This window comes from Myxine glutinosa, chromosome 9 (genome assembly GCF_964187855.1).
Source record: "Myxine glutinosa chromosome 9, kmMyxGlut1.1, whole genome shotgun sequence".
In the NCBI taxonomy this organism is placed as follows: Eukaryota; Metazoa; Chordata; class Myxini; order Myxiniformes; family Myxinidae; genus Myxine; species Myxine glutinosa.
Window position 1 is genome coordinate 74586102 of NC_136269.1, and position 72089 is coordinate 74658190.

General features: G+C 46.6%; 1 protein-coding gene across 2 annotated transcripts; it reads right to left on the minus strand.

Annotated features, from left to right (window-relative positions):
• Positions 1-2613: 2613 nt before the first annotated feature.
• LOC137435308 (glutathione S-transferase omega-1) lies at positions 2614-52365 on the minus strand. Of its 2 annotated transcripts, none has more exons than XM_068128982.2 (5): positions 51861-52365; positions 45273-45375; positions 42372-42594; positions 21804-22012; positions 2614-2970 (listed from the first exon to the last, which is right to left on the minus strand). In XM_068128982.2, exons 1-5 carry the CDS (start codon positions 51892-51894, stop codon positions 2814-2816), a joined length of 726 nt encoding a protein of 241 aa, XP_067985083.1. In that variant the 5' UTR covers positions 51895-52365; the 3' UTR covers positions 2614-2813. The 2 variants fall into 2 exon arrangements, with proteins under 2 accessions (XP_067985083.1, XP_067985084.1); XM_068128983.2 differs by lacking the exon at positions 2614-2970 and adding an exon at positions 4750-4935 and having other exon boundaries at positions 51861-52006.
• Between the last annotated feature and the right edge of the window lie 19724 nt (positions 52366-72089).

The window sequence follows — 72089 nt, forward strand, 5'->3', positions numbered from 1 at the left end:
CTCGGCTTCACGCTGTTGAAACCAAAGCTTTCAGAATCATTGGAATCTCCCGTGATGAAGCTGATTGTGAGGGCCTTTCACTCACTCACCGCAGGCAGGTTGGTGGTCTTTCTGTCTTCTACCGGCTCCTCTCCGGCCTTGCTCCCCCAGCTCTCTCTGTGCTCTGTCCCCCAAATATTCCTGCAGGTCGCACAAGATCTGCCAGCAACCCTCTTATGGTTAAAAAAAAAAAACCACCTTTAGAGGCCATTTTTCCCCGCAAGCGGGGGTTGGCCTTTTTCGGGCACCGTGGTTGTTGTTGTTTTTTTGGTCCCCTTTTTGAAGCAATGTTTTACGGCCAGATGCCCTTCCTGACGCCAACCCTTTTTGCCGCCTTTAACGACAAACAGGGAATTACCAGTGAACTGGTACTCAATTAGCCGACCTCGGAAGGATGACAGGCTGAGTCAACCCCCCTGGCGTTAATTCAGCAATCGACCGGGATTCGAACCCAGGATCCTAGGATCCTAAGCCGGCACCCTAGCCGCTAGCCCAACACCAGGGTTCTTACTCTTATGGTTAAACTGCCGAAATCAAGACTCTCTGCTCACCTTCACTCCTCTTTTCTCCCACCTCTGGAATAAACTCCCTCACACCCTTCAATCCCACTCCTCCCTCCAGGTCTTTAAAACAGCTGTTCACCACCATCTCTTATCTTCCCCCATCCAAAACCTTGATCTTTTCTACCCCCGCTAATTTCACCCCAGATCCACTTTTTTGAAATACCAACTTCTTCCCTGGAAGCCCTAGCAGTGTCCATGTGTTTTATACCTCTCTCCCCCCACCCCCCACCCCACCCTCCCATGCCATGCCCCTCTTCCCCCCAAGCCCTCTCCCTCCCACAGATCTACTGATGTCCTTGTTCTCTACTGTTGTTGTGCTTGTGTGCTTCCCTCTCTCTCCCCATCTTTTCTCCAGCTCCCTTTATTGTATGTTTTGGGTGTCCGTTTTTTTTGTGATTAATGTTAGCTCTTACACGAGCCTCAATCTTGTATACGAGAAAAAAAAAAAACAAGAAAAAAAAAAAACAACCTGTGTCGTATGTGGAAATTAAAAATGTCAAGTTGCATAAGACAACATCTCAGTGTGGAAACCAAAGCCTTCAAAAAATTTTTGGAAACTCCCACGATGACGCTGAGTATCTGTGCCTACCACTTTCACATCGCAGACATAGTGGTGGTCTCTGTCTTCTCCAGTCTCCCTTCTGGTCTTGCATCCTCTGCTATTTCCGTGAAACCCCCAGGTTTCTGCCGGGTGCACACTGTCTGCCAGTAACCCACTTCTGGTGAAACTCCTAAAACCAACTGCTCATCTCCATCCATTTGTTCCTCTTTTCTTTCCCACACCTGTAGAACCAACTTCCTCAGCCAAATAATTACAACCATCATCATAGCATCATGAAAATGACGAACAATTTTTTTTTTTTTGCAATATTATCACATAAGCAATTTGTCATAATTTTCCAAGGCGACCGTTTGGTGTGGGTCTCCATGCATTGTACTCTGGTGGCACCACACCAGTTTTTGTTGAACCCCACTGTGCTGGAGATTGAATTTCGACTCTGACAGCTCAGCGGTTTGCATGTTTGCAATTGAGCCATCCCATCCCCTCAAGAGTAATAAACGTATGTCGATGAGAATTTTGGTGATCAAAACGAATGTGCATATGAATCTTACTATAATTCACCAAATGTCCATCTGTCTGTCTGTCTGTTTGAAGGTACCGTAAAAACTGCTGAACCGATCGCAAGGATATTTTGGGTGGATAATCCTGGGATCTCCGGGAGTAAAATAGGCTATTTAGTTTTCCCAATTTCAGCTTTAGTCTCCAGCATTCTCAGGTTTGGACTCACGCATAACATTCGCGTTCGCATAACGTTCATTGTTCTCATTGTGACGATGTTGTTTTCCCGGGTGCCGCACCAACGGCTGCACGGCTGCACCTATCGAACTTGGTGACCTCGGACAAAAACCTTTTACAAGGACACGGGTTGAATCCCTGCTTGAGAGAATTCTAACCCATTTCAAATGAAGGAAACGCGTATCGGGAGTACATACGACATAGCAATTGTGAACACGATTAGTTTAATCTCTCCATGAGAGAATTTCACATAGCTATTTGGGCGGTGAATACGCTAACAGATAGCTGTCTCCATCGATCTTGCCAAGGCCATAACAGCTATCGGCTCAAAATCCTTTTAACTGTTGATTTGGAAGTTTTTACAATGAAGGAAACACGTATCGGGAGTACATACGACATCGGGAGGACTAACTGCACGCGTCTTCAGTATCAAGCTTAAATCTGTCATGGCGGATCTGAAGAGCGGAATGCTTGGAGAAGTGGTGGGCTACTTTGGCATGAAGTAGGATCAAAAACGTGGACTCCCACACTGCCACATCCTGCTGATACTTGCTCCCGCATGACGTTATTTTTCCAGGTGCCACACAAACGGCTGCACCGATCGAGATTTAACGGATGTTTATATAAATCGTTTAAAAGAAAAAAAAAGCCTTCAATGTGATATTTAGCCTTTTCATTTGGGCCTCCCAATTGAAGCCCAACCCATAGGGCGGGTACCGTTGCTAGTATTTTTAATTGACAAAGACAACCACCATGCCCAAAACATACTACAACAACTTTTCTTTTTGCAAAGTATACATAGTCATAGGCACAACAACCATAGTCATAGGCACAGAAAAGCATAAAGGTTCATTAATCAAATATGTAAACCTCCTATAAAATGATCTGTATCGGCATTACAACGACTGTAGTTTTCACTGAAGCTTGTAATCACAGCATTCTGGATCACCAGACAAATACAGTTTGAAAAACTCCAGGTGCGTAGTGGTATCATTCATTGTGGCTTTGATGGCAGGCTGTGCCATCATTGCCGATTGCCATTTCTGAAGCCTTGGTAGGCCATCAAAAACCCTACACACACCAAGGAAGCACACACGTGAGGGGAATCAGCATACTAAAATACAGTAAGTCATTTGGTGTTTGTCTATCTGCATTTCTGCGGCCGAAGCATTCGGTTCATACTTATCCAATCTCAAACTTGCCAAAGGTACAAGACAAAGGTTGTGGCTACTTGGTCATTCCAAATTATCGTGGCATTTCTCCCAGGCCGCTTCCAAAAACAAAAGTACCGGTAACTAGAACAGCACTCGGAAGAGCGCACACCTCTGCCCGGTTGAACAGGTTATGTTTCGTATCCCACTGGTAGGCAGGATCAGGATCTGGTCGTGAACCAAAATCTAACCGGCATGTTCTTATCACCTACTCAACTCGTCCACCAAGTTTCATCCAAATCCATCCACAACTTTTTAAAACATCATACTGTGGCGGACACGAAAGCACTGACGTGGTGACATCACCCCGCACACCAAGTGGGGGTGGGCCACGCCCGGGAGAGAGGCGTGGCCTCACGATATACACGGGGCGCGCAGCCCTGAGCAGCTCAGTATTACAGTGAGCTCTTGAATAAAGACTCTTACAAATTACCGCGTTGTCCGCTTCCTCCTTGCTCACAAGCAACAGAATTGGGGGCTCGTCCAAATTACAATTTGCGGATTCGCAATTGGGTCTACGTCCGGGATCTATACAATTTTCTAAATTTTAGTCCGGGAAAGAATTCCCAAGAGTGGGAACTTTTCCAACGTTCCCAAAATTGTTTTGCTCTGCCGACAAAACAACAACAAAAAAAACAAAAAAAACAATAGCAATAATAGTAATACTGTTGCTTTTCTTTGTTGGAAATTTCTGGGGTGAAGGTTAACAGGTGTTACCAGTAGTCACCATGGCGTTTGTGGCACAGAACTTTGCGGTAACCCCTAGTGAGGCACAGTTCCGAGCATTACTAAAATCGGACCTCTTGAAATTGGCCAAACATTTTAACTTGGAGGTCCGAACTAATTTGAGGAAGGCAGAGTTGCAGACCACGGTGATACAGTCTATGGTGGGATTAGGAACATGGGACGAGTTAGCCTGGGAGTGGCTACCCGAAGAACCAGAAGACGTTGAGCTCCGGAAACTGGAGTTGCAATTACGGAGCCAGGAACGGATCAAAGAAGAAGAAAGGAAAGCAGAAAAGGAAAGAGCAGAAGAAGAAAGGAAAGCAGAAAAGGAAAGAGCAGAAGAAGAAAGGAAAGCAGAAAAGGAAAGAGCAGAAGAAGAAAGGAAAGCAGAAAAGGAAAGAGCAGAAGAAGAAAGGAGAGTGGAACGAGAACTCCAGGAAAGGTTAGAAAGGATGAAAACAGAGGAAAGGAAAGCAGAAGCAGAGGAGAGGAGAGGAGAGCTGCAAGGGAACTCCAAGCAGAGGAGAGAAAAGCGGAAAGGGAATTAAAGGAACGTGACATGGTGCTTCAGCAAGAAATTAAATTCAAGGAGCTGGAGTTAATGAGAGAACGGGGAGAGGTACCACCCTTGCTGACTGGGCCGACACCTAGCCAGAACACCTGGGATGTGGGCAGACATGTGAGGCTGGTTCCACCCTTCAGTGAAAAGGAAGTCGCTAAATTTTTTCCACACTTTGAGAAAGTGGCTCGACAGTTAAACTGGCCGGAGGAGGCCTGGACCATACTAGTGCAAAGTGTGCACGTGGGTAAAGCTCAAGATATTTATTCAGCGCTACCAATGGACCAATGTGCAGATTATGAGGTATTGAAGAAGCACATTCTCAAAGCCTATGAGTTGGTTCCTGAAGCTTACCGGCAAAAATTCAGGAATGCCGGGAAGAGGGAGAGTGAGACCCATGTGGAGTTTGCCAGAGTGAAAGAAAACATGTTTGATCGGTGGTGTGAGTCAAAAGGAGTCGGGAAAGACTTCGAAGCATTGCGTGACTTGATCCTGGTGGAGGAATTTCAACAGTGTGTCCACGAGGACATCAAAGTGTACCTGCAGGAAAAGAAAGTACCAAAGTTGTGGGACGCAGCCACCATGGCAGATGATTATGCCTTAACACACCGGATAGGGGTCCACAAACCTAACTCCTCACCTAGACTTCAGCAGGGGAGTTATGGAACACTCGGTGCGGAGAACGACAATACATGGCGGCGGCCTCGAGATGATTATGGGGACAACTCTGATACCCCAACTGTTCGAAATCAGGGGGCTACGGGCCCAAGACAAACTTATTTTCCGGGGGGCCCGAGGCAGACCACGAGTTTTTCCTCCGGGCCTACTTGCGCTTTTTGCAAGAAACCTGGACACTTGATGTCCAGTTGTTACCTCATGAAAAGGGAAAACCCAGAGCGGAGTCCGACTATTACAACTCCGAATGCGATGGCAAGCGTAAAAAATCGCCCACAGAAGAGTTACCAACCATTTATTTATGAGGGGTTTGTCTCACTCGAGGGAGACTTGACTAACCCAAGACCTGTTAGGGTATTGAGGGACACAGGAGCCCATCAATCCTTAATGCTTGAAGGCATTTTGCCATTGTCAAAGAGTACCGCAACTGGTGATAGTGTTCGGGTACAAGGGATTGGTGGCTGTGTTAGTGCCCCACTTCATGTCATCCATTTGGAATCCGATTTGGTGTCAGGACCGGTCACCGTCGGTTTACAAGCCACGCTTCCTGTAGAGGGAGTATCTGTGATTATCGGGAATGATTTGGCCGGGGGGCAAATTTATGGTAACCCGAGGGTGGGTAAAGAGCACCGCAGGGGAAATAACACCACCCCAGCTCGGGATGGCGACAAAAGTACCAAGTTATTTGTAGGGGGACTGAACTTCAACACAGAGGAAGAAGTTCTGACCTCTGTCTTCAACAGATATGGGCCGCTGGTGGAAGTGCGGGTGGTAAAAGACAGGGAAACGCAACGGTCAAGAGGGTTTGGCTTTGTCACGTTTGCAAGCACAAAAGACGCCAGGGAGGCAGAGAAGAATTGGAATGGTAAGGATTTGGAGGGTCGGACCATAACAGTAGGGAAGGCATTTCGTAGGCGTCGAGAGGTCTACAGAAGAGGACCACTTGGCGGTAGTTTTGGTGTTGGCAGCAGCCGATATTACTATGGAGGCTCCCAGAGTTACGGCATCTCCCGAAAGAATGATTGGCAGAGGACTGGCCGAGAAGGAGACCGCCAGTCAGGTGACTGCTGGGACAAGGGGTCCTACCGTAACTGTTAGGAGTCCGGAGAAGTTGAAGCACTCTATATACGGCGGAGCCGCCGAGCCTGGGCTCCTACACGGGCTAACCGTGAACGCCATGTTCTTAAAGGTGTCCATGTAATGAACTTTCCTCCCCGGACTAACCGTGAACCCCACATTCCTTAAGGCGTCCATGTAGTGAGTACTCAGCTGGGCCTCCATCCAAGAGAAACTAGAAGTTGTTGACGCTTGGTCCAGAGGGAATTACCTTTGGAATCTCTGGGGGGTTTTGGTGAAAGTTTGTTGCTTTATTTTTGAGATGCGATAATTGTGCCCGGGGGGAAGTGATGATTTGGGTGCGAGTTATCTGGTTTGTTTATCACAGTTGGCCTGCAAAGAAAGTTTTCGCTGGGTTCAAACTTTTTCTTGAAGGGGGGGAGTGTTACGAATTCCGGGTTTAAGGGGGTTACAATTCAGGTCATTTCTTATTAATGTATATTGTATTAAAGGTTGTGATTAAAGGGTCAGGAGCCCTTCTGGGAAAAACGAGACCGGAAACGGGATCGTGAAGAGGAGGAAGAGGAGAAGAAAAAGGGCGGCCATCTTAAGCTTCGAGAGTTCCGACGCGAGCAGAGGCGATCGTTACCTACTTTGGAACGGAGTTGGAAAAGCCTGTCTGGCGAGAGGAGTTACCTGCGCGGGGTGATTGATTGCCGGTTACGTGTGAAGGTGCCGTGTGATCCTGGAAGGAACCAAGCGCCCGGCGCTGTTCGAGAGATTGGAAGGAGACGGTTGAGAGTTGAGACTGCAGCTCGAGACCGAGCCGCCGAACGTGAAGGACAAGGGAACCGTGCCTCTGTGAACCGAAGTCCACGCGTCAGGAGAGCGCCGGATTACTGCGGAACCTGCGAAGTCGGGTATCCTCGCTGAGGTTGTCGAGTACCCTCACTCCCAGCCCCGGATTGGAATCGGAACTAGATTCCCCGATCGCTGGATCGACTCGACGTCACCTGGGAGGCGTGCAGGAATCGGACATTGCTTCCCCGATCGCTGGATCGACTCAACGTCACCTGGGAGGCGTGCAGAGACATTGGGGGCAAGGGCCGTGAGTGTTGCCAACACTGTTGTGGGTTAAGGTGGTGCCACCTATACTATAGATAAGGATTGTATGGAAGTGCTGTAAATGCATTGTGATTCCTGTGCGGGATTTGGGAATATATTGGGGTTTGTTCGTAACCCTTGGTGTGGACTCATGATTGATTGACTTATTTTCACCCAAGGACCATACATCTTTCTGCCGGGGCTCCCCTCGAGGTTGACCCCGTAACAGAACCGCGCTTTACTGGTGACCCTCGACGTTGGATCTGCAGTAGCGATCCTTCCAAACACGACGCCATTGCCATGGCCAACAACGCGATGTCGGTTAAACTTCCCGAATTTTGGGAGGCACAGGCCGAAGTTTGGTTCGTCCAAGCCGAAGCCCAGTTTCAGCTTCGGCGCCTCACCGACGACGACACGCGCTACTGCCACGTCGTCGCCTCCCTCGGGCCCGGCACGGCCGCTCGAGTTGTGTCCGTCCTTCGCCACCCACCAGACGGCCACAAGTACGAGGCACTCAAGCGGCTGCTCCTAGCCACTTTCGGCCTCACGGAGGACGCACGGGCCGACCGCCTCCTGGAACTCCCCGAGCTCGGCGACACGCGCGCCCGTCGGTCCGAATGGACCATATGCTGTCACTGTTGGGCGACGAAGCCCCTGGTTCTCTATTCCGGGCGCTTTTCCGTCGCCAACTTCCAGCACAGGTACGCCTCGCGTTGGCCGGGACCGTGCTAACGGAACCCCGAGCATTGGCCGCCGTGGCAGACAGGTACTTCGCGGCTTCGGACATGCGGGCGAGAGTCGGTGCGGCCCACCTCGTGGATCCCGAGGCTGATGCTGATCCACAGCATCAGCTTCCACAGCATACACAGCATGCTGATACGCACCTCGTGGCCGCCGCCACGCCCCGCCCACCGCCACGGCGAAAACCGCCACCGCGGGGAAAACCGCCGGCTCCACCGACCTGGCGGAGCCAGCCACGCTCCTCCAGCTCCACCACCTGGTGCCGGTTCCACGCCAGGTTCGGCCACGAGGCTCGACAGTGTCATCCGCCATGCTCGTTCGACAGGTCGGGAAACGCCCGGGCCGGCGCTCGATAGTGGCAATGAGCGCCGGCCGTTCGAACAGCCTGCTGTTCATCACGGACACCTTATCCGGGCGCCGTTACCTGTGCGACACAGGAGCGCAGGTGAGTGTCGTTCCTGCCGGTACGTCGGACAAGCACGCCGCGGGCGGGTGCCCCGCGCTGCTTGCCGCAAACGGGACGCCCATCCGTACGTACGGAAAACGCTGCCTCTCTCTGCGGTTCGGAGGGCAGGTTGGGGGGCGGTCGCGCAGGGGCTCGGGGTCCGGCTGCACCGAACCACGGCCTACCACCCCCAGGCTAACGGCCTGTGTGAGCGATTTCACCGCTCATTGAAGGCCGCGCTCCGGGCCACCCTCCGCGACGGCGGCTGGGTCGGCAGGCTCCCCTGGGTCCTGCTGGGCCTCCGGACGGCGCCCAAGGAGGACCTGCATGCATCCGCGGCGGAGTTGGTCTTCGGGCAACCGCTGCGGGTGCCGGGCGAGTTCCTCCCCGACTCCACGGCACCATGGTCCGCGGCACAGCAGCGCTCCGCTCTGCAGGAGACCGCCCAGAGGTTTGCCCCGGTGCCGACGGCACGCCACGGGCACCCACCGACGCACGTCGCCCCGGAGCTTCGCACGGCGGAGTACGTCTTCGTCCGCCACGATGCCCATCGGACACCACTGCGGCCCCCGTACGACGGGCCTTTCCGCGTGCTGGAGACCGGGGTGAAGCACTTCACCCTGGACATCGGCGGTACTCCTGACCGCATTTCTGTGGACCGCGTCAAGTCGGCCCACCTCGACGTGGACCATCCACCGCCGGTGGCCCGACCCCCGCGTCGGGGCCACCCCCCTGCGGGCGGACCCCCGGCACCGCCCAGCCCTGCCGCCACGCCGCCCCCCGGTCCTGCACCCATCCCAGGGGCAGCCGGAGGCATCCCAGATGGCATCCCTGCATCCCAGACGCCGCCAGTCGCCAGGGGGCGCTTCGGCCGGGTCATCCGTTTGCCCCGCAAACTGACCCTTCAGGTGCGCGGGGATTCTGGGGGGGCGCGTGTGGCGGACACGAAAGCACTGACGTGGTGACATCACCCCGCACACCAAGTGGGGGTGGGCCACGCCCGGGAGAGAGGCGTGGCCTCACGATATACACGGGGCGCGCAGCCCTGAGCAGCTCAGTATTACAGTGAGCTCTTGAATAAAGACTCTTACAAATTACCGCGTTGTCCACTTCCTCCTTGCTCACAAGCAGCGCGCGTAATACCGCGCTTTAATACAACATATCATTTTGGCGCAATCTCTCAATGAAGACGAATCACTTTAAAAATTCCCGTATCCGGATCCGGATCTTCACCAAAATCGAATATTGCTGTCCTTGTCACACAACCAACCTGTCAACCAATTTGGCCGAATCGATCCACAATTTTTAGATATCCTGTTGACAGACATAGTGACAGACAGCGGTGAAAACATAACCTCATCCACCTTAGGTAGCGGAGGTAACAAAGAAAGAGCAATCAGAGATTGCAGACCCTTGCCATGACTTGTTGTGTGTGGTGTATTTTGTGTTGCAAATAAATGAAAGACGACAACAACAACAACAACAACAACAACAACAACATGCATTTTAAGGCCATTTTCCCTGCTAGAGCGGGGGTTAGTGTTCTAAAGGGTCTCGGGTGTTCTAAAGGGTCTCGGGTGTTCTAAATAAATGAAAGGATGTACTAAAACTAAATGAAAGGTCGTTGATTGCAAATGAAAGGTCTACATAGGTTGAAATGGATATAAAGGGTCTTAAAATGTTTAAAAAGGGTCGAAGGGTCAAAGGGGTCCACAGGGTATTAAAATGTCTAAAAGGAGTGAAGGTCTAAAGGGTAGGAAGGAGTCCAAGTGGTCTTGGGTATTGGTGGTGCAAATGGCCTTGGGGTTCAAAAGGGTCTTGGGTGTTCTAAAGGGACTCGGGTGTTCTAAAGGGACTCGGGTGTTCTAAAGGGCCTCGGGTGTTCTAAAGGGCCTCGGGTGTTCTAAAGGGCCTCGGGTGTTCTAAAGGGCCTCGGGTGTTCTAAAGGGCCTCGGGTGTTCTAAAGGGCCTCGGGTGTTCTAAAGGGCCTCGGGTGTTCTAAAGGGCCTCGGGTGTTCCAAAGGGCCTCGGGTGTTCCAAAGGGCCTCGGGTGTTCCAAAGGGCCTCGGGTGTTCCAAAGGGCCTCGGGTGTTCCAAAGGGCCTCGGGTGTTCCAAAGGGCCTCGGGTGTTCCAAAGGGCCTCGGGTGTTCCAAAGGGCCTCGGGTGTTCCAAAGGGCCTCGGGTGTTCCAAAGGGCCTCGGGTGTTCCAAAGGGCCTCGGGTGTTCCAAAGGGCCTCGGGTGTTCCAAAGGGCCTCGGGTGTTCCAAAGGGCCTCGGGGTGTTCCAAAGGGCCTCGGGTGTTCCAAAGGGCCTCGGGTGTTCTAAAGGGCCTCGGGTGTTCTAAAGGGCCTCGGGTGTTCTAAAGGGCCTCGGGTGTTCGAAAGGGCCTCGGGTGTTCGAAAGGGCCTCGGGTGTTCGAAAGGGCCTCGGGTGTTCGAAAGGGCCTCGGGTGTTCGAAAGGGCCTCGGGTGTTCGAAAGGGCCTCGGGTGTTCGAAAGGGCCTCGCGTGTCCGAAAGGGCCTCGCGTGTCCGAAAGGGCCTCGCGTGTCCGAAAGGGCCTCGCGTGTTCTAAAGGGCCTCGGGTGTTCTAAAGGGCCTCGGGTGTTCTAAAGGGCCTCGGGTGTTCTAAAGGGCCTCGGGTGTTCTAAAGGGCCTCGGGTGTTCTAAAGGGCCTCGGGTGTTCTAAAGGGCCTCGGGTGTTCTAAAGGGCCTCGGGTGTTCTAAAGGGCCTCGGGTGTTCTAAAGGGCCTCGGGTGTTCTAAAGGGCCTCGGGTGTTCTAAAGGGTCTCGGGTGTTCTAAAGGGTCTCGGGTGTTCTAAAGGGTCTCGGGTGTTCTAAAGGGTCTCGGGTGTTCTAAAGGGTCTCGGGTGTTCTAAAGGGTCTCGGGTGTTCTAAAGGGTCTCGGGTGTTCTAAAGGGTCTCGGGTGTTCTAAAGGGTCTCGGGTGTTCTAAAGGGTCTCGGGTGTTCTAAAGGGTCTCGGGTGTTCTAAAGGGTCTCGGGTGTTCTAAAGGGTCTCGGGTGTTCTAAAGGGTCTCGGGTGTTCTAAAGGGTCTTGGGGGTTCTAAAGGTTAAAAAACAATCAGTCTGAGCACCACTGCACCAATGTTCATGATTCATTCACTCAACGGTAAAAAAAAATCCCATGGGAACAAATTGCCGCAAGAACAAAAAAAATTAAACGACAGAGGGAAAACAGAAACCATCCGTGCCATTAGTCTGCTAAAGAATTTATATTGTGGAGTATAGCATAGCTCTTAATGACCATGTAGTACTAATAACACTACAACAATAAAATGTAATGCATGTTCCATGATGAAATACTGCTATACTGTACTACAACAACACAGTTTGTTTGTTTCCACTTTGTAAGGACTGTGGGAGATTTCTGTGATTATTAGGGCCGGTGAGGTATGCAAATTATTAAAATGTACGTCAATATAAACTTTGTTCTAAAAGCATATAAGAATGTGGAGAAACGAGTTTTGACCCATTGCTAAGAGATAGAATGTGCTATACCGTGCAGTTTGGCAAAGCCTTGGAACCAAAGAGATAACCTTTGTCCCAAAAATGGAGAACACCAGGCTCGAGTGTTTACTTAAGCCAAAAGGTGGAGGCATTAGTCAGAGAGTGGAATTGTATAGGACAGAGAAGGTTGACATAAGCGGAGATAAATGACCTATGGTATGCCTTGAGTGACCGATAACGAAGAGCAGATGGGTCTTGGCGCCAGGAAGACGGGCTGCTGAGTTCTGTGTTGATCTCTGAATTTCAATCGTACTACATCAAAGGATCGAGGGTCTACTTAAGCACCAATGCTCTGAGAGAAGGGACGGAATCATCTGAAGACGCAGGACGAGAAGGGAGAAGATTTCAAGCAACGCGTTATATCTTAGTTCGATTTTGTGTAACAAGTTTCCCTCCTAATTCGGAATAAACCTTGGCTCGAAGAGACGTACCAAGTTCTTTTGTATCTGAGTTTCGTCTCAAATTATTGTTATCTTCAGGGTTCAGTAAAAAGTTCCCTGACAGTTGGTGACCCTACGGCGATATCAACTGTGACGTTCGACGAGGAGACCATTCTAGGTCCAAAGGTGAGCCTTTACAGAACGATATAAAATGACCTGCTCAAATATTGTTAAATATTTATTAGCTCGATTAAGTGTGGTCGGTAGGCAAAATCCACAAAGCATGTATAGATGCACAAAGCCCTGTATTAGTGTACTACAGATGTATACACATTTCATTAATGGTGCCATGAATTTTTTTGTGTTTTTTTTCGTTGTTTTTTTGAGTCCAAAGATCCACTAATAAGACCTTTTGACTTTAGTACAGGTGCTGTGCTCTTGTCTTTTTCATGTAGATCCACTGAGGTGTATACTGTATAATTATGTAAATAGAGGTCGACCTTCGGTGTACATACATTTTATACATATAAACTGCGATTTTTTTGTTACTATAAACGTTGCTGACGTCCTGCGAAATTGTTCGTTTTTGTGGCCGAGTCGTGATTACGTTGAGCTCTTATGGTTGAGGCCTCTATGGTATTCCTATGGTTGAGCTCCCTTTATTTCCATTTGGTCACGGCGGAGGAGCGGACGGAATGACGAATGCTGCGGCACCAGTTATAGAAGCGATTTTTTTCTCTTTAAAAAAATTTTTTTTAACGACTATTCGATATTTTAACGACTTTTTGTAAATATGTATACTAATTGGTCAGGAAGTGCGTGGCTTGATAGCCCCGCGGGCGGTTTTGATGTGCGTCTGTATTTTACACACGTTCGCGTGTGTGATTGGTCAGATGTGCACAGACCTATTGCAATTTGAGTGTGCCAATTCGAGTGTCGATGATCTGACAGAGAATGAGTGATGAAGTGCACCGTAGACTCATTTTCTGGACAGTCATGTGAGACTCGCACCCCCGCGCGGGGACTGGGGTGAAGATCATTCGATAGAGGGCAGTTTTGTAGATGACAAGATTCTGCTCGCATGGGACTGAGGTCAGAGTTAATTTACTCACTTTGAGAGGATGACAGGCTGAGTCAACCCATTGGGTGTTAATCCAACGGCATGACAGGGAAATGCGTGCAGACGTGCGGGCCAAACACGCGTGAATTTGCGCCCCACGGTTCGCTGGGCGCTCGCGTGTTTGTACCGTGTGTTTGTTTGGCGAGTAGGGAAATGCGTGCAGATGTGCGGGCCAAACACGCGTGAATTTGCGCTCGACGGTTCGTTGGGCGCTCGCGTGTTTGTACCGCGTGTTTGTTTGGCGAGTGAGCGAGCAGACGTTAACCAATTCGTGTAGCTTTGTAAAAACAACTTGATCGGTCACGTGACTTGGTACGTGGGTGCAATGCGCACCGTGTCTACACAGCGCGACATGACATGTACACTTCATGCACGCACTCAATGTATACGTACCTTACTGGTACACAGCAGGCATGGCAACGTGTAACATGTTCCATCGCTTCGCTGGTCGAAGCGTACGCGAGCACTATATATTTTAATTCACAATTAATGGCAAATGATTTCATTTTCTTCCTGTCGACAAATTACGAACGGGATCGGAAATGCTTTTTTTTTTTTTTTTTCTCAAATGTGCACTCTGTTTTTTTTTTTGTCCCTCTCTCACTCCTCCCCCCCCCCCCCCCCCGACCCCCTTCCTCCCCCATCACCGCGTCTCTACCCTCACCACATCCTGATCTCCGCGTACCCCCACCTTACCCCCGATGGGTGGTAGTGACCTATGACCTCGGCACGCCAGTTTGGCGTGTACTGTATTGTCGCGGCTGTATTGTATTGGGCGATAGTGCCGAGCAAACACAAAATTTTGGTCGTAAAAATCGTTAATGGAGTTTATGAAAAGGGTCTTCGTTGTGTCAACATTTTGACATGGTCCAAAATTTTTTGTTACGAAGGAAAACGGCGCAATTGTGTCGGGATGAATATCCGGAAGTATAGTACATTCATGCGTTATGACATCATCACGTTTTTTGTCATGCTGACGAGTAATTTTTTCCCTGTCAGTGGATCAAGGGGTCCTATTGAGAGGAGTGGTATGACCATGCATTGTGCCTCTTTGGGATCAGGATGCATGTGTTTTGAGAGGCTCCAGGTAGCAAATGCTTTCATCTTTCTCTCTTCTTCTTCTTCTCCAAATCTACCTGTATTACCTGTATTCCTGGCTCCCCGCCCCCCCCCCCCCCCCAGCTCTTTGTGTAATATGACATTTTGACCTGTAATCATCCCTATATCTGAATCACGATTAGGAAAATATACATATTTTTTTAGGGTTTTATTCCAGCGGCCATGTTGGATGACAGTTAAAATTTACCCGTTTGGGATAAAAATTGATAACAGGGAATCCCATTTTACGTGTATGTAGAATTTTTATAAGGCAGGGCCATTGAATGAAAATTCCATAATTTATTTTTCCCTTCTTTGTCACCAAGTCTCTCTGTCTGTCTCCGCTCATTGCTACATTAATTCATTTTACTTCAAGGTGATGTTTATATCATTAAGTTATCCTCACCTGTCACACAGGTGTTATCACACCTGTCCTTTGCCATCAGTATTATTAGAGATCATCTCTCCTGTTCTTTTTTTTCCTTCTCTCTCCTTCTTTGTTTGCCCCCTCTCTCCCTCTCAATTTTTCTGTCTCCCTTTATCTCTCTTCATTTCTCACTTGATCTCACTTGGGTTGAGGCTCATACAAGAGCTAATTAAATGAAGTGTTGACCCAATAATGTTTGGTATAATGTTTTCAATCCATGCTGTGAAAATTTATTTTTAATTCTGAATGCTTCGTTTGTTCCAATGAGTTTAAATAATATGTTGATGATCTATGAATCTCCTCCACCCCCGCCCCATCCTCCCCCCAGCCTCACTCCTCCCTTGCCCTAACCCTCCTCCTCCATTGTCCCATCCTCTTCCCCCCTAGCTTTCTCCTCCCTCGTTCCATCCTACCCCTCCTCCTACTCCTCCGCCCCACCCTTTTTCCTCCCCTCTTCCCTCGCCCTTCCTACCTCTCTCACCTGTCTTTTACCTGTCTCTCTTCCCCTTCCCCTCTTCCTTCCTCCCCCCTTCCCTCCCTCCCACCCCTTCCTCTCAAACCCTTATTGTAGCTTCTTACTATGTCCAATTCTCTTCTTTTTTTTTTTTCATTGTTGATTATACCACGTGGATGTGATGATACAGGAAATGTTTGTTTTTTCAAATGGATGAATATTGTATGACTATGATTATGATAATAATGATAATCGTTATGATAATGATTTTTAAAAATCATGACTGTTATGATTGACAGGAATGAGATCATTAAGTTTTCGGTGTAAAATGATTGCATGGGCTTAAAGGACAACTTTTGAGCCCTGTAGGATTAATTGTGCATTACAAGTAATAGAGTTAAATAAAGTGTCAAAATTTGAGCATGATTGGATTAAAATTGGCAAATATTATGAATTAATTGTCATTCATTGGTGGAACATTTCAGGAGTTTCACAAAATTTTAATTGTCAAGAAGTTTGGGTACCATTCAAATTGAGACATTTCTTTCTTTTTTTTCAAAGAGCCGTTTCATATCTGTCTGATCAATTTTGGCTGATTGTCTCACGAATGAAGGATGAGTTGCCTTTAGTGGTTGCAAAAGTCGAATTTTGTGGTGACCAGGCAAAATTGAAGAATATGTCAGATATGACCCTAGGATAGAACAGTGATTCGTCAATTGACATGAGGTATGGGTCAGAGGTGACGACCAATGATGATCATAGATCTCAGTCAACAGATAAAGCTATTCTGACAGAATGGGGAAAGGGCTTATGTATGGAGTTATCTAAAAATGATTAATTTGATTTATTGATGAATATTGATAAATTGATTGATCGATCAAAGTGCGGTCTCAAGAAAGAAGCTTTGATATATTTGTGAGATATTATCAATGTGAAGAAAACCTTGGAAACTGAGCAAGGTGGTGAGTCTATATATAGATATATATATATATGTGGTTACCATTGTGTGATTCCCCCTTCAACAGAACGGGATATCTGCTGATTCACCTATTTTGATACTGATCCATTTGGCTCATCTGCAATACCGATCTGTGAGATTGGGTTGTGGAAAAGCCACAGGTGGAGAGATCCTTCCTGGAAGTACGACTGCAGCATATAGCAACAAGCTAGGCAACAAGGCATCCAACGCTACTTTGATAAAAGGTGGAACAACCCCTAGTAGATTTTATTTACAGTACACATAGTGCAGGTGTATACAAGTGTATTCCAAAGTGCAGATCCTAGTAGTTTACTGGGTACATTGAGTAAATCCTGAGTGTTATTCACATACAGGCAGAATGGGGAATGGAGCCTGTAAGAATACACAAGGACAACCAGATATTCCACAAAAAGGTACTTGTACATATTATATGTATGACCATTATGGTGTAGAGGCTATTAGGGAGGTTGAGAATTGGTATTTGTGGACAAAGGGACATGCTAAGGAGTTTATAACCAGAGATCGCAGTGGCAACCCAGGGATCCAGAGATGCAGCCCAGCAATACAAGTGAACAGGTGGACAGACCAGGCAATGACAGAAACCGGTGTTTCAAGTGTGGAGAAATGGGACATTGGAAAAGAAGATGTCCGTATGTCAATGAAAGACAATTTCGCAAGGGCAAACCAAGATCAAGGGTACCAGTGCTTACCGGTTCCTCAGATAACGATTAGGCCTTCATTGCTGCAGATCCCAAATGACGACTGGCCTCAATAGATTAAATCACTAGACCAACATGAATAACTGTCGATGCTTCTTGTGTCTGAAAAGTTTTCGGAGCAAGAATGATTCATTTTTTCTTTTTTGCTTGTTAGCAAATTAATAATTAATTGATCAAATGCCGAAATTGGATATTTTTTGGAACAGAGAATTAAAAGATCCAGGATTACAGTTAATTCTGGAAGGCTCATATTTGCCAAATATAAATGTGGGTTTAGGGAGCATTTTGGGCAAATCAATTTTTGAATTTACAAAGTTTGGAACGATTGCTTTGCAAACATTTTTTGGAAACCAAGTGACAAGAGTCACATGATCATCAGGTGACTATTGTTTTGCATGATTGATAGGTCAGTGGTCGACTGATATGTAAATGGGTGTGTTGTCAAATTTGGATAAATTATTGTGGGAACCGAAAGGGTAATTTCAATGTGACATTATAGGGGTTTTCTAAGAATAAACTTTTTTGTCTATTTGTGTATTAGTGTTTCTAAAATTAAAGGACAAATTTTATGAAATTGAAATAAAATTATTGACACCCATTTTGGTCTGCAAATAATGGTTCCAATGCAAACAAATACACATAATGCATGGGTGTGTGTGTTTTTTTTTGTGTGTCAATCTTACAAGATTGTTGAAACCGACAATGTGCTTGTCTGGAAATAGATAGTTTCATGTGGATGGGATCGAATATCCAGAGAATCCATAAAATAAAATAGAAATATAATTTGATTATGAAAATTATCTCTTTTGTCAAGGGAGATGGAATATAAAGATTTGATGTGCTGAGTTATGAGCAGCCATTAATTAATAGTTAAGAATAATTGTGAGTAATTTTGGGATTCCATTTTTGATAGAATTTATATGAGAATAAAGCTATTTATGGATATGAGCTCCATAAAAAATGTGGGAGTACAAAATTAGCCAAATTTGGAAGAGGTCTTACACTGATTTACCAGAGTACTCTGCTCACGGATTTTTGATATATATATAAACTTGAATTTTACCAGCATATAAATTGTGCTGTATGCATGGATGTGTATTAGGCATAGATGATATTTAAAAAAAAATAGTAAAGAAAATCTGGCTGAATTGATCTATTGTGAGTTTCTAAAAACAGAATGCATTGTGAATCTTAAACCAAGGGGCAGACATGAACGCGCTGTTACGTTATTTAACCTCAGAACGCGATGTTACGTGTACCTGCAACATATTTGTTAATCTGGCACACCTATATTGGCATACTGGTGTCAGTAGTACTCACTAGTTGCATAGAAAAGATTAGAAATAGTTAAGGGGATGTAAAATACTTACTTGGATATTTTCTACAAAAGTAGGGGTTTCAATAAGTGGTAGTTGTACACATGGGATTCATCAAATTAAGTTTTGGAGTTTAAACAAAGTCACTGGTTAACAGATGGGAATGGATAGTACACAATTCTTAGATGCTGGGTAAATTAAGTACGATATTAATAAGACTTATAAGAGCTATTGTTCTTCCTTACAGCAGTTGGAAAATAATTAGATCCAACATAATGAATCTATAAATGAATGTGATAGGGATAATATCCTCAATTTGTATTAATTATTTGATTGTGGGTAAAGGAATTAATTTATCATAGTGGATTGTTAACAGCAGCCTGAAATGTCCTGAGGGTGTGCATCCATATAATCAGAAATCCCAGATTTGTTTTTAAAACAAAATTTTGGTAGAGGTCTTATGTGGACGAATACTTGTTTGGTAGATAAAAACGGTACTGCATGTTGGCAGCCACTTCTGTGGACATTTAGGCCAATCAAATTGGGAGAAAATTGTAATTCAATATCTAATTTACAGATGGCTATTTGTAAAGTGAAAAGGGAATTTATTGAGATGGAAAACATTTTTCAAAGGTTTATTAAAGTGTTGCAATATAACAATTGGTAAGGAAAACTATTGGATGGGGAAAATTCGATCTGTTTATAAAATGAATTTGTTGACCCCTTGAAGTTAATTCTTCGAATCATTGTTTCACTAGTATTTTGAGTTCAAATTGGAAATAGTTTGGTAGAGCTTTGGTTAAAACCTTTGGTTGCGGTATTTTGGAACAAATTGATGAACCATAGGAAGCTGATAAGAATATAAACAAATATGGACCCAAAATAGAAAGATTTTATGATGTTCCGAATATCGAGATTAAAAGATTGAATCAAGTAATGTTGTAAATGAGTACAGTAGAGTTAAGATAATGGCATAATGAAAATGTTATGAATTGTGTCAGTTTTACAAGATCAGTGAAATCATATCACCACAAGTTACACTGTTAAATGGGGGAAAAAAAGAAAAAAAGTAGGGAGGACTATGATAATGATACATTATGCATAGTTTGTTTGTTAAGCATAATTTTTTGGGAATTAGACATTTCTGTTTGTGATTTTAATCATATACATTCATTTATAAATGCATCTATTTTCTTCAAGTAGTGTTAAAATAACGGCATGAGTTTAATTTTCAAACTATATTGATTTGAAAGCAATTTTAAATGCTATTCTTAGTTTAGTAGTAAAAATATATACCTGATTTGAATATTATTTGTGTGACGCATGTAAATGAATATAACTTTTTGAATGTTTTAAGGAAAACAACAAATTGTTGAATGTGAAACCGTTATAAGAAATATATGATTAGTTAAAATATGGTGATTTTATGATAAGATGTACCCTATCTAATTCAGTGTGTGTGGAAAGCAGATTCAGATGTGGCTGAGTAAAAGGATAAGACCAGATCACATCTCAAAGGGAGTGCTAACGGAATTGGGAAGAAGTTCGAGAAAGAAAATTTGTGGCTAAAAATGAAGTTAATCTTGGCATACACCCTCATTCTTAAAGAATGATGAAGATATTCTCCTTTGTAAAATTGGAGACGGATGCTTACCTTCACCAAAGAAAATTTATGTGACCATTTGCCTGGATCACACTGCAACATATTGAAGAAAGGCATCACTTATTTTTGTTCAAATGCCTCAAACATTCATCGTCAGCAATTGCGGGACAGCGACATCTTGCCTACGATTTCTACTGGTTGCGGTGACGTGTGTCATTACTCCACCAACATCTGGAGAGCCAGTGAGGAGCTGTAAGTGGACGGCTGTGCTTTTCTTTCACAACAGCTGTGCACGATTCTGCTGGAGGCTCCTGGTATGAACCATGGACAACTTGAACACCATGGTCCTAACATCGTTGTGGATGCACCTGGCATCTCTGTTCCACATCTTGCTGGTCAACCAACATCACATCAACACTTGCTCCATGCTCATGCTGAGTGAGGAGGCAAGTCGACTACAACTGGACGAAGGCCTTGTTCAAATCAACTATGGCTCACAGCAAGAGTGGCAAGGATGCTACATGCAGAGCAGGGTCAGTTTGTGACTCTGCCCAGCTATCACAACAGCAGAAAATCCTACACGAAATAGTGTAGGTGCTATGAAGACATCAGAAGAAAATGTTTCATACTTGAATGTCAAACAAGTGATCGGCCTCTTCTCTTCTTTTCAAACACAAAGCCAATATTTGTTTGAAGCAAAACGTATTGCCAAATGTTGCAGATGCTTTATTATTTTAAATGGTGAATTGAAATCGTTGTGGTAAAGGTGAAGTGTTGTATGCTTTATGCAAATGAAATGAATTGCATTATTAATATGGAAAGAGTCAATGAACAAAGAAATGTTTTGTGATCAGATTCTTTCAGGATGACGGTGTATGCCTTATGCCTTATGTATGAAAAAATTGGATTACCAAATTTGTGGTTAGAATATTTAATAGGAAGTTGATTAAATTGTTAATTTAACCAAAAGAAAGAAACTGGGGATTGTGGGAGATTTCTGTGATTATTAGGGTCGGTGAGGTATGCAAATGATTAAAATGTACGTCAATATAAACTTTGTTCTTAAAGCATATAAGAATGTGGAGAAACGAGTTTTGACCCATTGTTAAGAGATAGAATGTGCTATACCGTGCAGTTTGGCAAAGCCTTGGAACCAAAGAGATAACCTTTGTCCCAAAAATGGAGAACACCAGGCTCGAGTGTTTACTTAAGCCAAAAGGTGGAGGCACTAGTCAGAGAGTGGAATTGTATAGGACAGAGAAGGTTGACATAAGTGGAGATAAGTGACCTATGGTATGCCTTGAGTGACCGATAACGAAGAGCAGATGGGTCTTGGCGCCAGGAAGACGGGCTGCTGAGTTCTGTGTTGATCTCTGAATTTCAATCCTACGACATCAAAGGATCGAGGGTCTACTTAAGCACCAATGCTCCGAGAGAAGGGACGGTATCATCTGAAGACGCAGGACAAGAAGGGAGAAGATTTCAAGCAACGCGTTATATCTTAGTTCGATTTTGTGTAACAAGTTTCCCTCCTAATTCGGAATAAACCTTGGCTCGAAGAGACGAACCAAGTTCTTTTGTATCTGAGTTTCGTCTCAAATTATTGTTATCTTCAGGGTTCAGTAAAAAGTTCCCTGACAGGACCAAATCTAGAATCAGCCATCTTTGCAGCCTAACTGTTATGAAATAGATCGGTGCTTTTCAAACATCAAAAGGAATCCCACCAATTTATCCATTTTTTAAAAAATCCATCAGCCGACTCACCTTTTCACCATATCTGCTGGCAATCGTTCTATCCATGGCCATATAATGTAGTCGGCCATGCCTGGGGTACCGCCACCAAGGAAGGTGTCGTTGGTATCTCGCAGAGCATCGTCAAATACTTTCAGATGACCGTGTAACTGCTTCAGCACATCATTCACATCCTCACCGCTCATAACCAACTTCAGTAGTTTGAAAGAAATGCCTGGCACCTGTGGTGGTTTGGGCATGAGGCACAAGACCAATTCAGAGGAAATGAAAAAGGATGACATTTGGAAACTTGGAATCAATGTTACAATAAATACACAACATCTCCCAACATTCATTCGTCATTGGAGGCTCATTATTGAAACCTCACCAGGCCAGGAAACAGTGTTCAAGATGGGTAGAGATGAGTCAGATTTCCAATAATGCAACATGGTCGAGTTTGATGTTAGGGTTAGGGTTAGGGTTAGGGTTATTATTCTCAAGGGAATGAACGAAAGGCCTGCTGGTCAAAATATAGCATTACATCTTTGATGCTTGAAAGGCAGATATTAAACTCCCCCTTTTGTAAGGCAGATATTAAACAAGAGAAATAATTACTCTTCTTTTTGGTCTTCGGAGTCCTCAGGGTCTTTTGTGTCCTCTAGGCCATTTGGGTTTTCGGGGTATTTTCGGTCTTCTGAGTCTTTTTGGTATTCTGGGTCTTTTTGATCCTTTCAGTCACTGGGGTATTTTGGGTCTTTGGGGTCTTTTCGGTCTTCTTGATATTTTCGTTTTCAGTCTTGGATATTTAAAGGTCTTCGGGGTCTTCAAGGGTTTTTGGGGGTATTTTGGGTCTTCGGGGTACATGGTACATTCTATATTATAATACGCTAAGCGTTGAAAGGGTCGATCCTTTCGGAACTAAAAGTTTTTCCCCCCTGATGGCTCACCCTCCACCGCAGACCCCCCCCCCCCCTCCCTCAGTCCTACGCAGAATGTCGTCCAATGGTGCAAGCCACTCTTCGATTTTCCCATCAGCCGGTGGCCGTGCGGAGGGGTTTGGGGAGGGAGAGACGCAAACTCTCTCTGTAAATGTGTATTGTGTAGCACCTCTCCAAGTGAGAGAGAGAGAAGCGGGTATTACAAGCCTCCATTGTTTAGAGTACAATATTCCTGTCCCCACGTTTTCGAGTGCAGTCAGGTGTTTTGAATTACGCAGCGAGAGATATTTTGGAGAGTTATTTTGAATTACACAACCCTTCAGTGTGCTGAGCAGCAGTGTACAATGTCGTGGCAAACTTTGCTTCCCTGGGGGGAGGGTTTCCAATCTTCCCCTCTATACACCTTTTCTTTTCCTATATACGAATCTTACATGATATAATAATACGCCAGACGTGGGATGGTATTCCATAGTGTAAAGCACTCTTCAAATTTGACGGCCCCATCCCTCACTAACCCCCCAGTCAGACGGAGGATCTTCTCTTCTCTTTCTATATAATACAAGAGAAAAATGACCACAGTGTAGTCACCAGCTGCGACGTGTAGAATCATGATGATATCCGTTGCAATATGCGCTACCAAATTCGACCAGTCATTAAATTATACGCATGCACAAGCGTATTTTTGTCTCTCAGTTCTGGTCTTGTCCTTTGTTTTGCGACGCAACATGCTTCATCAACTAAAGCCATTCCATGTCAAATCATCAAAGAATCTGCCGTCATCTCTCAGATTTTTGTAAAACTTTGGGAACCAATTGGGACCCATGAAAAACGGCAAGAACTCAAATATTTTTGCTAACAGCCTCTTAATTAGTGAGATACAGACTAACGAACTTTCAACTAATTAGCGCGACGTCGCGAATTCAAATGGCCATATCTCTAAAAGTATAACACCTAGAGAGCTGGTTTTGGTGTCATTTTAAAGGTATTTTCATGCCCTATGAATTTGTCTGGGCAACATTTTCCTACCTCCAACCACAAAAAAGTTATCACAAAATATAAACTTCAATTGTGAATCCCCAAAAAATGTATCCTTCAAATTTCCTCAAATTCATCCCAGAGGTACCTTATGATGTCAAGAAGCTTCCACATAAATTTTGTGATGGGCACTCCAATAGTTTCTGAGATATGAGCAATAATGTACATGTACGCATGGCATATAGGTTCGAAAATCAGCATTTGTAATGTATTATACAATCAATAAGTGAGTTCAAGTACACAGTGTTCACTAACCTGACTTAGGTTCACTAACCAGTGTCACCGATTTTCTTGGTTTTGGATTTCACATATTTATCTGCAGCAAGTCTCTTTTTTGGAATAGGTGATTCTCCAATCAATCCCAAAGACTCATTCAGTGTATTCAGTTCCATTTCAGGAGAATGAAATTCAAACTCCCCTGAACTGCCTGGTATTGGTGATTCACCTCCACCATCATTGTCCTCACTACTGCTAATAGCGCTGCTGGTCACTGGTAATGGTATTTCACTCTGAGTCTCTACCACACCTGGTTGTCTTTTTGCCAGTTTCTTATGACACTGGGTACAGATTTTCTGTGCACTTTGCAGTTTGAGGCTTGGATGAGCGGCTATGGCTTTTTGGCTAACAGCTCTCAAGCCAGACGACTTTGGTTTTTCATGAGCTCCAAAGGGATTGCAGCAGGATTTCTGCTTCAAGATGAACTTTTCCTTGGCAGTCGTCATTTTTCTGCAGCTCCTTCAGAAGTGAACTGCCAATTTCTGTTGGTGGCAGGCCTAAGCATTACACTAAGCCAACTTGGACTTTCCCTGGGGATCTTAGACTGTGAAAGTTGCATCACCTCGACTTACCCACATGGGAAATCCCAGTTGGAATTCCCCAGATGAGAATTCCCCTCAGGCCCAGTTGAAAATGAAAGTATATGATACTTCAAAGCAATTGATGGTTGTTCCCTGTGTTCCCTGTCATGGCTAGGTTAGAATGATTGTATAATACATTACAAATGCTGATTTTCGAACCTATATGCCATACGTACATGTACATTATTGCTCATATCTCAGAAACTATTGGAGTGCCCATCACAAAACTTATGTGGAAGCTTCTTGACATCATAAGGTACATCTGGGATGAATTTGAGGAAATTTGAAGGATACATTTTTTTTGGATTCACGATTGAAGTTTATATTTTGTGATAACTTTTTTGTGATTGGAGGTAGGAAAATGTTGCCCAGACAAATTTATAGGGCATGAAAATACCTTTAAAATGACACCAAAACCAGCTCTCTAGGTGTTATACTTTTAGAGATATGGCCATTTGAATTCGCGACATCGCGCTAATTAGTCCAAAGTTCGTTAACCTGTATCTCACTAATTAAGAGGCTGTTAGCAAAAATATTTGAGTTCTAGCTGTTTTTCATGGGTCCCAATTGGTTCCCAAAGTTTTACAAAAATCTGAGAGATGACGGCAGATTCTTTGATGATTTGACATGGAATGACCCACTTAATTACATCCTACTGTGTTCAAAAAGTATCCGACCTATATTTTTCGTGCGTAAAAAAAAAGAAGCTAGGGAGGCGTTGATTGGTGCATGTATGTAGGCAATCCTAATGCACACGCATGAATTTTTTCCCACCTGCAGAAGCTGTCATTCGACGGCAGACCGCCGATGAGTGAGGACATGTAAGTGAGCGCCGTCGGATTTTCGTTTTTGACAAAATGACGGAAAAACTTAAACAACGCTACTGCATCAAATTTTGTGTAAAGCTTGGCGATTCCCAAGTGGAAACGATCCGCAAGATTCAACACCGTTCATTCCATTATGAAGGAGGATTTGGGCTTCAGGAGAATCTCAGCGAAGTTCGTACCAAAGCTGCTAACGATTGAGCAGAAGCAACTCCGTTTGGAGATCGCACAGGACATGCTGGAGACTGTGAACAGCGATCCCAGCTTCCTCAACACAGTGATCACTGGCGATGAGTCCTGGGTTTATGGGTATGACCCAGAAACCAAGTTGCAGTCATCACAATGGAAGCATCCATCATCCCAGAGGCCAAAAAACAAAAAATTTGATGCAGTAGCATTGTTCAAGTTTTTCCGTCATTTTGTCAAAAACGAAAATCCGACGGCGCTCACTTACATGTCCTCACTCATCGGCGGTCTGCCGTCGAATGACAGCTTCTGCAGGTGGGAAAAAATTCACGCGTGTGCATTAGGATCGCCTACATACGTGCACCAATCAACGCCTCCCTAGCTTCTTTTTTTCATGCACGAAAAATAAAGGTCGGATACTTTTTGAACACACTATGTATAATGTATGGACGTGAATGTTATTTCTGTTAATGTTAATTCATTAATGTTATTTATTAATGTTAATTCTGGGTGGCAGAGGGATAATTTGAAACGGGCTTGGTCGGTAGGGGATTTGAAAGTGGGTGTGGTTCTGTGAAAACAGTGGTGTGGTTGTGTGGTTCTGTTTGGTGTGGTGTGATTAAAGTGATTTGAAAGTAAAAAAGTTCTGTGAAACGAGATTGATATGAAAACATTCATGTTGTCTTTGTTGCTAAATTTATTCTGGTTTCTTCAAACAAATTGCGATTTTAGTCCGCGATGTTCTTACCTCATACCAACGCACATCTGTGTGCATGCGCATGTGCTATTCAAAAAGGCACCCCAACAACAAGAACAACAACGCGGTCCTCTCAGAGCTGCTCGTCGCAACTAAAAATAATTGCCAAGGCTTTTCTGTTGTGGTATTTTTTATCATGGGTTTCTGCTAGTTTTATATTATATGGAGCAAATGTGTGTATGTATGTATGTATGTATGTATGTTATAGTGGTTGGCGATAATCGCGATGGGACGATAATCGTGCTTTAGATTTGCAATTGTGATAACGATAATATAAATTTACAAGTCAGGAGATGACGATGGTTCACGAGCGAGCTCTATTCAATGATAAACGACGGACTATAACCGAAACAGGCCCCGACAGGCCAGGCCCAGAAATGTCAAAACGAAGGTTACTGACCTTGAAATGATAGAAAATAATGTATAATCAGTTATGAGGTTAGTTAGCTACACAATACTGAAAATTCGGTTCGATTCCAACAACTTTGAAAATTTGACCTTTATGACCTTCAAAGGTCAAAGGTCGAAGATTCTGAAATTTGTTGAAAAACTTGTATTTCATGATGTATGTGATAATATAAGATCATGTACGACATTTCACCCTATCAGGAAGCGAACAATGTAATAAAACCATTTAAAAAATTGACTTTTCTAAATTTTGTGACCTTGTGACCTTGACCTTGGAGCGAAAATGAAAAATCGAGCTCCGTGGGGCTAGACACATGACGGCCGAACCAAATATCGAAACCCCTGTCAGATTCCACCAAACCCCTCGGAGAAGATGTAGCTTGAAATCCATTACCCCCTAAAAAGACATCTTTTTTGGGCGTGGCTCCACTCACAACACGCCCACTCTAGGCAGGACACAACTAGATCATGATATCAACCTCCCACCCAAGTTTCATCAAGATCGGATGATATCATTGGGTAGTTATGCTGCGGACAGACAGACACACACAGAGACAAACGCACACACATGACAAATATAGTGGTCACTTGATAACTCGTGAACCAATTATCATGATAGCTGCTGCGCATGCTCAGTAGGTATATCGCACCTTGAACCAGGATATTGACCGCTTTGGTTTGTGTTTAGTCACTTTCAAAAGATATACCCCAGGGGCAGATCCAGGAATTTTTGGACGGGGGGGATGGGGGGGGGGGGTGCCTGAAACCATAGTGCTTGGGGGGGGGGGGATAAATGGGGTCCTCCCCCAGGAAATTTTAAAGAATTGATCGTCAGAAACGGCATTTCATGCGTTCTTGGAAGTTTCTGCAGTTCCTTGTGTTCTTCCATGGTCCAACAGTTCAGCAGATTCGCACCCCCTGCACCCTCATCCTGGATCGAAGTGGTGGGGGGGGGGGGGGGGTGCGCACCCCCTGCACCCCCCCCCCCTGGATCCGCCCCTGTATCCCTATTAAATGCAGCTCTATAAAACAAACCAGGTGATATAATATGAAATGTGTATTCTCAAAGATTTAATTTAAATGGTATTTCATTAAACAATAAACATTAAAAAACAAACAACAAACTAAAGGCACCTAAAGCACTTCCGGTATAGAAATCAGCGATCCGTTTGAATTTGCTTTGTCTGTGCTTGAAGTTACGCACTCAAGGAAACATCATGTCAAAGATCGAGAATATGAGCGTCAAAGATCGAGAATATGAGCGTCAAAGATCGAGAATATGAGCGTCAAAGATCGAGAATATGAGCGTCAAAGATCGAGAATATGAGCGTCAAAGATCGAGAATATGAGCGTCAAAGATCGAGAATATGAGCGTCAAATATCGAGAATATGAGCGTCAAATATCGAGAATATGAGCGTCAAATATCGAGAATATGAGCGTCAAAGATCGAGAATATGAGCGTCAAAGATCGAGAATATGAGCGTCAAAGATCGAGAATATGAGCGTCAAAGATCGAGAATATGAGCGTCAAAGATCGAGAATATGAGCGTCAAAGATCGAGAATATGAGCGTCAAAGATCGAGAATATGAGCGTCAAAGATCGAGAATATGAGCGTCAAAGATCGAGAATATGAGCGTCAAAGATCGAGAATATGAGCGTCAAATATCGAGAATATGAGCGTCAAAGATCGAGAATATGAGCGTCAAAGATCGAGAATATGAGCGTCAAAGATCGAGAATATGAGCGTCAAAGATCGAGAATATGAGCGTCAAAGATCGAGAATATGAGCGTCAAAGATCGAGAATATGAGCGTCAAAGATCGAGAATATGAGCGTCAAAGATCGAGAATATGAGCGTCAAATATCGAGAATATGAGCGTCAAAGATCGAGAATATGAGCGTCAAAGATCGAGAATATGAGCGTCAAAGATCGAGAATATGAGCGTCAAAGATCGAGAATATGAGCGTCAAAGATCGAGAATATGAGCGTCAAAGATCGAGAATATGAGCGTCAAATATCGAGAATATGAGCGTCAAAGATCGAGAATATGAGCGTCAAAGATCGAGAATATGAGCGTCAAAGATCGAGAATATGAGCGTGAAAGATCGAGAATATGAGCGTCAAAGATCGAGAATATGAGCGTCAAAGATCGAGAATATGAGCGTCAAATATCGAGAATATGAGCGTCAAAGATCGAGAATATGAGCGTCAAAGATCGAGAATATGAGCGTCAAAGATCGAGAATATGAGCGTCAAAGATCGAGAATATGAGCGTCAAATATCGAGAATATGAGCGTCAAAGATCGAGAATATGAGCGTCAAAGATCGAGAATATGAGCGTCAAAGATCGAGAATATGAGCGTCAAAGATCGAGAATATGAGCGTCAAAGATCGAGAATATGAGCGTCAAAGATCGAGAATATGAGCGTCAAAGATCGAGAATATGAGCGTCAAAGATCGAGAATATGAGCGTCAAAGATCGAGAATATGAGCGTCAAAGATCGAGAATATGAGCGTCAAAGATCGAGAATATGAGCGTCAAAGATCGAGAATATGAGCGTCAAAGATCGAGAATATGAGCGTCAAAGATCGAGAATATGAGCGTCAAAGATCGAGAATATGAGCGTCAAAGATCGAGAATATGAGCGTCAAAGATCGAGAATATGAGCGTCAAAGATCGAGAATATGAGCGTCAAATATCGAGAATATGAGCGTCAAAGATCGAGAATATGAGCGTCAAAGATCGAGAATATGAGCGTCAAAGATCGAGAATATGAGCGTCAAAGATCGAGAATATGAGCGTCAAAGATCGAGAATATGAGCGTCAAAGATCGAGAATATGAGCGTCAAAGATCGAGAATATGAGCGTCAAAGATCGAGAATATGAGCGTCAAAGATCGAGAATATGAGCGTCAAAGATCGAGAATATGAGCGTCAAAGATCGAGAATATGAGCGTCAAAGATCGAGAATATGAGCGTCAAAGATCGAGAATATGAGCGTCAAAGATCGAGAATATGAGCGTCAAAGATCGAGAATATGAGCGTCAAAGATCGAGAATATGAGCGTCAAAGATCGAGAATATGAGCGTCAAAGATCGAGAATATGAGTGTTAAAGATCGAGAATATGAGCGTGAAAGATCGAGAATATGAGCGTCAAAGATCGAGAATATGAGCGTCAAAGATCGAGAATATGAGCGTCAAATATCGAGAATATGAGCGTCAAAGATCGAGAATATGAGCGTCAAAGATCGAGAATATGAGCGTGAAAGATCGAGAATATGAGCGTGAAAGATCGAGAATATGAGCGTGAAAGATCGAGAATATGAGCGTCAAAGATCGAGAATATGAGTGTCAAAGATCGAGAATATGAGCGTCAAAGATCGAGAATATGAGCGTCAAAGATCGAGAATATGAGCGTCAAAGATCGAGAATATGAGCGTCAAAGATCGAGAATATGAGCGTCAAAGATCGAGAATATGAGCGTCAAAGATCGAGAATATGAGCGTCTTCAATGTGCGGAGTTTTGGCACCGAGGACAAGGACAAGCAGGTAATCTCTCTTCTCTCCTTTCGCTGTTCTCGTTGGACCAAACGGAGCAGGAAAGATGGTGTCGTGTGTTTCATATATTTATTTGTATAACCCATTTTTGTCACATGGGATTGCTTGGCATTTATTATTCACGAAGTTCCACATCAAAGGCGGTATTTTAGATTTTAAACTTTCTTTACAAATGTCCCAATTATCAAGTGGCTTTCTTAGTGTGTTCCGTTAGCAAGCAGCTTGCTCGGTGTGTTCCATTAGCAAGCAGCTCGCTCAGTTATGTTCCATTAGCAAGCAGCTTGCTATCGCTTGCAAAGCCAGACAATTCCGTATCAACTGCTTTGCAAATGGAGCAAAGTGTTTTCGTCCAGTGAAAATGAGGTTTGACTTTAAACAAATTGCAACAAAATTATGAAACAAAGAGTACAAACACACGTAACTCTATGGTTATTACCTCCACCACCAAAGGTGAATGGAGGTTATGTTTTCACCCCTATCTATCTGTTTGTCTGTCTGTTTGTCTGTTTGTTTGTCTGTTTGTTTGTTTGTTTGTCTGTCTGTTTGTTTGTCTGTTTGTCTGTAAATAAAATATCTCAAAAAGTTGTTTACGGATTCGGACGAAATTTGGCAGAGATGTAGTGTATTTGACAAGGATGAAATGATTAGATTTTGGTGAAGATCCGGATTCGGATCCCGCTACCAGGATTTTTAAAGTGATTCTTCACCATTGAGAGATCGGGCTAAAAACGATACATAGCAGGATATCTCAAAAAGTTGTGGACGGATTTGGACGAAACTTGGTGGACCGGTTGTGTGTCTGACAAGGACAAATAGATTGGATTTTGGTGAAGATCTGAATATGGATTCGGATATGAGAATTACTTAATTTTTAAAGTGATTCTTCACCATTGAGTGACATGGCCAACCAGGCGGAGGTGTGCTCTCTACTGAGTGCCGTTATAGTTTAGTTTGTTCTTATGTGGATTGTTATTGTATCCTACATGGTTCTCAAAGCACTCATTACATTATTTATATTATCATGAAATCGCGATAATCATGATGAGGTCCATTATCGTGATATAGGTTTTTCCATATCACCCAGGCCAAGTATGTACAGATAGTGGACAAAAAAATAAATGGAAATACCAGGGTGTATGTATGGGCTGTACAACATATATGCAAAGTATGGGGATGCTACACATACATGACCAGCATGTAAAAAATATAAATCGCTTCCCAGGAGCCCTCTGGTTGTAGGCTCCGGGCCAGGTATGGTCCATCTGCACCCCCCCCACAACTCTTTCTGAACCATTGGGGTGTCCTGGGGTGGAAATCAACTGGTAACAGTAAATAAACTTGGACTCACTACCCATTTGGTACCTATATTGGATGGTACCCTCAAAACAGCATATTTTAAAATCCGCGTTGCGCCATATTCGACACACGTGTTCTTTTGGTATTTGTGCCTGCTAATATTAACTCAGAATAAAAAGTTATATACCAAAAGAAAGCTGTTCATCTACTGATCATCATAGAATATTGACACATTACTTATAATGGTACCTTAATGGTCATAACTAGTGCTGAATAGCAGTACCCCACTTTAACGTAACATAATTCGGTATCGACCGTACTATTTCATCTTACACACATAATATGAACACATTACACCTGATATGCTTACATATATATTTTATTGGCTTTCTCCTGTATATCAGCTTTAATTTGATACCAGATACATCCCCATAGCTTCAATTCTCTTTTTTATACAGCGTGTCAAAGATACTACCTGTTTCGCGGGAACCATGAATCATATAATCTCGGTAACAGTCTTTGTCTATATTCAAAAGAACTGCCTATTACACTTATAAATGTCATTCATAATCGAATATCATAATCATACTGCCATCTTATTAACATATTAAACAAGAAAAACTTGTTTATTAATCACAGTAGTTTTTAATATCATCATATTAATATTCATACACTGGGTCAAACACCTTCCACAGAACAGTAACAATGTAATGCTCGAATATTTACTGTAAAAGTAAAAATATTTCTTATTTGAAACTAAATTTTAACATCCCATTGAAAAAATTTTTAGTATCGAATATTTTGATGATAAACCAAACATTATTGCTCAACAACAGATATCATAATAATATTAACAGTCAGTTTTATCCCTACAATTACATATGTATGTCGTACACTCAGTTAACCACATTATATCATATAATACAAGTATCCACTCTCAAAAGAACACAAACAATTGCATTTTGTTAATTATCAACAAAAGTCAAACACTGCATGAGTGCAGTCAAGTTGGCTTGCTTGCACGAATGGCATATGTCCATCATGATCAGTCATCGTCACTGTCACTTTCATCGGTATCACTGTACAAAACACGATCCATATCATCAGGTGTTTCATCACCTGATTCATCATCACTCTCATCGTCGTCTGACATGACCTGAGCTATATCAGCCAGCTCACGCGGAAGCATGTCTCCATCATACCAGAGAGGATCCAGGCAGCCTTTCTCCTCTTCCCAGCCATGGCCTGGACTTGCTTTGGGAATCCTTGGTCGAGGAACGTGAGCTCTCTTCCAAATTCCCACTTGGTGGTTGACCCTTCGGATGTGCTGTGTGAGGCTCCTCATACATGGTGGAATATTGGCCATGTCTACATTGCCTGAGGGTAGGTGACGATTCTCCTTGGCACATAGCTCATTTATTCTCAGGAGTCGCAGATCATCAACGTGTGATACCTTTCCTCTTCCATACATGGCACATGTGAAGCTGTCTAGTTGATTGTTCAGCTCTTCTGGCACATCCCACGTATCTCCAAGCTTGTTGAGAATAGGGATGTATTGCGGCAGACGAAGCAGCGTTTTAACAGGTTTGATTTTTCCAATCCCTCGGAAAGCGCTAGTGCTGTCACAACCGCTGTAGGCGTGAAGTGCCATAAGAGCAGTACTCTTCTCTTGGCCGAAGTCTGCTGCGAGTTTACTGACGTTTATTAGCCTCTGCTTGTTTCCTGTGCCTGTGTCAAACAGTATCTTTATGTCGTTTATCGATGCGGCGTAGTGCAGTAAGATGAAGAATACATCCGAGTCTGGGCTCTTCACTCGAACAAACTCATATTTCTGGCTCCTGGCGTAGTTTACGTATAATATCACGCGCGAGTCTGTTTCTTCTTGAGACGATTCCAGCTGAGGCAACTCTTTGGCATTTGTTGTCTGACCATCTGTGGATGTGAGTTGGTATGCCTTCCCTTCACATATCAAGATCACTTTTCGACCATGGCACCGAGAAGCATACTGGTCACTGTTCCAGAGCCTGAGTAGCAGTCGGATGAACTGGATTTTATTCTCGTCGTTCGAGAGAAACATTTTCCAATCTTGCGGTTTCTTTGTAGCTTCTCCTTTTAGAATCAACTTTTCTCCACAGCCGCGACGTCGCCTCTCCATCGACTTCACTGATCCAGGTAGGTATTGATCTGTGCTGAACACCACATCTCCTGTCTTACTGATGATGTCAAAGACCTTGGAACAGATCTGGCTGAAGTTGTTAGGAATGTCTTTTAGATAGTAGAAGGTGGCATTTCCGTCATACACTGTCAGGGTGACCCTTGCCTGTGGTACAGTGATGTCAGTACAGTCCTTGGTCAGGAGCTGGAATGCCTTTGCCTTGTCTGTCTTTGCTAGGTACCCATCTCTGGTCGCCAAGCTGTATGGTACTGGAGTTAATGGGTATGACATCAGTTCCTTTAGGTCAAGTTGTAGCCCTTGATTTTGCGATTTCAGCAAAAGCTGAAATGCAACGTTTCCCTGGTGCTTGAACTGGGTGACTTTGTTCTTTGATGTCTTGGTCTTGGAACTTTTGTTCATGTTGTTCAGAGTTTTGAGATTGAGTCGTTTTACTGGTTCAAAAAAATCTTCGCCAGTTTTCAGTCGGACCTCAACAAATTTATCATGAGCTTGTTGACCGATGGCTTCAGCCTTCAGAACATCTGCAGCAACATCATCAGAGGCTGCACCGCCTGACGATAGAATCAACAGCTGGTCCTTTGTGTCTACCGTGAATGGATTCAGGAAACTGCATACCGCATCCATGGTCTTCTTCACCAACCTCTCTCCTTTTCTCACCTCTCTGGGACGTACATCACGATGCTTAGTGTCCTGTCCGCTGTCTGTCATGTGAGCCATACCAAGACATGCATCAACGTAGAGAGACCTTTCGTGAAGGGTGCGGACCCACCTCTGATATGCCTGGTAATTGGTGAGTAGTCCAGATATACCCGCACCAGCACCACCATGAGACTTTGCATGTCTCATGAAGGTTTCCTCCATTGTCTTGTCAACAGCACAGCGATTCCCAGGGATAAAGGAGCGAGCAACACTGATTGCTCCTCGTCGAATGAGGGTCAAAGCTCCCGGGTGCGAGCTATCTACGTTGGCTAAGAAGATGGAGAAATACGACAAATACCTGGCGTAGTTTTGGCCACCGAAGCTGAAGAAGAGGGGAGTCATACCGTTGATGGACGCAACATACAAGACAAAGTTGTTAGTCTTTACAGCTTCAAGGAGTGAGAGGACTAGACGTACATGGTCCATGTACGACACCCAGAGCTCAGCAGTTTTCCCCAATCGTCCCTTTGCTACACTCTGTCGAAATGTATCATAGTTATCTATGACCTTCATGATGAGTTCATCCGTCGAGACAGCTTCTAAGGTCATTTGACTGGGGGATTCAACAAGATCTTGCAGTCTTCTAGTTGAGTCGTCAGGGAGGGACGCGAACAGGTCATCAGCATTAGTTTCGTTGAGGTATTCCGCCAAGAGAAGCCTCTCCAAGCATTCCAGCATAAGTTTATGACAGTGTAACGCTCTGTCATAATTCTTTCCCGACATCACACCTGTGATAGATCCACTACCGATCAATCCTGCTTCCAGGAGGATATCTGACAGACCAGACCCAGCCATCTTCTTACCCATCATTTTCATGTAAGCACAAACAAGGTGGAAGGTGCCTATTAGAATGATGTGACTTTCGTACTTGTCGGGGGAGTTCCATACTAGGGGGAATACCTTCATGCATACCCCCAAATCGAATGTGGTAATGACATAAGGCTGGCCAACTTCTCTGGTGGCCTCTTCAGCAGCACGCAAGCATTCCTGGACAGTTTTGTACTTTGTACTTTTGATGTTCCATATTAGCGTTGTTACTTCACCTGCAAAACACATCAAAATATTGGTAAGTACCAAGCTGAATAATTATTATAAATTGCATCTTAATTATAAAAAATATCTTATATTGCATACTTAACTATGTAAAAAAAGGTGTTTAACTTAACTAATTGACTCGTTCTGTCGCTGTAAGAGACACTTAAATAACATAATTGTACAATCTGATGATCTCAATTTACGCAGGATACAAACATGGAAGGATCTGCATGCCATTTTCGTCAAAATTCCTGCAATAAACTACAGTGATACATCAATACAACAATATATTAAGTAACACATATTAACAATACATAGATTTTGTCATGTGTCCAACATATATGTACATGATATACGTGGCAGCATTTGTAAATTGACAAATGCAGCATCGCCTACAATATCACCCCATACCGGTAGTATCTTTGACACGCTGTATAAAAAAGAGAATTGAAGCTATGGGGATGTATCTGGTATCAAATTAAAGCTGATATACAGGAGAAAGCCAATAAAATATATATGTAAGCATATCAGGTGTAATGTGTTCATATTATGTGTGTAAGATGAAATAGTACGGTCGATACCGAATTATGTTACGTTAAAGTGGGGTACTGCTATTCAGCACTAGTTATGACCATTAAGGTACCATTATAAGTAATGTGTCAATATTCTATGATGATCAGTAGATGAACAGCTTTCTTTTGGTATATAACTTTTTATTCTGAGTTAATATTAGCAGGCACAAATACCAAAAGAACACGTGTGTCGAATATGGCGCAACGCGGATTTAAAAATATGCTGTTTTGAGGGTACCATCCAATATAGGTACCAAATGGGTAGTGAGTCCAAGTTTATTTACTGTTACCAGTTGATTTCCACCCCAGGACACCCCAATGGTTCAGAAAAACCCAGGGTCGGAGAGTTGTGGGGGGGGGTGCAGATGGACCATACCTGGCCCGGAGCCTATTGTGTATATGCAAAGCGGGCTGTGGCTTGAGTCCAGTATTCAGGGCTAGCATGGACACAAGAAGAGACCTCAGTGACTGATTGTGGTACAATTGTTGGTGAGGGCTTGGCAAGTGCTTCGGTGACAAATGTTGCGGAGATTGCTAACGTGTCATGAAGAACTGTCTCAAAGGTGATGTCAGCCTGGGAAAGAGAAGGAAAGATGTCGTCATCGAAGGGCAATAGTGGGCAGAAGCACATACTCGACAAACGTGACGCATGGCTTGGCATTAGTCTGGACTGAGGCAAAACATGAGCAATGGTGGCCAAACTGTGCGCAGAGTTCAATGTGGGCTGTGAGCATCCTGCGTCGTCAGAAGGGAACTTCACTGGGCAGGATATCATAGCTGGGTTTCTCTGCACAAACCACTCAACACCTGGCAACACTCGTTTGCTGGTCCAGTGGTGCAAGGACAATAGGCTATGGACTGCCGAGCAGTGGAAGAATGTGATATGATCTAATGTGTCATACTTCACCATGTTCTCAATGAATGGACGTGTGCACATGTGGCGACAGCCTAGGGATCTCTACAACATGAGTGCCTGATTCCAACAGTGAAAGTTTGACAGTTCCATAATGGTGTGGAGCATATTTTCTTGGCATGGCCTGGGCCCACTCATTCCCTTAGAAGGCAGTATTTATGTAGCACGCTATGTTACTGTCCTGAGTGATCATCTGCATCCCATGATGCAGCATTTCTTCCTTGCTGGGGGTAGGTGTGTCTTTCACGATAACAATTTGCTCCAGTCCACAATCCACGTGTCTTCACTGGCTGGTTTGATGAGCATGAGGACGATGTTATCCCTCTTCCATGGCTCCCCCAATTACTGGACCTCAATCATATAGAGCATTTATGGAAATGCCTGGAGAGGTGCCTATGACAATGGTTTCCACCTACATCAAACTAATGTGAATTGAAGGACTTCCTTGTGGAAGAATCGTGCCACATTCCTGCAGTACAGTCCCAGACCCTTGTTGACGCTATGCCATGTCATATCAATGGTGGCCCAACGTCCTACTAAGTGACATTCTGTTGGTGTTTCCATTTTTTGGTCCACTACCTCCTGTATGTATGTAAACAAACAAATCAACACAGCATATTAGATTTGAACATGAGGTACCAGCATTATTTGGTGGATGTTAAAGATCTCATGGTGTCCTTTGCAAAGAGTACGTGAGCAATCATCCCCACCCTAGCCAAATTCAATCTCCTGCTCTAATCGACAGAGGGCGCTGCATCAGTGGCAACAGTGTTCCCAGCAAAAACACAAAAATAGAGAGTCCAAGCAAGTGCTCAGATGGAAAAAACCAACTAGACTAACCCAATAATTGTGAATGTTACAGATGAATAGCAATTACTGCGAACCTATTTACTGATCAACCCCAATGCTTGCATTTGCTGATCACATTCATTGGCTGCTCATCACTTTACATTGACTGCAATGTCTCTAGATCTGAATCCTTGCAACCAATAAATTGTCTTAATAAATCAAGTTTGGAAACAGTACCGACACCATCCAACATCTGAGAATGGCTGACGTGGAAGTGAGACAGTCTGAAAAGAGCTATTTCAAAAATCTTTTAAAAAAAAGCTAATTCAAATCTTATCAGTGCTAAGCATTTCTCATTTTATTTTTAATTCTTCTAATTTATAATTAATACCTCATTTTAATGAGGAATGTTTAACACATTGGTGGGATGGACATTTTTTTTCAGATAAAATGCCATGGGCTGGCAGGATGGCCCAGAGGTACACACACTCACCTTTAAGCTGTCTAGTCCTCATCTCATCTCCATCTCATCTGCTCCATCATTTGAACACCTGGCTTTAAAACTCTCTGGTCGCACGCAGTCAGTCATGGCTGTCGTCTACCGCCCTCCCAAACCACACCCATCATTCCTGTCTGACTTCTCCTACTTTCTGACCCAGCTATGTTCCCTCTCCCCCTCAATCCTCCTCCTTGGTGATTTCAATATCCACATGGACTCCACTGACTCCACAATAACCACTGACTTCACTGATTTACTCACCTGCTTTAACCTCACTCAACATGTCGACTTTCCTACCCATATCCGTGGTCACATTTTGGACCTTGTCTGCTCCACTGGATTAAATTTGCACCATCTCTAGGGCTCCGACCTCACCCTCTCTGACCACTTAGCCATCACTCTGACCATCAACATCCCCGCCCCAACACCAAGGCATTATCGCACAATCAACTTCCGTAAGCTAAACGCTCTTTCACCTACCTCATTCTCATCCATCCTCTCTGAAAAAATGTCCACTTCTCCCTTCATTGACCTCCACACCCCTTCCGACCTCACTGACTACTACAACCACACTCTCTCCTCCTGCCTTGACCAGCTTGCGCCTGTAAAAACCAAAACAGTTTCTTTCACCCATTCTGCTCCCTGGTTTACCCCTGAACTCCACCTGATGAAAACTCGTGCTCGCCAACTTGAAAGACTCCGCAATAAAACGGGTCTCACAGTTCACTCCCAAGCCTACAAGGACCACCTACAACACTACAAAGATGCCCTCTCCCGCGCCCGCTCTGCCTACTACTCTCAAATTATCCACTCTGGCTCCGGAAACCCAAAAGCACTCTTCTCGACAATAAACAAACTCCTCCGCCCCCTGAACACCACCACCCAGTCATTCACAGTAGACAACTGCATCTCCTTCCTCTCTTTCTTCCAACGCAAAATTGACAACATCTACAACAGCTTGACCACCGCCGCACCCACTCCCCCTCCAACCACCTGCCCCCCCTTGTCCTGCCATCCCCTGTCTCGGTTCTCCCCAATCTCCCCTACTGACCTCTCTGAACTCCTCATAGGAATGAAAACTGCCACCTGCACTCTTGACCCCATCCCCTCCAGCTTTGTCAAAGCCTCCCTCCCTGCTCTCTCTCCACTTATCATTGCAACAATAAACTCCTCCCTGTCTACAGGCATCGTCCCACCTTCCCTCAAAATTGCTGCTGTTACCCCCATTCTAAAAAAACCTGGTCTAAACCCTGACACCCTAAACAACTTCAGACCCATCTCCAACCTACCCTTTCTGTCAAAAGTTTTGGAACACGCTGTAGCCACTCAACTCAAACATCATCTCTCTGCCAATAACCTGTATGAAACATTCCAATCCGGATTCCGGTCCAACCACAGTACTGAAACTGCTCTCCTCAAAATCACCAATGACCTTCTCCTCTCCTCTGACGCTGGCAACCTCAACATTCTCGTCCTCCTCGACCTCAGCGCTGCCTTTGACACCATCGATCACACTATCCTCCTCACCCGACTTGAATCCACCTTTAACGTTACCGGCACTGCCCTCTCTTGGATTAAATCATACCTCTCTGACAGATGCCAGTTCATCTCCATCAATAACTGCAAATCCCCCACTGCTCCCCTCCCCCAAGGTGTCCCCCAAGGTTCAGTTCTTGGCCCCCTCCTCTTCATCCTTTACCTGTCCCCGCTCGGTCACTTAATCCGCCGTCATGGTCTCGAATTCCACTGCTTCGCCGATGACATCCAGCTTTTCATCTCCACCAAGTCCGTCTCCACCGACACCCACTCTATCCTGACAAACTGCATCACTGAAATAAAATCCTGGCTTCAAATCAACTTCCTCAAGCTTAACTGTGATAAATCTGAAATAATCATCATTGGCCCAAAAACGCTCACAAAATCCACCCATAACTTTGCCCTCAACATCGACGGTATCCCAGTATCCACCTCCCCTCACATCCGGAATCTTGGCGTCATCTTTGACCAAACCCTTTCCTTCGACAAATACACTAAACAGATCACAAAGTCAGCCTTCTTTCACCTGAAAAACATTGCCCGTCTCCGCTCATCCCTCTCCTCCACGGCTGCAGAAACCCTCATCCACGCCTTCATCACCTCCCGTCTGGACTACTGCAATAGCCTCCTCTATGGTTCACCCTAAAAAATCACCAATAAACTCCAATACATTCAGAACTCCGCTGCCCGTCTACTCACCCATTCCCGGACCCGTGACCACATCACCCCCGTCCTTTACAAGCTTCACTGGCTCCCCATCCCCCAGAGAATCCAGTACAAAATCCTCCTCTTGACATACAAAGCCCTCCATAACCTGGCCCCGTCCTACCTGGCTGACCTCCTCTCCAGACACACTCCCACCCGCAACCTCCGCTCTGCTGGTACCAACCTCCTGACCCCCTCCATCCGGACCAAATTCAGATCCTGGGGGGACAGGGCCTTCTCCATCGCTGCTCCCACCCTCTGGAACTCACTACCTCACACCATCAGAGACTCCTCCTCACTCACCACATTCAAAACATCACTAAAGACCCACCGGTTCAACACTGCATTCAACATTCAACCCACAGCATTTAACCCCTGACTATCTCTTCTCCTTCTCCCTCCTTTTGCTTTAAATATTTCCCTATTGATTCTTGTCTTTTTGCAATTGTTGTTTTCATGTATTGTTATGCATTATGTTTGCCACTCTGTCAAAGCGCCTTTGGGCTTCTGGAAAAGCGCTATACAAAATAAATGAATTATTATTATATTATTATAGTCCAGGTTCAAATCCCAACCCAGATATAAACTGTCAATCTGGTGTTTCCCAAGCAGGGCGATTCATCAAAGTGTGTGCCATCCCTCGGATGGACGTTAAACGGACATCCAGTCTGCCGGTGTTTGTTGGTTGACATTAAAGGTCCCACTGTGTCCTTTGCGAATGAGTAGGTGAGCTATCACCGTACCATGGCCAGATTCCTGCCCTAACTACTCCTGGCACATCAATGCAAACCACACAGTATAACCCTTGCTCAGGAGCTGCCTCAGAAGCACCGACTTGGGGGGAGAAGGCTCTGCAACGAGTTTGGTCCATCAACGAGACAAAAAGACCTACTTCAAACAAATGCCTGTAAATATATTGTGTACATGATATTACCTGTCTGTGGCACGACCAGCCTCAGTGGCATAATGACTAGAGTGTCCACTCTTGAGTCCGGGAGGATGGGGGTTCAAACCCCGACCGAGGAGTAACAAAGACTTTAAAAATGGTACGTGCTGCTTCCACGATAGACAATCAGCATTTTAAAAGGATAGAGCACTTACAACCCAGTATAAGTGGGCAATAATAGCGCAGGTTTATATGGGCTGAATGGCCTCCTCCTGCATCAACGTTCTTTGTGAGGGAACTCGTATTATTAGTCTACCATATAAAACACACTCGGTTTGTAAGTTTGTACAGATGTCTGTCCCCCTTCATAAGGGAATGTTATAAAGGCCAATCTTTTAACACGAATGTGTGTTCACTATGGTCTATTTTAAGGATAAAACAAACTCGAAAACATTTTCCATAAAAGAGTAATTATCTCTTCTATTGGAATTGTAGACGGTGGCATGCAAACCGAGCCTCAAGGGCGGTGTATAGAAGTGTTTGTTTAAATAACAACAAATACAAGGCGCAAGGAGGTAAAATTCGCTGCACGTGATGTGCAGCGCACGCAAAGTAAAACGAGTTCATTTATATCCGTAGGATGTCTAATAAATAAAGATATAAGCACACCTGACACTAGGCCGAGGCATCAGACTGTGGCATGCTCACGAGGCTGCACCATCGAATACACTGTTGAAACCCGTCATTTTTGACGGGCTTTTTACTGGTTGATTATAAATGATGAAGATTAGCAACTGGTGGATGTTTTAACAATCGGTCAAAGAGTAAGTACAAGCCAAAACTGTTGGAAGTTGAAACATCAGTGTGTGCACAAGTAGTTCAGAAAAGTGCGAGCACTCTACCAGAAAAAGTACAACATCGAAGCATACCTCAGAGAAAAGTGTGATAAAGGTCCGTTGCCGAGCTTTTCCATATGGGTCTGATGGGTACAGAGCAGGTGCGGGAAACAAATCTTCCAGAAGGTCACAGATGATGAGCGATTCAGACACAAACTTTCCTTCTGCATTTTCTAGCAGGGGAACCTTGCCTCCTGGGGAAACCTTAAGGAACCATGAAGGCTTCGACTTCAAGTTCACATTCACGGTCTCGTAGCTGCCAATGCCACAGAGAAATTAAAGGAAAGGAGAAAACCAAAACAAAGCTTCCCATATTATAAAAAATAAAAAAAAACAAGAAGAAAAAGACAAAATGCCATGGTTTTAGTAATTTTGCTGTATGGAGTTCAAGGCCGCCATTCGGCCATCTTTGGTCAGATTACAAAACAAAATCTTCTGCATATGTATACTCTCATGTATCGTCTTTGTACCAAGTTTGAACAATATCGGTCCATGCATGTCCGATAAAAGGTTGGGAACACGTTTAAGTAACAAAATGGCCACCAGTCGACAATATTTGATCACATTGTGAAACAAAATGATGTGCTTATATACAACATCATGCATTGTTTTTATGCCAGGTTGGAACAAAATCGGTCCATACGTCTTTCAAATATGGTTGTGGACACACGCACGGACGGGCGGATGGATGAGACCCAATCCATAAGCCCCTGTTTTGGTCTAAGTCCAATGGGGGCTAAAAATGTCCCGTCACCTTCACAAGTCCTATGACACATATCAGCTCCAACATTTTGATCGATATTTGATGGTACTTTTAACAGTCGCTTAGGTTGTTTTTACACTGAACGGAAAACTTATGGGTAGGGAATGGCAATTGTGAATATGACACTTCTGAAGATGTGTTAGACTTACCATAGCACAAAGATGGCAGATGTACGATTTTTTTTTTCTCATGCTACAATTGCGGGTGGTGGCAGGCCAGCTGTCCAACCAATGGATATAGAGTGGCCATACACACAGATATATAAAAAATATATACATTGTTGATATACAAAAAAACTAGGCGTGCCTCCTGTCGCTTCGCCGGTGAATTTAATCAAAACACAGCATGCTGTACTTCACAATCATATTGTATGTCTATCGGTGATTGTCAATAAGGATGTAAATGAAGTAAACCACACAAAATAAGAACATTTTATAACATGTAATTGTTGTTGTGGTTGTTGTTGTTTGTGTGCTTCTTCCTTGCAAGTTTACATATTTTTCTATTGCTTCGAGAAGTATTCCTACATTTCCTTTTGTGTGCTCCTCCCATGTCCATGTAAAGGGTTCCTGCTGTCATACAATAATAAATGTTAGTTGGAACTGCTACATTCAAATTTGAGGTCCTGCTTCTGCTTCTTCTTCTTCTTCAAACACGGAAACAGTCTTTTAAAACGGGCTAGTTTGTGGTTAAACAAACATTTTTTTTGTTCAAAGTAAATCGATTGATAATAAGCTTCCAAGTAAATTGATTACTGTACTAAGTGGAAATTTTCATGCGATTCCATTTTTGTGACTGAGCAACATGAAAAGGTGGTTGCGCATTTTTTTTTTAGCCCCCGTTGGGCTTTGTCCGAACCATATCTTGGATATGTATGGACCAAATTTGTTCATACTTGGCACAAAGACAACACATGACAGTATACATATGCACATCATTTTGTTTCACAATGCCATCAAAGATGGCCGACTGGCGGCCATTTTAGTTGTAAAAAAAAACAACCTGATGTTGAACAAGTCCTCAACCATTTATTGGACATGCATTTACCGATCGTGTTCAAATTTACCAATCTTGTTCAAGCAAACTCAAACTAACTTGGGAGTTCGTCATAGTTAGTTAGTTAGAATTATAAGTTAGACGCCTATTGATTGAGGTCAAGAGATCGACGTAGGCCGAATTTCTAAAATTGTCAAATTTCATCTGATTGACTTGAACATTGAAGAATATTTGCAGATTTGGTCTTTGGAATAAACCACAAATTATTTTTAATGTCAAATTTGTTTTAGGGATTTCACAAGAATTGTGCATGCTCTGAAAGACGTCTAGTTTGTTTGTCTGCAGAATAACTGGACAACGAGGGCAGCTAGAATTGCCAAATTTGGAACAGAGCTTCATGTTGTGAATGCCTCAAATGCGTTAAACTTTGAACTCACAAAAAAAAAAAAAGGAAAATGAAATTTACTCCAAGTATATAAATCTTCATGTCATGAGCATGCAACAGTACGAGTCAGCACCATCTGGGGTGGTTTGCATGAAAAGGAAACCGGTGTGATCTCCATAGAGTGCGTTCTAGTTGCACCTGTGACCATGCCAGAAAGTCTGAATGTGGTCGTCTAGTATCTATAAATTTGTTGAGAGAAGTTAGCAATCATCATTGATCATTCTTGTTTATGACATCAGGGTCACCCACGAAGCAAGAAGACACGAAAGTCAAAGGAACAAACTTGATAAAGCCACATAGTTAATCATGATCCATGAAAGTAACCCCAAACCTGAACCTAAGCTTAACCGATGCCCTTGTGGTTCAGGCCTTCACCTGCCATCCTGGCGATTGTTAAATGTTCCGGATTTAAGAGGGCATAGTGGGTTGCAACAGATTATCAAAGGCCACTAACTAAGCACCTATGGGGACGCGTCCTCTTATTACATTCTAGCAAGAACATTTGTATACGTCACAAATCTTTTGTAAGTAACTAGTGAGGAGAAAACGAGACTACGAGGAGAAAATGATCTTCACCAACATCTAATCATGTCGTTGACCAGCAAGGGCCATCCATCTTGGCAAGCACAGCATCCGCCAACAAAGTGCGAAGCACATGACAAAAAGGTGTTAATAGGTGACATCAGGAAAGATTCCAAATGTAATGAAAGAACAACAAAAAGGTACATACGACACATTCTTTGCTTGGAGCACAAGATGCACCCGCTGAACAAAAGGACAGAATCGCATCCCATAAATGCGCAGGCCTTTGAGGTCACCTGGAGCAGCATCACCTACAAACAAGTGGAGGTAAACCGTGGAGGATTTAAACATTTATTTCTTCAAGACACAAACTTTACTTGATGAGCAGTGCAGCATTAGATATTTCGAATTGCCAAACGGCATGCCATGACATAACGTGACTCGACGGACACAGAAAAAAACAGGCACAAGGATAAACAGCAAATCAAGGTAAAGGCCAAAATCCAATACTATTGGAGATTTATTGCAGACAGGATAAACAGTTTAGCATCCTGTTCAAAATGGTGTATTCAATGAGGCCAGAATATACAGCATCAACTAAACACAGGGATCCAAGTCCGCTTAACATGGCGTTCTACTGTGGCATGACCTGGTAAACATGGCATGCTCGATAAGGGCCATCTATTATTACATAAGCGTGAGGAGGGGGAGTGAGGGGAAGGAGGATGAGGAGGATGAGGAGGAGGAGGAATAATTTGAGAAAGGGAAGAGAAGAGGAGAAGATGTTGCAGAGGAAAGGTTTGGGGGAATGTGGGAGGAAGGCAAGAGAAAAAGAAAGGAGAATGGAAAGAGCCATATGGGTTAAGGTAAATTAAAGGAGGGAAAGATGTGAGAGTGGAATAGCGGAGGGGTCTTGGGGGCCGGATACAACAACAAAAACATGCATTTTAAAGGCCATTTTCCCTGCTAGAGCGTGGGTTAGCCTTGCGGTCCCCATGACAATCTTCTCCATTTTGCCCTATTTTCTGCATCTCTCCTTGTTAACCCCCTTGCCCGCATTTCTTCTTCCACCATCTTTAGCCAAGTCTTTCTCGGTCTTCCCCGTCCTCTGCTTCCTTCCACGTTCATTTCCACCACTCTTCTCAACCAGTCACTTTCATCCTTCCTCAACACATGACCAAACCATCTCAACCTGTTCCTCTTCACAGCATCAATCACAGGCTCTATTCCCATCATCTTTCGCAATTCATCATTTGTCTTCCTCTCTCTCAACGATACTCCGCACATCCGTCGAACCATTCGCATTTCCACCCTTTCCAGCCTTCGTTGCTGCTCTACATTCATGACCCATGTCTCGCTCCCATAAATCATAACACTTCTCACACATGCAGCATACACCTTTCCCTTCAGCTTCAACGACACTCCCCTCATCATCAGCACGCCACTCAGTTCCCAAAACTTCTTCCATGCACATCTCACTCGAGCAACCGTTGCCGAGTCTGATCCACCTTCTCCATTCAGCATGTCTCCGAGGTAGCAAAATGTTTTCACACCTGTATATATAAATTAATAAAAGCAATTCTCCATTTTGCATACATAATAAGTAGATAGTCCGAACCAGACGTCCAGTTCTCTGCACGACTTTGCAAGAGGAAATGCACCATTTGTGGTTAAAAGCATGAATTGTTTTTATTTATTTATCTCAATCCATGATTTTGCTGATCCCAAGGCCGACTGTTTGGTATGAATAAGCATTTCTTTCCAAAGTCTGTGATATGTCTGGTAAAGGAATGGAAGAGTTCATCAAATGATGTCACAATCACAAATCTTGTTAAAAGGCGTGCGGGTCTGATTACATTCACATGTTAAACTTGAGAAGTAGCTCTGGCAAGGTGTGCATGCAGGCATACCTCTACTACAACTACTGCAGGTGTACAATCACCATTCCCACAACTACAGTTATACAATCACCACTACTATACAACTTTATTATTATTATACAATCACCTCTAACACTACTACTACTACAACTACTACCCTACAATCACCTCCACTACAACTACTATGATACAATCACCACTACAACTACTATGATACAATTACTTCCACAACCACTACTACTATTATTGCTCCTACAATTGTACTTTCACCAGTACTACTATTGCTGCTACAGTTATACTATTATCACCACCACCACTACTACTACTACTACTACTACTACTACTACTACGATAAAGGAATAAATATGAATAAATAAATAAATAAGCAAATGAGGGGAGGTGAGCAGTGATACTGCATTTAGGTAGTTTCACTAGAAGAGGGTTGATGGTGAACAGTGTGAGCCCTGCATACACCTGGAGGGGAGAAAGCACAGAAAGAGCAGAGAGTGCAAGACCAGAAACAAGATTGAGAGACTACCAATCTGTCTGCGATGGCCAAGTTATAGGTCCATAAACTTAGCTTAATCGCAGAAGATTCCAATAATCTTGAAGGCCTCGGTTTCCATGGCGTCAAGCTGAGCAAGGTGTGAGGCAAGGGAGCCAGCCCAGAGGGAAGAGCAATTTTCCTCCAAGCTGCGGATGAAAGCCTTGCAGGTGGATTAGAGGTCAGGTGTGCCAAGGAAGGATTTTGTACAACGGAGGATGCCCAGTCAGTGACTGGCTTTGGAGGAGACAACTTTTAAATGTGGTTCGTCCAAAAAAGATAATGGCTGAAAGCGAGACCCAAGAGCTTGAATGACTGAATCTCTTCAAGAGGATTGTTTAAAAAAGTAGATGGGAGGGTTTGCCAAATGGTCTTTCCGAGAGAACGAGAGAGAGAGACAGAGACTTGTTGGGATTGAAAAACATTCCAGGTGTTTGACCAGCTCGTGATTTTATCAAGGTCTGAAAAGAGGGAAGAGGCTGCAGCTCACCTGTCTGAAGGATGAGGGATGTCTCGGCAGAGGATGGAGCCATCAGAAAATGGAGGATTTTCGAAAGCTTGAGAGAAGTCACTACTATTATTATTATACAATCACCGCCACCACCACTACTACTACAAGTACTCCTACTATACAATCACCTCCACAACTACAACTACAGTTATAAAAGAATGGCACTCGGTAGAGCGCATACCTTCACCAGGCTGAGCAGTTTAAGTTTTGTATCCCACTAATAGACAGGATCTGGATCCAGACATGAACCAAAACCGAATCGGCTTGTTGTTGTCGCCTAACCAACTCATCCACATACTTTTGTTATAATCCGTCCACAACTTTGAAATACAATGCTATATATCCTTTTTGGCTCTAATCACTCGATGATGAAGAATCACTTAACGTGATCACCTGGTGTTGGCCTAATGGTTAGGGCGGCGGGCTTGGGATCCTCAGGTCCTGAGTTAGAATCCCGTTGAATTAACGCCAGGTGGGGTTGACTCAGCCTGTCATTCCTTCCGAGGACCGGCAAAATGAGTACCAGGTAACTGGTTATAGAGAGGCAACGCATCAGCGGCAGACGCACCCAAAGAAAAATGATGCAACCAGCAGCCGGGTAGCTGCACACGAACCACCCACTTAACGTACTCCAACGTCGCAACGTTTGATTTAAATCCCTTCAGCTGTTCTCAAGTATGACATTTTTACCTGACATGACCTCTGACCTATGATGCCAAAATCTAATCAGTTCATCTTCACATTATACATACCTGTACCAAGTTTGACTTGGATCCCTTCGGCTGTTCTCAAGTTATCGCTGTAACGAAAACCTATCATGGACGGATAACCCAAAAGGAATAAAAAAATAAATCTCGTATCCAGATCCGTATTTAAATCTTCACAAAAATTGAATTAAGTTGTCCTTGCCACAAAGCTCAACCTGTCCACCAAGTTTTGTCCGAATACGTCCACAACCTTTTGAGATACCGTGCTATACATCGGTTTAGCCCTATAACTCAATGGTGAAGAATCACTTAAATTCTTTGATCCGGATCCCGATCTTCACCCAAATCGAATCATGTCGCCCTTGTCACATACCCAGACAAACAGACATAGAGGTGAAATCATACCCTCTGCCCACCTTTGGTTGTGGAGGTAAAAATAACTCCTCCTCCTGCTACTACTACTAATACTAATACTACAGTAAGAAAAGTCAAATTCAGATTTTTGTCTTTTTTTTTTGTATACTGAATCGAGGCTCGTGAAAGAGCTGACATTTACTTCACAAACAAATCAACCAGACAAACAAAATATATAAAAAGAGGGAGCGGAAAACAAGAGAAGGGGAAGCACACAAACATTTGAGGGCACACAACATTTAAGAGCAGGGAGATGTGTGGGAGGGAGAGGGCTTGCGGGGAGGAGGGTGGCAGAAGTATCAAACACAAGGACACCAAGGACTTCCAGGACAGAAGTTGGTATTTCAAAAAAGTGGAATTGGGGTGAAATTAGCGGGGATAGAAAAGATCAAGGTTTTGGATGGGGGACATCCAAAATACTGGAGACATGATAAGAGATAGTGGTGACCAGCTGTTTTAAAGACCTGGAGGGTGGAGTGGGATTTAAGAGAGTGAGGGAGTTTGTTCCAGAGGCGGGAGAAAAGAGGAATGAAGGAGTGAAGGTGAGCAGAGAGTCTTGATTTTGGCAGTTTGACCATAAGAGGGTTGCAGGCAGATCTTGTGCGACCTGTAGGAATATTTGTGGGACAGAGCCCAGAGAGAGCTGGGGGGGGGGGGGGGGCAAAGCCAGATAGGAGTCGGTAGCAGACGGAAAGACCACCAACCTGCCTGCGGTGAGTGAGTGAGAGGCCCTTGGAGTTAGCTTCATCGCGGGAGATTCCAATGATTCTGAATGCTTTGGTTTCAACAGCGTGAAGACGAGCTAGGTGTGAGGCAGGTGCACCAGCCCAGAGGGGAGAGCAGTATTCCATTGAGCTGCGGATGAAAGCCTTGTATGTGGTGAGGAGCTCAGGTCTGCCAAGGAAGGACTTCGCACGACGGAGGATGCCCAGTCGGCGACTGGCTTTGGAGGCCAGATTTGAAATGTGGTTTTCCCAGGAAAGATCATGGCAGAAAGTGAGACCCAAAAGCTTGAGTGACAGAACTTCTTGGACAGGATTATTCAGAAAGTAGATGGGAGGGTTGTCCAGTCGGTCTTTTCGGAGAGACATCGTAAGAGTGTGAGATTTGTCAGGATTGAAAGACATGTTCCACTTGTTTGCCCAGTCTGTGATTTTGTCCAGGTCTGCAGAGAGTGAGGAGGCTGCAGACTGCCGATCTGAGGGATGAAGAATGGAGCGACAGAGAGTAGAGTCATCAGCAAAGAGATAGAGAGGATTTTCAAGAGAGTCAGAGAGATCATTGATGAAGACCAGAAAAAGCACAGGGCCCAGAATACATAATACAAGTAATATAGTACATTAAACCAAGATAGCAGACACCAGTCCATTTAGTGGAAGAGATGCTGGTAGCAGTGGTTTGGTACCACGAGAGGAGAAACAGGTGCAAGAAGACTTCGAGGAGCATTTTGGAAAGTCAGCACAGTCAAAATCAAATCTTCATCTTTGGGGAAAAAAGGCATTTCAGACTGTGAAGTGAACTCGGCAGCAAGCGCAGCGGACGACCAAAAATAGGTGATTTGGGAATTCAAAACATTAAAACATCCGTTCTCAGATCTCCGGAAAAATCATTACGGAAACGTTCTGCAGAGTTGGGCGTTTCGTATTCATCGTTACATCGTCCACAATAGGTGAGGGCGAGACTACCGGAAGTAAGCTGTAACACGTGCCCTTTTGTGGTTTGTTTTCAACGTATCCAATCATGTGACCGTTGTCGCGAAGGGCGCACTAACCGGAAGTTACGTAGTTCCAGGGGCACCGATGAAAGACTTTCACATGAAACTATATAACCAACTGTCATTTGTGAATTGCCAGATGCAGATCATGAAAACAGGTTGACATCTTGTGACCGCGACCACCGCGCAGTCCTGCTCTGACCACTTGTGACAATGCTCTGACCACTTGTGACAATGCTCTGACCACTTGTGACAATGCCCTGACCACTTGTGACAATGCCCTGACCACTTGTGACAATGCTCTGACCACTTGTGACAATGCTCTGACCACTTGTGACAATGCTCTGACCACTTGTGACAATGCTCTGACCACTTGTGACAATGCTCTGACCACTTGTGACAATGCTCTGCGGGGGTACGTCAAAGGTGAGGTTAGAGAAAATCACATGGCATCTCGTGATGAACTGAAACAACTCATTCAGGAAGCATTTGGCACCATAACACATGCTATTTCGCATCAGTTTTCACACAGCACGTGGAGAAAAACGATCTTGTGCCATGACAACGGATGACGTCATATGGATGCACTCCATGTCTCAGGAGGTATTTTAATTATTGTATTACTGTAATATGTTATTATTACACCTGTTATTATGTATTATTGTAATATATTATAACTCATGGGGCTTATGGCTCACCCTCCGTGTCCTGGGACTTATGACCCACCATGTACAATCTACAGTGTGTTGTACTCCTAGTACTTTAACTCCCAATCCGTTCCTCTCCGGGCACTAACTCGTTTTTGCGTTACTCCTTGTTATCCACTAACGCAAATTTTTGGTTTGCTCCTCCATGAGAAAAAACAACAACTGCGTTTCCTCGGGTGCATGATGGAGTTGCTTTAACCAAATCCTCCAGATCCCCACTTGACCTGACCAGCGGAACCAATCCCACAGAAGCGGACAAATTGATACAAACACGTTTGAAAAGAGGAATAAAACACAAATACTAAAATGAATGGCGTACCTTGTCGCAAAGCTTTACCACCGATTCGCATCATTCTCAGGCCTTCGGTGTTCTCCGAAATGGATGATTATAAAATGGTTCCTGATCGTCGCGTTGTGTCGGATTTATACACCACCGACCGCGCTGTATCAACAATGTTGTTGTTGTTGTTGTTGTTGTCATTCCAGCCCTTAAATATGCTGCGATTGTCGCAGGGAAAAAGCTCTTTTTAAGTCGTCGTTATTATTTATACGGATTAGTATTTAATATCAGGAACCCAAAAAAAAGTTCCTTTTGTTGCAGAATCGCAAAATGACGTTTGGTGAGTTCACGCAACACGGAGCAGAGAATCCACTTCCTTTAGGTAAATGTTCGCGGATGCAAATTTTACTATCGATGGACGAGGTGTGTGTGTGTGTGTGTGTGATAATAATAAAGGAGTCTTATAGTTATATAGCCCCATCAAGCAGAGTTAACGACCCTCGTGGCACTTTACATTATCATGCGAACGCACACACACACACACACACAAACATACACACCTTCACTCTTGTCCTATTCCTCTCCCTCCCCATTCAAAACCCACAGATGTGTACTCTCCCCCGCACACGTCCACAGACATACTCTCGATCTCTGTCCCACCTCAAACCAAAGGGAAAACTGGACTTAGACTTTGAAAGACTTGTGAAACAGATAGGTTTTGAGGGAGGTTTTAAAATTTAAAGGCAGGAAGAGAGTCAACATGTCGAACAGAGGAAGGCAAGTCATTATTGTGTGTGTGTGTGTGTGTGTGTGTGTGTGTATTGTGTGTGCGTGTGTGTGTATGAATGTGTATGTATGTGTGTGCGCTTGCGTGTATGTATGTGTGTGCGCTTGCGTGCGTGTGTGTGTGTGTGTGTGTGTGTGTGTGTGTGTGTGTGTGTGTGTGTGTGTGTGTGTGTGTGTGTGTGTGTACACCACCAGTCAAAAGTTTTAGAACACCTCATTTTTTCCAGTTTTTATTGTATTGTGTGTGCTTGCTTATGTGTGTGTATATGTGTGTGTGTGTATGCTTGCATGTGTGTATGTGTGTGTATGTATGTATGTGTATGTGTGTGCATATGTGTGTGTGTATGTGTGTGTGTGTGTACACCACCAGTCAAAAGTTTTAGAAAAACCTGAAATGGTACAAAGGTAAGCAGTAAACTGCTCGAGGTTTAAAAAAGTTTAGGTTGTAGCGGCTACCGCTGGGTATACACAATCGCCTTGCACCTACCGAGGACGCGGAGCGATCACCATGCCGGGCTCGTCCAGGACGCCCGGGCATGCCCGCTCTCGACTTGCCAGGCCTCGTCCAGGACGCCCGGGCATGCCCGCTCTCGACTTGCCAGGCCTCGTCCAGGACGCCCGGGCACGCCCCCTCTCGCCTTTCCCGGGCAAACACTCCGGGATAATGGGTATATATATTGCTGCCCGATAAACGGGCTTTTCAGAGTACCCGAGTTGATTTGAGTTAATAAAGAAACTCGGACGAATTCCAGCTTTTTGTCGCGTCCATTCTTCCAATTTACGTTGGAGCATAGCTCCTACATTGGTGACCCGACATGGACATGGCAGTTACCCTCAAACTGCCTACCTTCTGGGAGGCTCACGCGGCAGTTTGGTTCGCCCAGGCGGACTCCCAGTTCGCCCTGCGAGGCATCACGGCCGACGACACCCGCTTCCACCATGTGGTAGCAGCGCTCGGCTCCGCCACCGCGGCCCGTGCCCTGAGCCTCCTCGAGAGCCCGCCAGCCGCTGACAAATACGACGCGATTAAAAAGCTCCTCCTCGACGCTTTCGCCCTCTCATCAGCGGAACGCGCACGGCGCCTGCTCGACCTGCCCGAGCTCGGCGACACGCGCCCGTCCGAGCGAATGGACTACATGCTTTCGCTGCTCGGCGAGCACTCTCCGGCATTCCTGTTCCGGGAGCTGTTCCTCCGTCAGCTGCCTAGCCCGGTACGCCTCGCCCTGGCAAGCACGACGATCACGGATCCCCGCGCCCTCGCCAGGGAAGCCGACAAGATCTCCGCGGCAGGCCAACACATTGGAGCAGCGACCTGGAGCCCACCGCCGTCCAAAGCAACGCCCATGGCGCCCGAGCACCCGGCACGGTCGACAACCGAACTGCCGACGCAATTGGCGGCCGCTACGCCGCGCCGACCACCTCCAGCACGACGACCGGGGCCTCCACCTGACCAGGCGTGGTGTTATTATCATGCCAGGTTCGGAACAGAAGGCCCGGACATGCCAACCCCCGTGCACCTTCGGCAAGCCGGGAAACGGCCGGGCCGGCGTTCATTACCAGCCATGAGCGCCGGCCACACGGGCAACTTACTTTTCATCAGGGACAAAGCATCTGGACAGCGCTTCCTGTGTGACACCGGCGCCTAACTGAGCGTCATACCCGCCTCCGATCAGGACAGGCAGTCCGCGGTTTGCGGCCCCTCCTTGGTTGCGGCCAACGGATCGGCCATCCGCACCTTCGGCCCGCGCAACGTCACCCTCTGCTTCGGCGGCCAACGCTTTAATTGGACTTCTGTAACCGCAAGCGTGCCCATGGCTCTGCTAGGCGTCGACTTCCTCTGCGCACACGGACTGCTGGTGGACGTCCAACGGCGTCGCCTCATCAACGCCGAGACCTTCAGCTCCCTAGCATGCACATTGAGCAGCTCCGCTCCGACCGAGCTGGCATGCGCCCTCCCGGCAGCGAACGAGTTTGCTCGCCTGCTCACGGAGTTCCCGGCCCTCACGCGGCCGACGTTTTCGGCCGTCGCAGTACGACATGGGATCGAGCACCACATACCAACCACGGGCCCGCCGGTCTACGCCAGAGCCCGCCGCCTCGACCCAGCCAAGCTCGCCGTGGCCAAAGCCGAGTTCGACGCTTTGGAACACCTCGGCATCGTGCGGCGCTCCGATAGCGCGTGGGCTTCGCCACTACACATCGTCCCAAAACCAGGGGGCGGCTGGCGCCCATGTGGCGACCAACGCCGCCTTAACGGCGCTACCACCCCCGACAGGTATCCGATCCTGCACATCCAAGACTTCTCCGCCCGTTTGGCAGGACGGGTCATTTTTTCAAAGATCGATTTAATACGGGGATACCACCAGGTACCTGTCAGGGCGGCCGACGTCCCAAAAACGGCCGTCATCACGCCGTTTGGCTTATTCAAATTCCTGCGCATGCCGTTTGGCCTCAAGAACGCGGCTCAGGCGTTCCAGCGCTTGATGGACGGCGTGCTGCGCGACCTGCCATTCCTCTTCGTTTACCTGGACGACATCCTCGTCGCCAGCACGTCCCGGGCCGAGCACCTCCTCCACCTCCGAACACTGTTCGGGCGCCTCAGCGCGCATGGCCTCATCGTCAACCCGGCCAAATGCCACTTCGGCACGACGGCCGTTGATTTTTTGGGGCACCACATCACCAAGAATGGGGCCGTGCCGCTGCCAACCAAGGTCGAGGCCATCACCACGTTTCCGCGTCCCCGCTCCATAAAGGCCCTGCAGGAATTCCTGGGAATGGTGAATTTCTATCACCGCTTCGTGCCCCGCGCTGCTCAACTCATGCGGCCCCTCTACGAAGCCCTCCGGGGCAAGCTGGCCAAGCACGACGTCGTCTGGTCCGCAGCAATGGACGCGGCCTTTAAAAGCTCAAAGCAGGCCCTCGCCGACGCAACACTGCTCGCTCACCCGGTGCTCAACGCTCCCATCGCCCTCACCACAGATGTCTCCGACTACGCGGTGGGCGCCGTACATGAGCAATGGGTGAACGGGGTTTGGCAGCCACTCGCTTTTTTCAGCCGGCAACTCCGGCCGAACGAGCTCAAATATAGCATGTTTGACCGTGAGCTCTTCGGTCTACACCTGGCCGTTCGCCATTTCCGCCACCTCCTGGAGGGCCGACCCTTCACGGCGTTCGTCGACCACAAGCCGTTGGTTTACGCAATGGCCAAGGTCACGGAGCCGTGGTCGGCCCGCCAACAGCGCCACCTCTCCGCCGTGTCGGAGTTTACCACGGACATCCGGCACGTCGCCGGCAAAGACAACGCCATGGCCGACTGTCTTTCTCGGGCCAGCGCGAACGCGGTCCACCTCGGCGTGGACTTCGCGCTTATGGCAGCGGACTAAACCACCGACACCACGGTGCAAGCCCTCCGGGCGGCGGACACGGGCCTCCGCCTGGCCGACATCCCCTTCGCGGACACTGTCCTGCTCTGCGACGTCTCCCAAGGCCAGCCTCGCCCCATCGTGCCCGTTACCTGGCAACGCCGCATCTTCGCCTCCCTCCACGGCCTTTCCCACCCGGGCCGGAAAGCTTCCCAGAAGCTGGTGTCGGCGTGATTCGTCTGGCACGGCCTTCGACGGGACGTCCGCGATTGGACCAGCACCTGCACAGCCTGCCAACAGGCCAAGGTCCACCGACACACCCAGGCCCCGCTGGCACCTTTCACCGTGCCCGAACGACGTTTCGACCACGTCAACGTGGACCTGGTGGGCCCCCTCCCCCCATCACGGGGTTTCACACACCTGCTCACCATGGTGGACAGGACCACCAGGTGGCCGGAGGCCGTTCCCCTCGTCTCCACCACCACCGCCGCCGACGTGGCGCAGGCTTTCATCGCCACCTGGGTCGCCCGCTTCGGCGCACCGGCGGACATCTCGTCGGACCGCGGACCGCAGTTCACCTCCGAGCTGTGGGGCGCGGTCGCCCGCAACCTGGGGGGTCAAGCTCCACCGTACTACGGCCTACCACCCCCAAGCCAACGGGTTGTGCGAGCGATTCCACCGCTCCATGAAGGCCGCGCTCATGGCCAGCCTTCAGGACGGCGGTTGGGCCGACCGGCTGCCGTGGGTCCTTTTGGGCCTCCGCACGGCCCCCAAGGAGGACCTCCGGGCGTCCACCGCCGAGCTTGTCTACGGCCAGGCGCTACGCGTCCCGGGCGAATTCGTGCCCGACGCTACCAGTCCCTGGTCCGCAGCTCACCAGCGCTCGGACCTCCAGGAGACCGCCCGACGGTTTGCCCCCGTGCCAACGTCCCACCACGGTGACCCCCAGTCCTACGTCCCCCCAGCGCTTCGCACAGCGGAGTACGTTTTTGTGCGTCATGACGCACATCGGGGGCCACTCCGGCCGCCGTACGACGGGCCCTTCCGGATCCTGCGATGGGACGACAAGTCGTTCGTCATCGACATCGGCGGCAGGTCGGACCGGATTGCGGTGGACCGCCTCAAGCCGGCGCACGTGGACATCGACCAACCGCCACAGTTGGCCCTTCCGCCGCGGCGAGGCCGCCCCCCGTCCATGGTGCCCCCCACTCGACCACCCACCACCACACCGGACCCCCCCCACGACCCGCCAGGGGTCGCTTGGGCCGGGTCATCAGGACCCCCCTTAAATTGACCCTGCCGGTGCAAGTCGATTCTGGGGGGACGTGTGTAGCGGCTACCGCTGGGTATACACAATCGCCTTGCACCTACCGAGGACGCGGAGCGATCACCATGCCGGGCTCGTCCAGGACGCCCGGGCATGCCCGCTCTCGACTTGCCAGGCCTCGTCCAGGACGCCCGGGCATGCCCGCTCTCGACTTGCCAGGCCTCGTCCAGGACGCCCGGGCATGCCCCCTCTCGCCTTTCCCGGGCAAACGCTCCGGGATAATGGGTATATATATTGCTGCCCGATAAACGGGCTTTTCAGAGTACCCGAGTTGATTTGAGTTAATAAAGAAACTCGGACGAATTCCAGCTTTTTGTCGTGTCCATTCTTCCGATTTATGTTGGAGCATAGCTCCTACAAGGTTAGCAAAAACGGGGAAATAATGTAAATTGCAGTTATATTGTAAAAAAAGGCCTTCTTCAGGGAACAAGTAATGGGTTAACAACTTACAGCTGTTCTGCAGCAATGTAAGTAAATTAAGCCTTGAAAGTTGATGGAAACAATTCCTACAGGTGTCCCAACCTCTGCTGATTACTTGATTACAAAGCCCCTGTCTGTATAAAAGCAGTAATGGAACAGACTGTTATTACACCCTCTGAAGCATTATTTGGACAATATTGCACTGCAGGAAGTAGTATATTGGAAACTGGAGGAAACTCTGACAAGAAGAGGTCTGGCAGACCCAACGCCACAACAGAATCAGAAGACAAGTGTCTGAGAGTCGACAGCTTGCGTGATAGGCGGCTCACAGGACAACAGCTTCAAGCGCAGCTTAACACTGGTCGAAGTAAGCAAGTCTCAGTTTCAACTGTGAAGAGAAGACTTCGAGCTGCAGGTTTGACAGGTCGAGTGGCAGTAAGAAAGCCATTGCTAAGATGGCAAAATAAGAAAAAGAGGCTTGCCTGGGCCATGAAGCACCGCCAGTGGACTAATGAAGACTGTAAGAAGGTCTTATGGACCTCTGAATCAAAATTTGAAATCTTTGGTTCATCACGCAGGGTTTTTGTACACCGTCGAGTAGGCGAAAGGATGGTTCCTCAGTGTGTGACACCAACTGTCAAACATGGAGGAGGAAGCATGATGGTCTGGGGCTCTTTTGCTGGATCCAGAGTCGGCGACTTGCACAGAGTGACTGGCACCCTGAACCAAAAGGGCCACCACAGCATTTTGCAGCGCCATGCAATACCCTCTGCTATACGCCTAGTTGGTCAGGGGTTCATCCTACAGCAAGATAATGCCCCTAAACACACCTCCAGGCTATGTCAAAACTACCTTCGAGGAAAAGAACAAGACGGTAGGCTTCAAATCATGGAATGGCCAGCACAGCATCCAGACTTAAACCCCATCGAGCTGGTTTGGGATGAACTGGACAGAAGGGTGAAAAGCAAAGCAACCTACAAGTGCAACACATTTGTGGGAACTTCTGCAACAGTGTTGGGAAGCACTTCCCGAACAATATTTGATTTCCATTGTAGAAAGAATGCCACGAGTGTGTTCGGCGGTTATATCTGCAAAAGGTGGCTACTTTGCTGAGTGAAAATTGTAATTAAATTTTGTTAAACAAAATGATTCGATGATTTCTTTTTTATCTCCAATTGTTTATTTGTTCTATGCTTAATTTCAGAGTACATTGAGACATTAAACTGCGTAAATTTCAAGAAAAACTGGAAAAATCGTGTTGTTCTAAAACTTTTGACCGGTAGTGTATGTGTGTGTTTGTGTGTGTATTATGTGTGTGTGTGTGTGTGTGTGTGTGTGTGTGTGTGTGTATATGTGGCTTGCTTATGTGTGTGTGTGCTTGCTTGTGTGTGTGTGTGTGCACGCTTGCTTATGTGTGTGTGTGTGCATTGTGTGTGCTTGCTCATGTGTGTGTATATGTGTGTGTGTGTGTGTGTGTGTGTATATGTATGTAAGTATGTGTGTGTGTATGTGTATTGTGTGTGCTTGCTTATGTGTGTGTATATATGTGTGTGTATATATGTGTGTGTATGTGTGTGTGTGTGCGTGCGTGTATGTGTGTGTATGTGTGTATGTATGTATGTATGTGTGTGTGTGTGTGTGTGTGTTTGTATGTATATGTGTGTGTGTGTGTGTGTGTTTATGTGTGTTTGTGTATGATAATGATGTTTTTTGTGGAGTTCTACTGGAGTTTCCCGATGTGGAATGTCATGCACTATAATGATCATCATGATCTCATGAGTGGATTAGGCTAATTAACTACAAGAATTCCAGAAGATGTTTTAAACGCTCGCTATGTTCAGGTGTATAGGATAACTTAAATATAGGTCATTCCACGGCATGGCTTTCTAATTACAGAATAAATAACAAAAACATTGATAGCATTGTAACAAAGCATATTGTTATGAATTTGGTAATGCAACATCTAGAGCTAGGTAGATCTGAATAGGTAGGTATTCGGCTGTCGTGACAGGGACTCTACATGTAATAAGTTATTGATGTTCAGGCGGTTGTCGGGGTAAGATGTATGAGTGTGGATCTACCTGGAGATTCGAGTGTTAAATAGTGAGGGATTAAAGGTAACGCCCCTGTGAGTCTCACCTAGTAATCAAACCTTTGTCCTTTATGGCACTGCAAACCACATAAACATTAGTTAGGTCCTTAGCGCAACATTAAATAATCCCCTTTCCCTGACAAGGACTTCGTATTAAATTGACAGGAAACCAGGTCAAAAACACCACCACAATTGGCCGCCACCGTGTACACCTCCAAAGGCCTACAAACCTGGCCGGCACGTGTTATGCCAGGACCGCAGGGTCGCGTAACGGGGGAGATGTCAGGAGTCGCGGGAGGCTTTGATTGGCTGAGGAGTGCGCAATGTGACGTCATCGGCCACCAATATAGGCGACGGTCGGACGCCATTTCAGGAGTTGAGTTGGGTTCGTGGCAGGCACTGGCGGACGCGGGCAGGCACCAGAGAGTTGAGCGGTGGTGGAGAGTTGGAGAGGACGCGCCATTCCAGTCGCAGTTCGAGTGCAGTTCGGGTTGTGGGGAGTCGCAGGAGACACACGAGAGCACACCCAGTTGGCACTGAGCAGTTCGTTGGCACTTGGCTGCCAGCACTCCCGCGTCGAGTCGAGTGGAGTTGAAAGGAGTCCTTCCTGTCCCTGGTCAAGTGGAGCCGCTGGCCTGCGTCGGACGCGTGGTGCTTGGAGCGAGGGGCCTCGTGGTGTGCGATCGGGCCGGAAGGAGCGGTGCTGGACACCAACAATACAAGACGACAAAGACAGATAAGCCCGATCTCCGCGTATATTTTGAACGACGGGACGTGTTATTTTCGTGATTAATCTCCCTCGTTTGTGTTTGCTGTCAGTCGTGTGGGGACGTCCCGATTTAGGTTTATTAGAATTATTAGATTTACCGGCGGGCTTTTTCACTGGCTTTACTTTTCCTAATAAACCCTTATATTACTTTTTGTACATAATATCTGAACGCAGTTTTCCTGGGTGTTTCATTGTAATAGATAAGGTTGCGGAGCCTTCGCTGCGCCCCGCCATTCCGCGCGTTGGTGTTGAACTTGAGTCCGCCATTGAGTGTTCGCCTCGGGAGTTAAAGTCTCGCAAATCGGTCATCCGTGTTACCCTACGGTGTTCACCAAGGGTAGGCACGCGACAAGTGGTGTCAGGAGTGTAGGATTCGAATCCGTCGGACAAATTTTTTGTCCGCGGCGAGACATCGACACGGTCGGGCGTACATTGCGTCCGACGTTCGAACGCAAAATTTGGATAGGCGAGGCGGAGAAATTTAATAATCAATTGGGCATACGGAGCGCGATATCGCGTCTTCGTCAAATTTAAATTGTGTTTTTGGAATTGAAATAAATACGCGCGCGGGGAACGACCTTCCGAAAAGCGGATGTCGGAGGTCGACGAAATGGAGGTGCGTAGCGAGGCCTCCGTCAGCGTCGGGAGTGAGCCGGAAATGGGGGATAAGGAGGATAGCGTTGGAACTTTCCCCGCCGCTGGGACGGCCCCGATAGATCTCCAGACCATAGTAAATTTAATAAAAGACATGAGGGCTCAGAGTGAGCGATTGGGGAACCGGATGGATGCTCAGGGTGAGCGATTGGAGGAACAAATGGGACAAATGAAAAGTGGGTTGGAAAATAAAATTGAAGGGATGGAAAATAAAATGGAGTCACAGGGGAAGGAATGGAGGAATGAAATAAAACAAAGGAATGAACAATTGGAAGGAAAAATTGGGGAAATGGCACAGCAGCTGGGGGAACGAATTGATGGCATAGAAGGGAGAGTGCAAAACCAAATTACGGACAGACTGGGGAAATTTGAGGGTAAAGTAGAAACTCAAATGGGGGAGATGGAAAAAGCCATAGGGGTGGAAATTGAATTGAAACGGGAAGAATTAATGTCAAAAATAGAGGAGGGCGTGACGCAGGCTGTCCAAATGGGGGAAAAGTTGGAGGGTCAGATTGGTGCCACAAATGCTCGAATTGATAAAGCAAATGGGGACCTGGAAGGCTATCGGGGCCGGGTGGATGCCAGAATGCTACAGCAGAGTGAGGAATGGGGACTGCTCAACCGACAAGGGGGCAAATTGGCCGAGGAGGTGAGGGGGTTGGAAACCCGCATAAAAGAGCAGGAGCAAGGGTTAATTGAGAAAGGCCTGTGGGGGCCACTAATGGATAATGAAAGGGTGAGTGATTTTATGCAGGAGCGACTGGAGATCTGGGACAATACCATCAAGAAGGAGGTTGGTCGGGTTCAAGAGAGCCTGAAGGAAGAGGTGAGTAGGTCGGTTAAACATTTTCAGGACCAGATTAAGGTGACCCAGGAGACCCTCACCACGAGCCACATTTGGACACCAGAGGCTCCGAAACGGAATACCCAGTTGGGGGGGTGTTTTGGCCCCGGACTGGATTTGGACAGAGAGGAATCGGGGAATAGAGTCTCTGGAAAAACAATCCCCCTCGTACATTTTGACGGATCAGGGAGCCTCGAGGCTTTCCTGACACAATTTGAGTGCGTGTCTCAGCTCAATGGTTGGGGAGAGCGGGAGCGCATGGGGAATCTGGTGGCGACACTGCGTGGGTCAGCCGCCGACGTGTTGAACGTAGTCCCAGAGGGAATATTGACCAGCAAGGCCATTTGTGAGGCCTTAAATAACAGGTACGGGACAGGCGCAAGGTGCGACCTGGTCAGGGCACAGCTGCTGCATCGCAGGCAAAAGCCTAATGAGACGTTGCAGGAGCTGGCCCAGGATATATACCAGTCTGTGAGGATAGCATACAGGGACCTACCAGCACAGGCGTGGGACAAGCTGGCGATAGAAAAATTTATGGCGGCTCTCCCTGATCCTGAGGTCCGGACGTTGGTGGAGTTACAGGACCCACCCACGGTGCACCGGGCAGCGGAATGCGCGGCGAGACTGACCTTTTTGAGAAGGTCGAACCGCGCATCGGAGAGGGCACCTGTGACGGTACGGCAGACCGAGGTGCGGGATCGGGAAAAGCCAGAGGATGACATCGGGCGAATGTTAAGGGGAATCAGCCGCCAGCTGACAAATTTGATGGGGGGACAAATTGCAGGGAGCGAGTCACGACAGGGTGGTCCAGGTTGGCCATCAGGACGGCCTGATTTTTATCGGGCTGGGCCGGGAGAAAGGGGGGCTCCACCTGGCTACCAGAGGGGTCCGTTCTTGGGGACTTGTTTTAGATGTGGGAGAAGAGGGCACAGTCAGAGGAATTGTCGGCAACCATATGGGCCCCCACCTCCTGACAGGCTTCGCAGTCCAGAAAGGAGGGGGCCCCCAGTAGGTCCACAGATGCCAGACAGAGGACCACCACCTCCGCCTGGGCCAATAGAGGTAGAGTGTGCGGGAAACTAGAACGAGCCGAGCATACGGGGCCATGCTCGGCTGGCAAGTGTGTGGAGAAGCGCCCTCCTTTGGTGGAAGTAGTGAATTGCGGACAAATTGGCACGGGTAATCTAAGGGTTAGATGCAAAATTGAGGGAGAATTTTGTGAGGCTGTGGTGGACACTGGAGCCAGTGACACCATTATCAATCCGGGTGTGCTAGACCAGAGTGTTGGAGGCTGGGACAAAATTGATAGGGTAGAAGGACACAGCCTTCAACTGGCTACGGGGGCAACGGCACCGATATTGGGACGCGGAGTGGTGAGGATGGAGTTGGGTGGCCTGGAGGTCAGCGTGGTTGTGTGGGTGGCGGGGGTGTGCGATCAGTGTCTGTTGGGACTGAGTTTCCTGGTGGAACATGACTGCCAATTAGACCTTGGGCGTGGTCATATGTGGTTGGGCACCGAGAGGCTGCAGTTAATGGGACTGGGGGATGACGAGGAGGTGCAGGGGACGTGGCTGGAGGTGCCGCGCACTGTGACCGTGCCTCCCAGGTCCGAGAGAGTCGTGATGGCAGAGTTAGCAGCAGGTGCTCAACCCATTGGCCAGCTGGGGCTAGTGGAGTCGTGGTCCTCGCAGGGGACGGAGGAATTAATGGTGGGTCGCACCCTCATAGACACCCGTGGGCCTATGCTGGCAGTCAGGCTGCTCAACTTGTCCGACAGCCCCCGCACTATAAGGGGCGGAGCCATCGTAGCCAAATGCAGTAGTGTAGTAGAGGTCACCGGAGGAGGTGGATCCACATGCTTGCCAGTACAGCCGGAAGGAGGGCAAAAATTTGGGGAAATGTGATTGGTCAGAGGGAGTGCGGGACATGATGACACGCTCTGAAGAGGGCCTAACATCGGAGCAGGTAGAGACGTTGCACAATTTGGTTGGTAAGAACTTGGGTGTTTTTTCTCTCTCCCCCGAGGATGTTGGACGCACGAGTCTCGTCAGGCACAAAATTAGCACTGGCGAGGCTCGGCCTGTTCGCCAACCGCCGAGGCGGCTCCCTTTCGCTAAGAAGGAGGAGGCAGAGGAACAGGTGAGCAAAATGGAAAGAGCCGGATTTATCGAGCCCTCGGTGAGTCCTTGGGTGTCACCCATTGTGCTGGTGAAGAAGAAGGACGGGACCACTCGGTTCTGTGTGGACTACCGCCAGCTCAATCATGTGACACTCAAGGACTCGTATCCCCTGCCAAGGATCGATGACACCCTCGATGCCGTTTCAGGCTCAACGTGGTTCTCCACGTTGGATTTAAAGAGCGGTTATTGGCAGGTGGAAATGGATAAAGAGGCGAGGGAGAAAACGGCGTTCACCACAGGAAAGGGTCTCTGGCAGTTTGTCGTCATGCCCTTTGGATTGTGCAATGCCCCTGCCACGTTTGAGCGTCTGATGGAACGTGTTTTAATTGGCTTACCGTGGCAGACTTGCCTCGTCTATTTGGATGATGTATTGGTCCACGCTCCCACATTTGAACAGGCTGTCGAAAATTTGTCAGACGTATTTGGGAGATTAAGGGGTGCCGGGTTGAAATTAAATCCGAGCAAGTGTGAAATTTTCAGGAGGGAAGTGACTTACCTGGGTCACGTGATCAGTGAGAGCGGCGTGGCCACTGACCCAGGAAAGGTAAAATCTGTACAAGAGTGGCCCGCCCCTAAAAATGTAAGGGAGGTCCGAGGATTTTTGGGCCTCTGCTCGTACTACAGGAGATTTGTGGCAAATTTCGCGGAAATTGCAAGACCTTTGCACAAATTGACAGAGAAAGGAGCCAAATTTGTATGGTCAGAGAGCTGCATCGAGGCATTCAGTCACTTAAAACAACGTCTGGTGGAGGCCCCAGTTTTGGCATACCCAACGGATGATGGCAATTACATCCTGGACACAGATGCGAGCCAGGAGGGATTGGGAGCTGTGTTGTCACAAATGCAACAGGGAGTCGAGAGGGCTATTGCGTATTACAGTCGGGCACTTTCGAGGCCCGAACGAAATTATTGCGTTACCCGCAAAGAACTATTGGCCTTGCTGTCTGCAGTTGGACACTTTCACCCTTACCTTTATGGGAGGGAGTTTGTGATCCGAGTGGATCATGCCTCCTTGCAATGGCTCCTTCGGTTCAAAGAGCCGGAGGGACAAATTGCAAGGTGGCTTGAGAGGCTGCAGCAGTATAATTTCACTGTGCAACATCGGCCTGGCAAAGCACATGCCAATGCAGACGCTCTCTCTCGGCGCCCCTGTTGGGAGGCACAGTGTAAATTTTGTGATAGACAAGAAGCCAAGGATCCAATTGGGCAGGGCCAAATTGATGCATGCCTATATGCAGCGAGAGTGACCAGGCGAACTTTGCCACAACCCCCACAGGAATTGGGCGATGTGAATTGGCAAGAGAGTCAAAGGGAGGATCCCGTTTTGGGGCCCCTTTTTCATTGGCTAGAGGAGGACAAAAGACCCTCTTGGGAGGAGATTGCTCCACACGGAGCCCAGGTAAAGGCCTACTGGGCACAGTGGCAGATGTTGGGGTTGAAAGAGGGCTATTTGTTCAGAAAGTGGGTGACACCAATGGGTGATGTAGCTTCCTGGTTGATAATTGTACCTAACAAATTGAAGGAAGTGGTTATGGGGCACGTGCATGGGACTAGGACAATGGGACATTTGGGCGTGGCCAAGACTTTGTCCAAATTACGACAGAGGTTCTACTGGGTGAATTCGGGCAGAGACATTCAAAATTGGGTGAGATCCTGCGACCTCTGCCGCGGTAAGAAGGGACCCCCACGGGCGCGCAAGGCCCCGCTCCAGGTGTACAATGTCGGGGCACCGCTCGAGCGGGTGGCAGTAGATGTGGTGGGGCCCCTGCCAGCCACCCGCCGAGGGAATCGGTACATTATGGTGGCAATGGATTACTTCACCAAGTGGCCAGAGGCCTACCCATTGCCCAACCAGGAAGCCCGGCTGGTAGCTCAAGTTCTAGTTGAGGGATTCTTCTCCCGATTTGGCGTCCCAAGGGAGCTACACACTGACCAGGGCCGGAACTTTGAATCTGCCCTCCTGCGGTCGGTGTGCGAGCTCCTCCAAATTCATAAGACCCGGACGACTCCCCTGAGGCCTCAATCGGATGGGATGGTAGAGAGGTTCAACCGGACACTGTTGACACAATTGGCCCTCTTTACATCTGAAAACCAACAGGATTGGGACGAGCACCTTCCCTTTATATTGATGGCATACCGGACCGCCCAGCATGCGACCACTCGGTGCACCCCCGCCTTGTTGATGTTCGGTAGGGAGATGCGAGTCCCCACAGATTTGTTGATGGGACCGTCACCAGGGGAACCGGGTGAGCCAACTGTGGAGAGCTATGCAACCAATTTGAAAGCGAGCATGGAAAAGGCTCATGAGTTTGCGAGGAAGCAAATTGGCTTGGCTTCTTCGCAGATGAAAACGCGGTATGACGCTCGGGCTCACACACCTCGTTTCCTTCCTGGAGACCTTGTTTGGCTCTACTGGCCCCGGAGAAGGAAGGGGGTGTGCCCAAAACTCACTTCACCTTGGAAGGGCCCTGGGGTGGTGCTTCGGCAGGTGACTGATGTGGTGTTCAAAATTCAGATGGGCCCGCATGCCCTTCCACAGATAGTTCACGGGGATAGATTGAGCTCCTACATGGGTCGGGAGGCTCCGGAGTGGATTGGAAGGGTGAGGGGGAAATTAGGTGTGGTGGATGGCACTCTTGAACCTGACCAACCTGCAACTACCTGCACTTGAGGTGAGTGTTTTGAGGAGTACTGTCCCAGGCTTCAGGATTTGCTTTGGGAAATTGGGGACATGTAATTTGGAGTTGGGAGGCGGGTGAGAGTGATGACATGGCCGGTGAGGGGATGGAATGGGAGCCACAGTGTCTTGTGGGTGGCGTATGTTTTTGTATTGTGGTTAGGTGTTTTGATGTGGTCGTGAGAGTGGAACCTGGAGAGTGAGTGATGATTATTGGAGATAACGAGGGGCGATAATTGTGCTTTTTGGAAATGTGCTAATGGAAATGTGTAAGGATTCAATGATTCGAACTGTGAATGGGATTTCACATTGGCAGGCCATGGCAAGCCTTGTAACACCTTTTACACCATCTATGAATTGTACTGAATTGTGCTGAGTTGTGTGGAGAATTGAATGGCAGCGGGGGAGGAAGTGTGTTTTGGGGACCATGGGTGGGGAAGGTGTGTGTGTCCGCAGGTACAGAGCAAGCTCTGAGGAGCGATGCCTGCGGGCCCCCCTCTGCGGCAATTACCCCTGGCAGCCGGTGGTAACTGGAAATTGGAGCTCGTCGGTGGAGGGTCTGGTTGGGCGCCGCGGGGTGAGGAAGTCCCCCGGTGACCCGTGTTGCTGCGCGAAAGCAGGAGGCAAAGGAGCCTGGTGTGTGTGGAGACCCTCACCGGCGAGGTAACGGCGAAAAGGGGCTGTTGGGCTGTCATGGGGCCAAGAGGTAAAGGGGGGGGGGGGCAATGAACTTGTAAGTCGGTTGACTTGTTTTTGGGACTGCGGGCACCACAGCCTGATGCGCCCCCACCATCTTTTTGTGCGGTACCTCCCCGCTGCCTAGTTGAGGAATGCACACACACGTGAATGACATCAATGCCATGGTCCTGCAGGGGGTGTATTGGGAATAAGTGCTTTGTTGATTTTTGCAATGCCTTGATGACCTATGGAATGAGAATGAGTGGTTAAGGGGTCTGTGTAGCATGAATGTGGGCGAAATCCACCGAGCCGTGTCACTCACCTGTAACATCTGGACAGGGCCCGAGGAAATTTAGGGGGATGCATTGGGGATGGCCCCGCAGGTAAGGTTGAGTCTTGTGGCATCCACCGGGGGACGCGGTCTGTAGACCGGGGTATGTACAAAGGTTAGAGTTTTGAGTTTTGGAAAGATGGTTAAGTTTTGTGGTTAAGTTAGTGTTGTGTGTTGTTGTTTCCTCCCTCCACAGGAACAACGAAGAAGATGTACATACTTGCATGATGGTTAAGGGGTTCAGCATGTTAAGGAAGTGTAGGTAGGTAGTCCGACTCACTTCCCACAGCCCTTCCTGATTTATTTCATAGGTTAATTAAGTGTGTGACAGTAAGTGTTAAGGCTGGAATGGTAGCCCTGCGGTGAACCTTGCAGGAGCTACGGTTCCAGGGGGGGGGCTGTGTTATGAATTTGGTAATGCAACATCTAGAGCTAGGTAGATCTGAATAGGTAGGTATTCGGCTGTCGTGACAGGGACTCTACATGTAATAAGTTATTGATGTTCAGGCGGTTGTCGGGGTAAGATGTATGAGTGTGGATCTACCTGGAGATTCGAGTGTTAAATAGTGAGGGATTAAAGGTAACGCCCCTGTGAGTCTCACCTAGTAATCAAACCTTTGTCCTTTATGGCACTGCAAACCACATAAACATTAGTTAGGTCCTTAGCGCAACATTAAATAATCCCCTTTCCCTGACAAGGACTTCGTATTAAATTGACAGGAAACCAGGTCAAAAACACCACCACAATTGGCCGCCACCGTGTACACCTCCAAAGGCCTACAAACCTGGCCGGCACGTGTTATGCCAGGACCGCAGGGTCGCGTAACGGGGGAGATGTCAGGAGTCGCGGGAGGCTTTGATTGGCTGAGGAGTGCGCAATGTGACGTCATCGGCCACCAATATAGGCGACGGTCGGACGCCATTTCAGGAGTTGAGTTGGGTTCGTGGCAGGCACTGGCGGACGCGGGCAGGCACCAGAGAGTTGAGCGGTGGTGGAGAGTTGGAGAGGACGCGCCATTCCAGTCGCAGTTCGAGTGCAGTTCGGGTTGTGGGGAGTCGCAGGAGACACACGAGAGCACACCCAGTTGGCACTGAGCAGTTCGTTGGCACTTGGCTGCCAGCACTCCCGCGTCGAGTCGAGTGGAGTTGAAAGGAGTCCTTCCTGTCCCTGGTCAAGTGGAGCCGCTGGCCTGCATCGGACGCGTGGTGCTTGGAGCGAGGGGCCTCGTGGTGTGCGATCGGGCCGGAAGGAGCGGTGCTGGACACCAACAATACAAGACGACAAAGACAGATAAGCCCGATCTCCGCGTATATTTTGAACGACGGGACGTGTTATTTTCGTGATTAATCTCCCTCGTTTGTGTTTGCTGTCAGTCGTGTGGGGACGTCCCGATTTAGGTTTATTAGAATTATTAGATTTACCGGCGGGCTTTTTCACTGGCTTTACTTTTCCTAATAAACCCTTATATTACTTTTTGTACATAATATCTGAACGCAGTTTTCCTGGGTGTTTCATTGTAATAGATAAGGTTGCGGAGCCTTCGCTGCGCCCCGCCATTCCGCGCGTTGGTGTTGAACTTGAGTCCGCCATTGAGTGTTCGCCTCGGGAGTTAAAGTCTCGCAAATCGGTCATCCGTGTTACCCTACGGTGTTCACCAAGGGTAGGCACGCGACAATATGTTAATTAATACCAATAATCTATATATATAATGGGGCAAGTGTTTGTATGTATGTATGTATGTATGTCCGCTCTTCACCCATTGGTTGGACTGCTGACCTGACTCCTCCCACAAATGTAACCTGAAATACTTAACCTAAAGTACCCAGAGGACCCAAAAGACAGCCCCCCCCCCCCCCCACTCAATACCCAGAGGGCCTACAAGACCACGAAGAACCAGTGGACCCAAACAGCATCATTCGACAATAACAAATGTATAATCCCCGTCTTGGCCCAAGCACATCTGAGCTTAGTGAAAGGTAAGTTGAGGCTCAAGCAGTACATCAGGCAGGTATGCTACAAGGCTGTGAAGACCAATGAAAATTTGGTCCAATGGACCAACGGGCCCACTAGATTACAAAACAAGCACAATTCCCCTCAACTGAAGAAGAAAACCCATTCATAGAGGTTAATAACATAATTTGGATGAATTTACTTTCGGATTGAGAAAAGGCTTCTAAAAATAAAATAAAATGTACAGACAGTGCATTCAGAAAGTATTCAGACCCCTTCACTTTTTTCACATTTTGTTATGTTGCAGCCTTATGCTGAAATCGTTTAAATTCATTTTTTCCCTCATCAATCTACACTCAATACCCCATAATGACAAAGAGAAAGCAGGATTTTAGAAAGTTTCGCAAATTTATTAAAAATAAAAAACTTAAATATCACATTGACATAAGTATTCAGACCCTTCGCTATGACACTTGAAATTTAGCTCAGGTGCCTCCCATTTCTCTTGATTATCTTTGAGATGTTTCTACACCTTGATTGGAGTCCACCTGTGGTAAATTCAATTGATTGGACATGATTTGGAAAGGCACACACGTCTATATAAGGTCTCACAGCTGACACTGCATATCAGAGCAAAAACCAAGCCATGAGGTCGAAGGAACTGCCTGCAGAGCTCAGAGACAGGATTGTGTCGAGGCACAGATCTGGACAAGCCTACTAAAAAAATTCTGCTGCATTGAAGGTTCCCAAGAGCACAGTGGCCTCCATAATTCTTAAATGAAAGAAGTTTGAAACAACCAGGATTCTTCCTAGAGCTGGCCGTCCGTCCAAACTGAGCAATCGGGGGAGAAGGGCCTTGGTAATAGAGGTGACCAAGAACCCGATGGTCACTCTGGCTGAGGTCCAGAGATCCTGTGTGGAGATGGGAGAAACTTCCAGGAGGACAACCATCCCTGCAACACTCCACCGATCTGGGCTTTATGGCAGAGTGGCCAGACGGAAGCCAAACAGTTCAATCTTGGTTTCATCAGACCACAGAATCTTGTTTCTCACAGTCTGAGAGTCCTTCAGGTGCTTTTTTGCAAACTCCACGTGGGCTTTCATGTGTCTTTCACTGAGGAGAGGCTTCTTTGTGACACTGCGCTTGTAAATGCTTGCCTTGTGAATTGTACCTGTAAATCCAAGCCTTTCATTGGTAAATTGTTCCAAGCCTGCTCAGTTGTCTCTTTCCATCATTGGTTCAACATATCATACGTAATAGACAGGAAGATGTGCCCCACTGATTCGCTACACTAGATGCCAATGCCCCTACCTACGGTTTCGCTCGGCTGTACCTAATAAGTAGTATATGAAGTGGGACGTTGACAGCATGGTTCCCCAGTTGCGATAGCTAGGTCACCAGGTAAGGTAATGCGACGATGAGCGTGAGGACCCTGCTAGATCTAGCTGTGCCAACTGGCGTACACGGTTTCTTAGCAACCCGTCGGGCCGCGGAGTTATCCGTGGCTTGCGACCTCAGGGTGTTGGTTGGCCAGCGGATCTGAGCATCCCCCCCCACCCCCCCGTGAACCACATGCTCACCCCGGAACAATATGTTCTGCTTATTCAACAAGAAAATAATAATGAATAACGAAAAAATAATCTTGCTTCTTTCACGAGCCTCGATCTTGTGTACAAAAAAAAAAACAAAAAAAAAAACGAGAAAGAAGAGTGGATTTTTTTCTACTTTTCACCTGTGTATTTCTCCAAATGAACATGTTTGGAAGCCTTTTTGACATATGAAGAATACGTTATGAAGAAGAAGTACATAGAAAGGTTAACTGCCATAGCGGAACCCTATTTTGCCTCTTGGGTGATTCATTGTAAAACAAGAAAGAGCAATCAGAGATTGCAGACCCTCACCAGGATGTGTTTTCAGTGGTTTTTAAGGCTTTTGTGTTAAAAACAAATATGGCGGCCGAACCACGTGACCGATGCCGTCATCATTTTTTTTCTACACCAATGTATCCCAAGATGACACTCAATAAATTTCATCGCGATCGGATGAAGTTTTGTACTTGTCGAATTATGACGTCATAATGGAGGCACCTATGACATCATCATTAACATATTTTATTCCCCATGGTGAGTTCTTTACAATGAGCCATGTCTCAATTTTTTCTATGTGGCACTTTCGGAGATATAGAGGTGCAAAGTT

Excerpts from the sequence above, each read along its gene's own strand:
- LOC137435308 (XM_068128982.2), bottom strand. The coding sequence starts at position 51,894 with ATGATGCGAATCGGTGGTAAAGCTTTGCGACAAG. Across the intron at positions 42,595-45,272 it reads CTCCAAGCAAAGAATGTGTC|CTACGAGACCGTGAATGTGA; the intron begins GTATGTACCTTT and ends TGGCATTGGCAG. Across the intron at positions 2,971-21,803 it reads CCAGCAGATATGGTGAAAAG|GGTTTTTGATGGCCTACCAA; the intron begins GTGAGTCGGCTG and ends TGGTGTGTGTAG.